General features: G+C 53.6%; 4 protein-coding genes across 8 annotated transcripts in view; 1 reads left to right on the top strand and 3 right to left on the bottom strand.

Moving 5' to 3' along the window:
• The window catches only part of INTS1 (integrator complex subunit 1), a 24,730-nt gene extending 12,361 nt beyond the window's left edge, over positions 1-12,369 (bottom strand). The window contains exons 1-21 of the mRNA XM_084763451.1: positions 11,994-12,369; positions 11,096-11,386; positions 10,312-10,508; positions 10,083-10,220; positions 9,739-9,898; positions 9,523-9,628; positions 9,242-9,428; positions 8,945-9,090; positions 8,692-8,833; positions 7,537-7,713; positions 6,742-6,850; positions 6,308-6,428; positions 5,929-6,006; positions 5,520-5,677; positions 4,932-5,028; positions 3,584-3,675; positions 3,407-3,467; positions 2,169-2,366; positions 1,802-1,931; positions 1,352-1,531; positions 1,128-1,277 (exon numbers count right to left, since the gene is read on the bottom strand). Coding sequence (XP_084619577.1) covers positions 1,128-1,277; positions 1,352-1,531; positions 1,802-1,931; positions 2,169-2,366; positions 3,407-3,467; positions 3,584-3,675; positions 4,932-5,028; positions 5,520-5,677; positions 5,929-6,006; positions 6,308-6,428; positions 6,742-6,850; positions 7,537-7,713; positions 8,692-8,833; positions 8,945-9,090; positions 9,242-9,428; positions 9,523-9,628; positions 9,739-9,898; positions 10,083-10,220; positions 10,312-10,508; positions 11,096-11,386; positions 11,994-12,132 — 3,057 coding nt within the window. The 5' untranslated portion in view covers positions 12,133-12,369. The remainder of the gene's footprint in view (positions 1-1,127; positions 1,278-1,351; positions 1,532-1,801; positions 1,932-2,168; positions 2,367-3,406; positions 3,468-3,583; positions 3,676-4,931; positions 5,029-5,519; positions 5,678-5,928; positions 6,007-6,307; positions 6,429-6,741; positions 6,851-7,536; positions 7,714-8,691; positions 8,834-8,944; positions 9,091-9,241; positions 9,429-9,522; positions 9,629-9,738; positions 9,899-10,082; positions 10,221-10,311; positions 10,509-11,095; positions 11,387-11,993) is intronic.
• A 15,273-nt stretch (positions 12,370-27,642) lies between these two features.
• MAFK (MAF bZIP transcription factor K) lies at positions 27,643-40,327 on the top strand. Its single transcript, XM_084761379.1, has 3 exons — positions 27,643-27,852; positions 36,964-37,043; positions 37,884-40,327. Exons 2-3 carry the CDS (start codon positions 37,008-37,010, stop codon positions 38,316-38,318), a joined length of 471 nt encoding a protein of 156 aa, XP_084617505.1. The 5' UTR covers positions 27,643-27,852; positions 36,964-37,007; the 3' UTR covers positions 38,319-40,327.
• A 2,891-nt stretch (positions 40,328-43,218) lies between these two features.
• TMEM184A (transmembrane protein 184A) lies at positions 43,219-58,961 on the bottom strand. 4 transcript variants are annotated; one of them, XM_084764787.1, is made up of 10 exons: positions 58,750-58,961; positions 53,821-53,978; positions 51,975-52,202; positions 46,882-47,047; positions 46,476-46,566; positions 46,292-46,367; positions 46,105-46,196; positions 45,387-45,556; positions 44,522-44,716; positions 43,219-44,034 (listed from the first exon to the last, which is right to left on the bottom strand). In XM_084764787.1, the coding sequence occupies exons 3-10, from the start codon at positions 52,200-52,202 to the stop codon at positions 43,775-43,777; spliced, it is 1,278 nt and encodes a 425-aa protein (XP_084620913.1). In that variant the 5' UTR covers positions 53,821-53,978; positions 58,750-58,961; the 3' UTR covers positions 43,219-43,774. The 4 variants fall into 4 exon arrangements, with proteins under 4 accessions (XP_084620913.1, XP_084620912.1, XP_084620914.1 ...); XM_084764786.1 differs by lacking the exon at positions 53,821-53,978; XM_084764788.1 differs by lacking the exons at positions 53,821-53,978; positions 58,750-58,961 and adding an exon at positions 53,200-53,222.
• Positions 58,962-64,078: 5,117 nt separating this feature from the next.
• On the bottom strand, positions 64,079-67,318 carry PSMG3 (proteasome assembly chaperone 3). Of its 2 annotated transcripts, none has more exons than XM_084764536.1 (3): positions 67,118-67,318; positions 66,532-66,768; positions 64,079-64,519 (listed from the first exon to the last, which is right to left on the bottom strand). In XM_084764536.1, exons 2-3 carry the CDS (start codon positions 66,745-66,747, stop codon positions 64,367-64,369), a joined length of 369 nt encoding a protein of 122 aa, XP_084620662.1. In that variant the 5' UTR covers positions 66,748-66,768; positions 67,118-67,318; the 3' UTR covers positions 64,079-64,366. The 2 variants fall into 2 exon arrangements, with proteins under 2 accessions (XP_084620662.1, XP_084620661.1); XM_084764535.1 differs by having other exon boundaries at positions 67,146-67,316.
• Positions 67,319-67,872: the final 554 nt, after the last annotated feature.

The following is a 67,872-nucleotide window of genomic DNA, read 5'->3' as shown; positions in this document are numbered from 1 at the left end:
GCTCCTGGGTGAAGAAATTCTCTGGCTCTTGGCTGTCGCTATAACTGACAGGAGTCAAGTAACATGAACTGAGTTCTTTAAACCCCTTGCTTGTTTTGAAGATGGGTCATCCTCTGTAGACCAAGCTGGTCTCAAACTCACTCTGGAGCTGACTGGCCTGGAAACACCTGCCTCAGCACCTTGAGTGCTAGAAGTACTAAGCTGCCCACCACACCCAGCTTAAACTATTTCCTCAAAGCTTTGTTGCTTGGTGCTAGGGACAGAACGGAGAGCCTGAGCCACAGCCCAGTGTCTTACGCACCCTTTCCAGATATGGTAAGCGTAGCCTGTCCAGCCACTTCTCACAGTGTTGTCACTGCCCTGGGAAGTAGCCACGGACAAGAGACAAAGTCCTTGGAGACTGGACTAGTGGCACCCATCCCTTCTGTCCTTACAAATTAGAGAGTGAAAAAAAAAATCTGGGAGAGCTAAGTCATTATCCAACACATACACAGAAGGCCTGGCTGTGTGGCTCAGTGGTAGAACACTTGCCCAGAATCCCCCAGTGAGGGGCTGGGGTGTGGCTCAGTGGTAGAGCACCTGCCTAGAATCCCCCAGTGAGGGGCTGGGCTGTAGTTCAGTGGTAGAGCCCCTGCCTAGAATCCCCCAGTGAGAGGCTGGGGTGTGGCTCAGTGGTAGAGCCCCTGCCTAGAATCCCTCAGTGAGGGGCTAGGGTGTGGCTCAGTGGTAGAGCACCTGCCTAGAATCCCCCAGTGAGGGGCTGGGGTGTGGCTCAGTGGTAGAGTCCCTGCCTAGAATCGCCCAGTGAGGGGCTGGGGTGTGGCTCAGTGGTAGAGCACCTGCCTAGCATCCTCCAGTGAGGGGCTGGGGTGTGGCTCAGTGGTAGAGCACCTGCCTAGAATCCCCCAGTGAGGGGCTGGGGTGTGGCTCAGTGGTAGAGCACCTGCCTAGAATCCCCCAGTGAGGGACTAGAGGCAAAGCTTAATGGTAAGAGCACTTAACTATCAAGTGTGAGGCTCTGTTAATCCCCCAGGAAAACACACACACACACACACACACACACACACACACACACACACACACACACACACACCTCCTCCAGCCACAGCAAGTCTCGCCACACTTACCTTCATGGCCAACACTCGGGAGGCCACCTGTGAGGAGCCCAGACGTCGGAGGAAGTAGTCCAGCACTTCGCACGTGGTCTGCTCATCTGCTTTGGGGCCCAGCAGCAGATCCTGCAGGCGGCCCAGCAGCTGCCGCTGCTTCTGCTGCCTCTGTGGACCAAGAAGAACTGTCAGGGCCACTGCGGGGGGTAGACCTGGCCGGGAGGACAGAGGGCATCTCATACCTGTCGCTTCTTGGCCTTCTGCTCCCGGCTTTCGCCCTCATCCTCCTCCTCCCCTGAGGCAGTGGCGTCAGCGGCGTCGTGCAGCAGGAATTCGCACAGGCATTGCACGGGCAGCACATCCAGCGAGCCTTCGCTGGACTGCACCAGATCCGCGAGCCATGGCATGGACTGGGAAGAGGCCTGTGCGGGCAGCAAGGGAGACTGAGCATGTCCACAGAGGCCCCGCATTATGCCCCAAATCCTCTGGGCTGCACATGCTCAAGTGTAGCCTCTGTGGAGCAAGTGGCAACCTGCAACAGTCAGTGCACATCTGAACCCATGGTGTCTATGCACCATCGGCGTGCAAGGACACAGTGCTCACTCTGCATCCCAATGCGTTCTGCCTTTGGAAAAGCCTCTGGAACTTTCCTGGCCTGTGGCCCCCTCCACCATGCCCAGGGCGGGACGCACCTGGCGCTGGATGATGTGCAGGAGGAAGTCCGGGTTCCGGCTGCGGCACAACAGGTGCCCAAGGCGCAAGGACTGGTTGAGGGCCTTCACCTGGTCCAGGATGTGAGGGGGTGGCCTCCGGGGAGGGCCTCTGTGTGTCATGGGGGACATGAGAATCAGAAGGCCACTCATATAACCCTAAGTACAAGTACCAGAAAGCCACACTGTCCCAGCCCTGCTGCCAAGGGGCGGACAGCTCAGCTAACCCCAGCACATTAAGGCCAAATCCCAGAGATCCACACCATGCTAGGGCAGAGTGGTCAACTCCAGGTCAGCTCTGTCTGCTCCTCATCTCCCTCCCACCAGCTGGAGCAGGGAGGTGACATACTGAGGGTCCAGGCTGGTGAGCTGGGACAGGAGGAGGCTGCTGCTCTCGGTGATGGTCTGTTTGGTGGAGGCAGCAGCCAGGTGACCCTCGAAGGCCAAGATCTCCTGCTTCTCCCGCTGGGAGATCTGGAGCTCGCGGTTAATCATCTCTGTCCGTGTCTCCTCATCTGTCAGCGTGCACGGTGGGTAGGAGTAGTTACTGGAGACCAAAACAGGCAGGCTCTGGTACCCACCCCTGCATACGGGTGCCTGGCAGGGTCAGGTTTAGGGCCAGGCACACAAGGCTGCTGTTGCAGGAGGGGCACAGCCTGAGCACTGGGCCAGCAATAATGCTATCCAGTTAAGGCCTGGTGGCTGCAGGCTCCAGGAACCCAGTGCAGCCACCTCACAGATGACAGCTACCTTCAGCATTGAAACTAGCTAGTTATCAGCCTTCCCGCGTCCAGGACACCAGCTCTGCCACACTATGCAACACCACATCACCCTTCACGGGACCTTTGTTCATTATGACAGCTCCACAGAGACACAGTTTTCTGTGAGGCATGAACATTCCCCCCTTATTTAACATGCTCAAACACTTGTCACCTTCCACAAGGTCCCATGTCCCACTGTCTCCCAGGCATAAACCATACACCCAGTACTCTATACCAAAGCCACGCATCTGTTCCCCAATGCCATGGCCGTACACAAAACCAGTTGCCAATGTCACAGTCCCACACCTGGTCCTCAATATCACGGTCACATATAAGCCTGACCCCTATAATGTCATGTCCTTAGGCTGTGACCTAAGGCCACTGCTCTCTGCGCGGTACCTGCCTGGCCAGGCTGGACCTGTTGGAGCAGCGTTACTCACTCTAACCCACACGGGCTTCAGTGCGAGAGCCAAGAGGCTCTGTCAGCTGTGGTAACCACTGAGCAGGTCAGCATGGCTGTGGACCTCCTGCATACATCGTGGGCCAGGCCCACATCCATGCTGCCCCCTACTGCCTGCCTGGTTTGTCCTCTCCCTAGTCTAGTCAGTGTACGAGCTGCCCAACATGTGCACACAGGTCTATCACCCTGCCCGTGGGACCCCATGGTGACGGCTAGAACCACACTGCCCAGCCCCAGGGAAGGAGCTGAGACCAGCTGAGCAACAGCCTTGGCTTCAGAAACTGCACAGGGAGATGCCAGGGAGGTGGCACAAACAGTGCTCCTCTGTGCAGCCCCTCCATGGGCTGACGGATGCTCATCACTTACTTGGTCATCACCATCTCCATGAGCATCTTCAGGGTGGGATACTCCTCCCATGCCGCCAGACCTAGGGAAGGAGAACAGGAAGTTGCCTGCAGCATTCTCACTGGCCTCCCCCGTACCATAGCTGGTGCCCCACTAGGCTCTGGCCTGAGACCTGTCTCCATGGCCAGGACAGCTCACCGATGTTCTCTGGGTTGAAGGCGGCGACAACCAGCAGTAGGGGCCAGGCCTTCCAATAGAGGGTGGAGATAGCAAGGTTTGGGGGCTGATACCTGGAAGGCAGGGGCGGCGACAGTGTGAGCTCGGTGCCCTGAGCTCAGGCCAGGTCAGTTCTAGTGCCTAGAACCCAAGTGAAAAAGCCAGATGTGGTTGTACATACTTAGAATCCTAGTGCTAAGGTGTGGAGATAGAAGAAGCCCTGGGGCCCACTGGCCAGCCAAACTGATGGACTCCAAGTAGAAAAGGAAGAGACCCTGGCTCAAAAAACAGGTGACCAAGATGGCTCAGTTGGTGCCATCAAGACTGAGGGCTTGGGTGGAGAGAGGGCTCAGAGGTTAAGAGCACTGTCTGCTCTTCCACAAGTCCTGAGTTCAATTCTCAGCAACCACATGGTAGCTCACAACAATCTATAATGTGATCTGGTGCCCTCTTCTGGTGTGCAGGTGTACATGCAGGCAGAACACTGTATACACAATAAAAAATAAAAAATAAAAAAAACAAATTAAAAAAAAAAACAACAGGCCATGGCGGGGCATGCCTATAATCTCAGCTCTTGGGAGGCAGATGGATCACTGTGATTTCAAGGCCAGCCTGGTCTACACAGCAAGTCCAAGACAGCCAAGGCTACACAGAGAAACGCTGTCTCGAAAAACAAAAACAAACAAACAAACAAAAACAAAAACAAAAACTGAGGACCTGAGTTAGACTCCCCAGTACTCAAATGGTGGAAGGAAAGAACTGATTCCCACAAATTGTCCTCTGATTTCCATAAACAATCTGTGGCACACGTACTTACGCTTGTACATGTATAGCACATGCACACACACACATACACAAGCACACATGTATGCACATACACCCGCATGGACACACAGGCAAACACCCACTTACTAAGTAAAAAATAAAAATTTTAAGTAAAAAAAAAAAAAAAAAAAAAGAAGGTTGGGAAGATCGCTTAGTGGCAGTGTTTACTTAGTACACACAAAACCCTGGGTTCAACTGCTAGCACTGGGGAAAAAATAATAATTTAAAGAGGCTAGGAATGGAGGTGCATGCTACCATTAGTCCCACCATTCATGAAGCTGAGGCAGGTGGATTGGATCTTGAGGGAATAGAGCTACACAGCAGCGAGAGACCAACTGAAAGAAGAGATAAGCAAAAGGAAAGAGAAGCCCCCCCCCAAAATAAGCTACTGGAGAAGGAAGTGCTCAAACACACACACAGGAATTGGGGGGAAGCAGCTGTGGGGCTCTGCCTCGGCCTTGCTGATGGGCAGGCCAACCTGCCGGAAGCCGGGGCGCAGCCTTACCCTGGCGGCAGCTGGATATTCTCAGGGTGGTGGTAGGTGCACAAGTTCAGAACCGCGTCAATCAGCTGGATCCGCTCCACCTTCAGAACTTCCACGTCTGCAACCCAAAGGCACCTGGGTCCCAGTCTGGCACAGCCCCCTCCTTGGGCAGCAAGGGGTAAGTGGGAAGAGACCCAGACTGCTTCCGGTGGGGGTGGGATGTGTGTGTGTGTGTGTGTGTGTGTGTGTGTGTGTGTGTGTGTGTTCGCGTGTGTACCAATGATAGGCTAAACCAGGGACAGGCGACAGGCAAGGCACTGGCCCTGTAGGTGGCAGGACCCCCGAGAGCATCCCACCCTGGGCTGTGAGAAGCCAGAATTGGAAGCACCATGCTTAGGATCAGTCTGCCTGCCCCGCTAGGAGAGGACAGACAAGTCCCTGCTGAGTTCCACCTTGTGGGAACGTGAGTGAACTGCAGAGCCTGAAAGGGCACAGGGGGAACCCTAGGTCCTCAATGTGGGTCCCCAAGCCGCCTCCCCAGAGAACAGTCCCAGCTGCACAGAGGGTGTGAGAGAGCTGGCGGCACCTCCGCCTTTGGTGGAACGTTACCATCAGCCTGCACAGCCGCAGCTCGCTTTACAAGGTGGTCGGCCAGTTCCATGGCATCTGCGGGGCCAAGAGGCAGCTCTCGGGACAGGCCGATGACCAGGATCCGCATCAGGGTGTCCTCCAGAATGGGGACCTCCGAACAGAGGCGTAGGAAGAAACTGCGGGTGACATTGGGAGACAGGGGTGGTGACCGGTGGGTTGGAAGGGATAGCAGGTCAGCCAAGGAAGGGCAGAGTAGGTGTGGGGAAGAGTCACCCTGGCGATGTGACCAGGGCACAAGGTAGAGGCAGGTACCACCGCAGGTGAAGACTAGCGCAGGGATTGCAGGGTAGGCCCACCTGCCCAGCATCTGCTAAACAGGTGGCCAGGGGCTTCACCCTCTGGCTGCCCTGCCCACCCTGGCACTCACTTGCGGTCGCTCTCGGGTGGCCAGTTGTCCCACTTGTAGTAGGTCTCAGGCTGCTCGGTGAAGAGCACCTTGTGGAGGCTGCAGGGAAGGAGCAAGTCTCAGTCAGGAAGCAGCTGTGCAGGGAGTCTCCACCCCAACAGTGCCGCCCACAGGGACAACTCAGGCAAAAGCTGTCGACTGGAAAAGTGCTAGGTGCTCCTGGGCCACCTGCCTGCAGGGGCCAGTAGTGACCCCGGGGTGGGGAGCTCTTACGCTCAGGACCGGTCTGTTGTCTTGACCAGTGTTGGGGCTCTAAGGGTGTGTAGGTAGTGCCTGCATCAGAAGGAACAGCCTCCCAACCAGGTGGTACCGTGAGGGCGAAAGGTGGCCCCATTCTTACCAATGCACATAGTCCTTGGGGGCAAGTTTGCTGATGGAGGGGACGACGCTGTGAAGCCACCATACCGCGTCCCGCTGGATGGCCGCAATCTGGTTCTGGAATGTGCGGAGCACCTCCAGGTCTAGATGGGTGAGCAGGCTCATGGGTACCCTGCAGCCATGGACTCAAGCAGGCCAAGCCACTACGGAGACCACCCTGCTCCCTGTTAGGGACCTCCCACCTGACTCTGGGCCTCAAAAACCAACACGATACCTGCACTGAGCAGGCTTCCAAGCACAGATGGTCCTCTCGGCCAGACGGCATGAGGGGACTGCTGCTTCTGGAAGCCCCTCCGCCTCCTCCAGGCATGCCAAGGAATACCCCACCCCGACCCCTGGTTCCTACATCATCGTCTGAGGACACCAGTCCCCACGCCCCGCCCAGCAGGGACTCACTTCTCTTCTCTCCTTTGTCCCAGGCGACTCCAGCCTCTTTCACCTGGGCTGTAATGCCCAGCATCATAGACACGGCCAGCACATCCGTGATGTGAACCACAAACCGCTCCTACAGCCAGAGAGAGTGTCGAGGCTGATGTGACCAAGGGCCCCTCCCAAGGGTCCCCAGTGGCATAGGAACATGCGTGCAGGGGCACAGCACACACGGACACAAAACAACTTGGAGAGAAAGTCGGCACGTCCCCAAATCTAGAAACCACCATGTGGCCCAGGAAGGGGCTAGGCTGAGCCAGGTCCTGGTCAGGCTCCTGGGAAGGGACTAACCAATAGAGATAGACAAAACCCTGCCCCCAGCAGACTGCCACCATGGTGGGTCACCATCCTGCCCGCCCCAGCCCCCAGCCCCGCAGCCCCGCCCAGGGCCTTGGAGCTCACCCAGGCTCCCCACTTCATTCTGCTTGGCGGCGGCACCCCCTCCCACCTCTTGATCTGCACCCCCAGTGAATCAGACCTCTTACTCAGGTGCCCTGTCCATCCTCCCAGTCGCTCCACAGCCCTGCCAGCTGCAATGTCCCCATCCATGCTGGGATCACCAGCTCCCCAGACTGGTCAGCATCACCCCATCCTTATGACGGATGGAGCAACACTGCTGAGTTGACTTCACACTTGGATGCGGGGACCCCTGAGCCCACGTCTGCACACGAGCCTGGCACGTGCCCATCGATTTAACAAGGCAAAGCTGTCAGGGCCAGGAAACGGCAAAGCGGGAGGTGTCGAGCAGGGGTCCCAAGGCACCTTAAATTCCATTTCCAGGTACTGTGGCTCCTTGCGCTCCTGCATGAGGCCCAGGCAGAAAGCTTGGAAGTTGATCTCATGCTTCGTCTGCTTGATGATTTCGCGCAGCAGGGCCCTTGAGGCTCGGAGGTAGTCATCCTTGTTGGTGAGCAGATCCTGGAACACCATGGCTAGGAACTGAGGCGGAGAGAAGCCGCAGGGACCTGGGGTCAATGGTCAGCCTTTGCCGCACACCCCATCCACCTGCAAGGAACCTAGGTGGGACCTGCAGAAAGCCTTCCCCAGGAGAACAACACTCCCTGCCCCTGCCAGACAACTAAGCAGCTAACGTGGTAGGGCTGTGCCAGGTCTCGCAGCAGCACATCTTGGGATGCTGGTCCTGAGAGGAGGCACCGGCCTCCCCTTCATGGATGTCAATTCTTTTTTGTTTGTTTGTTTGTTTGTTTGTTTGTTTTCTGAGACAGGGTCTCTCTGTGTAGCCTTGACTGTCTTGGACTCACTTTGTAGTCCAGGCTGGCCTCGAACTCACAGCGATCCGCCTGCCTTTGCCTCCCGAGTGATGGGATTAAAGGTGTGCCCAGCTGGATGTGAACTCTTAAGAGGGGATCCATGCTGCATTTCACTCTCCTGATAGTTGGCCAGAGGGGAGCTGGTCCTCTTGGATGGGGATGCAGACAATGATGCTCAGATACCTCAACCACCCACCTGGGCTTGGAGAACACTAAACACCAAAGATGCCCTCCCAGTTCCACAACGACCCGATTAATTCTCTTAAAACACTGAGCTGAGAAGGCAACCATCAGGCGTGGCCAGAAGCTAGCACAGAGCCTAACAGGGTGCTTCTTGGATCTGGAGAGGTGCCAGGCCTGGGACCCACAAGCCAGGACTCTAAGGCCAGGGCCAGAAGACCGTGGAGATGCCTGCTTGGTTTAGAAAAACCCCTAACCAAGGAGGCTGCACCACGCTGGAGCTAGGACAGTAGTGGGGCTCACTCACCAACCTGCTCCACAGTGTTACCTCACAAGGATGGTTTAGAAACTGGGAACTAACTGGTCTTCCCACCCTGAGCCAGGACTTTCTCCCTGGGCATCTCCACAAGGCCCCAGCCTCATCGCGACACAAGCCCAGGGCCGGTCCTGCGCTAAGTGTCCCCACCTTGGGCGCCAGCTCGGAGCTGTGCTGCAGCACAGTGTACAGGATCTGCATGTTGTTGGGGTTGCGAGCGTTGGACAGCTCGTTGAAGATCACAAACTTGATGGTGGTACCCAGGTTGTCCTTGTGTGCGTTCAGCAGCTCCCTGGAGGCATGGGTTGAGCAGGTGATGGGGGGGAGGGACGGAGACCAGGCTGCCCCTGCTGCCCACTGGCCTATCTCCTGACCCCGATGCCCCAGCTGGCCACGTACATACCTGACGCAGAGCATATAGTGGTTAAGGAGCACCTTGGGCTTGAGGCGGATCTTGATCAGGTGAGAGATGGCGTCCATGTCTTCCGGTCCGTGCGAGTTGCAGTTCATACACACGGACATCAGCAGGTCCTGGGCTGGCCTGGTCAACTGCAGGAGAGAGGCCAGGGAGAGACCACTGAGCACTGTGACCACGACTGTCCGGGAGGCCCCCAGGGAGAGTCCCACCCCTTCCCCCCATCTCTCCCACCCCCCTCCCCCACCCCCCCTCATGAACTCTGGCTTCACCAACACAGCGCACCTTGGGGTTCTGCAGCCACATCTCTAGCCGCTGCACGGCCAGCAGCCGCACCTCCTTGTAGCCGCAGGTGGCTGTGAGCAGCCGCAGGAGGTTCCTGGACACATTGTCGATGGGCTGGCGCCGGTTCAGCTGGTCGCGAAGCATATCCAGGACGTACTCTTCCACGCTCTCTGTGAGTTCATCGTACCTAGGCCAGAGGGGGGAGAAGGAGGCCAGGAAGGATGCCAGCTCCGGGTGCCCCCCCTCTGGACTCCTAGGACTGGGGCTGTCCGCCCACCTACCTTGGCATGAGCTGCCCCTCCTGCTCGGGACTCAGTTTCTCCTCGGCTATTAGCAGCTCCGTCTGACTGTCCTCCTCTTCCGTGAGCGAGGGATGGGGGCTGCTGCCTGCAGGAACCACGGGAGCCAAACGTGTGTGCCTTGTCCCCCGGGGATATGGGGGTGGGGGGAGGGGCGGTGCCCTCAGCCCCAACCCGACACCCTTGGCATCTCTTTACCTGCACCCAGGTCCCCTCCGCTGCGCGCCCCCTCCCCCTGCAGCAGTACGCTTTTGGGTGGCATCTTGGTGTTGAAGGCTGTCTGGATGTTATCCACGAAGGTGCGGCAGTGAGGGCTGTCCACCCAGATGCGCTCACCCAGCGAATCCTCAATGTATACCTGCAGTGAGTCATGTGTGGACCCTCTGGATGCTGGCCAGGTACCCAGAGCGGGCAGCATCCAAGAGGCCCGCGTCAACACCCATGGAGGAGGGATGGCATGTCGGAGCCTCCGTTCACCCCTCTCTCCCGCACCCTCCCTTCCACAGAGCTCTACCCACTGAGGCCCTGGAGAGCTGACCCACCTTCACGAAAATCTCAGGCCAGTTCTCATCCTCCTCGTACGCGGCCATGAGCAGATTGCAGGCCAGCACAGACACCAGGCTGTTCCCTTTGGCCTTGAAGTTGACAGAGGCGTCCCTGCGCAAGAGGCTGCACAGGGCCTGAAAGGCAGGTGAAGTTATAGTTGTCACGAGATGCCCCATGCCAGACGGGCGACAGCGGAAGGGGGGGGGGGCGGGGGCGCGGTCTCACCTCGATGACACCCTCCGTGGCGAAGATGTTAGGTTTGATCTTGGCCAGGTACATGAGGCTGAGGTAGAGCGTGCTGTCCGGCTTGGCCCGCGTCACCTTCAGCTGTTTCACGGCGCCACACAATACTCCCTCTATCCTGTCGTCATTACCCTCCAGCTCGGCGGCTTCGATCTCGTCAAGCAGCACTGTAGGCAGAACTAGAGCCCGTGGGAGATTCACATTAGAGCAGGCGCCGGAGCAGAGGGGTCACACCCAGAGCCACAAGGAGGAGCGGCCAACTTGAGGTAACACAGGATGGGTCTCACCAGCACCTGGAGGCTCTGAGCTCCCATCCCAGAATCCTTTTGCCCCTCCAACTTTTGTGCTTTATTTACAACCGAGCCTGCAAAAATGTCCCCCCAAAAAATGATCCCCGTCCTTAAGGGAGAAACAGTGTGTTAAAGGGTCTCTTCCCACTTGAGGACCAGGCTAGGACCACTTGGGTGGCAGCACCGTTGGTGCACCTCCCCCTAGCAGGGGCTCAGGACAATACTGGCACAAAAGGGCCAGCCCGCAGACATGCCAGAGAAGTGAATGAAATTATGAGCTCAGAACAGTGTGGGGACACGGGAGGTGCGCATCTGTGCGCAAGGTCAGGGAGCAAGCCCACGGGGAGATACCCATTACTGCAGAAAGACCCTGCTGTGCTAACGGAAGGAACCAGCCTGGAAGCAGCCCCGATGGGCACTGGGGATGATGGACAAGATGAGGAAAGTTCTCTGGAAAAGTCAGCAGTCTGACTTACCTTCAATAGGCACCACGGATGGTTCTTTAATGGAGGGAGAGATGGCTCTTTTTTCGGCAACTGCGGCCTCAGCCAGACGACCCAGGGCGCTCAGTGGGGGTGTGGAGGACAGCTTGGGGCGCTTAGTGAGGCCGGTCAGGGCGGAGGCCCCAGACAAAGAAGCTGGAGCATCTCTCTTGCGCTCCGGAGGTAGCCCAGAAGGGGCTGGCTTCAGCAGGGTAGACGCTGTCTTTGATTCGTTGGCCTGACCCTTGGACCCCAGAGCAATAAAGTCCCCAGGAGGAGGATGCCCTGCAGAAGAAAAGGACACCCACATCTGTGATACCCACCCTCTGAGCGGATAAACAAGACTCCCCTCTCCCCCGCCTCCCCCAGGAGATGAAAGTAGAGCTTGAGGTTATCCAACAAGACCCCCCGCAGAGGCAGTGATGGCTGATGGTGACCCAGGGCTGACTGGAAACTAAGTCGATCTCTAACTCGCAAACACCAATCTACTTAATTCTCAGTGAGTTTCTTCAAAAGGAGTCGAACCCTCAGTTTACGAATGAAGAGACACAGACGTTAGGTAAATGTGCCCAGTGCCACACAGTTACAAGGAGCAACTTCACGACTCCAGCTTAGATCCACCGGCCTCGGGGTTCTTGATTCTGGTCCCAGATGTTCAGCAAGGCTTGATGGCTTTGTCTTTCAGGAGCCGCCCCCCCCCACCCCCACCCCTCACCTCGCACCCCAGGGTAGCTTAGTATGCAGAAACTCTGGATTGGGTCCTGAAGGACTGCTGTTGGATGTTTCATGGCTGTGCCTTTCAGTACTCTCACGTTAACTATGTCCCGCAGGACCCAGCCCCACCCCCCTTCATTGACTGTGTCCCGGGAGAGGCACGCGCGCTGGGACACACCTGAAGGCTTGGCGGCCGCGCTGGGCCTCCGTACGGTGGTAGGCTTGGCTCGATTCATCCTACCCCCGGCTCTGGCGCCCCTGGTCGAAGCGCCGTCACCTGGGAGGAGGCGGCGGGATTCACTCGCTCGCTCAGTCATTCATCCCTCGCGCCGTGGCCACTGGGCTGAGTGCCCAGGGCCGCCCTCTGGGGTAAGAGAACAGGGCCAAGTGCAGCGCACACGAGGCCGGTCGCGGAGACGGACGTCACCGCAACGAGCAGAGCTCACTGGGGTGCGAGGATCTCTCACCTCAGGTGCATCACCCTGCAACCCAGCAGCACGGACGCCCCCGGAAGTGGAAACTAATCTGCGATCGCTGCCAGAACTGAGTTTCCCACATAACCGGAAGTAAAACAAATCCTACCGCGAGGAAGAGAAAAGAGAGGCCCGGAGAGCGTGCGCAGTGTTTGCAACGCCCTCTGGCGGCAGGAGGCTGGATGGACAGTTCCCGCGGCGGTCTCAAAGTTTCTCCTGCTCTCCTCTTTTTAATTTTGGAAATGAAGCTGATCCTAGCTCAAGAAGTCAGAATCCTACCTCCCCAGTGATCCATCAGTGACGTGTGTTACATGTTTAAGAATAGCCGTACACTGACCACTCGAACAGCAGACTCTGATGAAAGTTTATTGAACGCTGAACAAAAACTAACCACTCAGGGACATAATCTGGGCTCAGTAGTGAGGCTATGATTCCTGTCCGTTTCTAAGGCAATTTTTTTTTTTTACAAGAAAAACCACAACCAGGTAACCTGGTTGGCAGCAAGGGAGAGGGCAGCATTACATCATTTTGATTAGCTAAACACAATGTATCCAGGTAGCATTTTAAGCTGATTGGTTAAGGATATAGGCTTTGGGGACTTTTCAGTTCCCCATGGTCCCGGGAGAAAGGAACACAGCAGGGCATTGTGGTTTTGTTTAAGTAGAGGATAAATTATTAATTCAAGCAGAATGTTCAGCAAGTATTGAATTGTAAGTTAAAGGTAGCCAAGCTCCCAGGCAGGTGGAGGCTGAGAAGCAGAACTTAATCTTACTTTATGATCAAAATGGAGACTGGGAGGCAAGATGACTTTTGATATCCTAAAAGCAACAGCAGGTGTTCACAGAGGAGCCACCTTTATGCTAGCAGCTAAAGTGGGTCTCAAAGGAAGGGCTATAGAGTTTAAGCAGGTTACAACAACATGCTCTGAAGTCAGGGATGCTAAAGTGTAGAGGAATTTTAATTATATGGCCACTCTAGCAAGAGATCAAACCCAAAGACCTTCTAGGTCTGTGTGATCCAGCTGGAATACAGGCAGCACTTTTTTCCCCAGGAGACAGAGGCAAGCAGATATCTGAGTTCAAGGCCTGCCTGGTATAGAGTAAGTTTCAGGTAAAGAAAAGCTTAGGTTGGGCTGGAGAGATGGCTCAGAGGTTAAGAACACTGCCTTTTCTTCCAAAGTTCCTGAGTTCAATTCCCAGCAACCACATGGTGGCTCACCACCATCTATAGTGAGATCTGGTGCCCTCTTCTGGAGTGCAGGTGTACATGCAGGCAAAAACACTGTATACTTAATAAATAAATAAGTCTTTAAAAAAGAAAAAAGAAAAGAAAAGCTTAGGTCTAGGTGTGGTGGCATATGCCTTTAATCCCAGCCCTCAGGAAACTGGCATGCAGATCTCTGTGTTGTAGTCAGTTCTGTCCAGGAGTTCAGTCCAGTCAGTGAGTTGAGAGGCAGTGCAGTGGAGTTGCGTTCATGGCAGTTCAGTTCGGGGAATTCAGAGGCAGCTTTTACTGGGAGAGTTTTACAAAGAGAGGTTGAATAGAGAGCAAGTTAGTCACAGGTGAAGACAGAATGAGCCAGAGAAAGAGAAGGAGCCAGAAGACTAGAACAGATTGCTAGAGTTAGTTTGAGGCCAAGAAGAGCAATTCAGTCAGAAGCTGAGTGAAGCCAGATTGAATCAGTCAGCTTGGAGAGGCATTTGATCCAGAACAGCGAAGTTGAACCAGCCAGCCAGAGTTCAGAAAGAGCCAGGTGGTGGTGGCGGCACACTCCTTTAATCGCAGCACTTGGGAGGCAGAGGCAAGTGGATCTCTGTGAGTTCGAGGCCAGCTGGGCCTACAAAGTGGGTCCAGGACAGTCAAGGCTACACAGAGAAACCCTGTCTCAAAAACAAACAAACAAAGAAAAAAACCAAAACAAAACAAAAAACAGACTTCAGAAAGAACTAGAAAGGGTGAGCTGACTCAGCAGTAAGTCTCAGAGGCTGAAAACATTCTAGGCCTTGATAAATTGTACAGAAGCTAGAAGTTTCCAGGACTAAGCCTAGGTTGGTAAGCCTCCAAGATGACAATTACATCAGGTGAATAAAAGCTGCCTTTACCCTGAAGGCCTCCTGCAATGGCTTTTGGGTTTGACCTGATTTGGGCACCTCCCTCTGCATAGAGACCAGAGGCCAAAGTCTCCCTCAGGGTAGATCCTGTCTGTCTTCTACCTCCATGGAAGTCCCAAGATCTGTTTTCTTCTTCCTAGTGATGAATAATACTTGGGCAGGCTGCCCAATTGCTGGGACAAGGACAAAATTCTTTAGGATCAACATGGATGCCTGCCAACGCCTGCAGTTTGGGGTCTTTCTTATTGTGACCCCAATACCATTCAAAGGTCAAGGCCAGCAAGGTGGTGAAAGAGCTTGCATAGCAAGCCTAATGTGTGTGTGTGTATGGCTGAGAGTATGTATGTACACATATATGTGTGTGTGTATATATATATATATATATATATATATACACACACACATACATATTGTGTGTGTGTGTGTGTGTGTGTGTGCATGCCTGAGAGTATGCATGTATACACACATATAGATAGGTACATAGATATTTTGAGGAGGTAGGATTAGGATTGGGAGCCCAAAACCAGGCCTCCCCCCCCCACCCCCCCACCCCGCTAGATTGTCCCCATGGCAACCAGCCTCCTTGGTGCCAGAAAGCCCAGAGTAGTAATAGTAAACATCTGTGGGCCGAGTGAAGGATGTGTGTGGACATCCTGGCACAGAGGGAGCTCCAGGAAGAGACCTGGTCTTCAGCATCCAAAACATGCCTGCTGATGCCTGCCAACGCCTGCAGTTTGGGGTCTTTCTTATTGTGACCCCAATACCATTCAAAGGTCAAGGCCAGCAAGGTGGTAAAAGAGCTTGCACAGCAAGCCTAATGACCCGAGGTTAATCCCCAGACACACATGGAAAGAGAAGAAGAGATCTGAGTCTACAAAGCTGTCCTCTGACCTACACCTGTGCTGTGGCATGCATGCCCATGCAGTCACACCATGCGCACACACACACACAATAACAATAAATAAAAATAAAAAAAACTTAGATTAAAAAAAAAAAAAGATAGCCAGGTGTGGTAGTGCATGCCTTTAATCACAGCACTTGGGAGGCAGAGGCAGGTGGATCTCTGTAAGTTTGAGGCCAGCCTGGTCTACAAAGCAAGTCTAGGACAGCCAAGGCTCCACAGAGAAACCCTGTCTCAAAAGAAACAAAAACAAAAAAACAAAAAACAAAAGCAAAAAACTAAAAAAAAAAAAAAAAACCAAAAAGATGAGCCAGTGTGGTTGCACACACCTTAACCCTAGTACTCAAGGAGGCAGAGGCAGGTGGATCTCTGTGAGTTCGAGGCCAGCCTGGTCTAGAGAGTTCTAGGACAGCTGGAGCCACATAGAGCGACTCTGACTCAAAACAAAAACAAACAAACAAGTGATGAAAGGTCTGTTTACTCCCCTGAATTCTAACCTAGTGACAGTGGGGCCCAGCTCGGCCTGAGCTCTGCTGAGGACCTTAAGAAAGGTTGGACAGAGAAGCCCCCAGAGCCTAGGTAGGAGTGCTGGAAAAAAAAAAAACCCAAAAGACCTGCATCTGCTGCGGTCTAACTGCCCCAGTGACAGGAAGCAGGTGTCCCCATTTGCCAGCCTGAGCCTCACACTGCTGGGTCTGGTGGTAGACAGTGTCCCATGGGCTCTGTGGCTCCCTGCATGGGTCTACTGCCCCCAGCTCAGTCAGCCTGCATCACTCATAGGGTCTCTCTCTCTCTCTCTCCTTCTCTCTCTCTCTCTCTCTCTCTCTCTCTCTCTCTCTCTCTCTCTCTCTGTTACCAGCTTCAGGCCGTGCAAAGCCATCCTCTCCCTGTCCCCTCCCTGCCCCCATCCTCATGGGACTCCTCACCACGGGCAGATCCATACAGAATACCAAGATGGGCCTCGTCAGATGTCCTCATAGCAGGGTCAGTGTAATGATTAAAAATGAGATGCCAGGCAACAGATGTGATGTGGACAAGTTTGTTTGTAGAAGCATGGGAGAGCAGGAAAGAGGGAGGGCACCCCAAGGGGAGAAAGGGACCAGGGGCCAAGAGAGAGAGAATGAGAAAGACACAGAGAGAGAACAAGAGAAAGAGAGAAGAGGAGAGAGAGAGAGAGAGAGAGAGAGAGAGAGAGAGAGAGAGAGAGAGAGAGATTTTGAGATATTTGCCCTTTTTATCCTGGGCAGCTGGCCTGTCTAGTGACAGGCAGGTAGTGATGTCATAGGTTGCTAGGCAGACTGCGGGCAGTAAGCTAACAGCCAGAGCACCCAGGAAGCTCTGACCGGTAAAGAGCAGATGTCTGTCTGCCCTAGCATCTGTTTGCAGACATGAGAAGTGGGGACACCCGAGGAAGAGGAAGGAAACCGGGAAGTTCAGACTTACAAGGCATTTTGTTTGGTTGGTTGTGGGGTGTTTGTTTGTTTATTGTGGGGGGTTTTGTGTTTTAAAAAATATTTATTTATTTACTATTACATATACAGTGCTCTGCCTGCACGTACACCTGCAGGCCAGAAGAGGGCATCAGATCACATTATAGATGGTTGTGAGCTACCGTGCAGTTGTTGGGAATTGAACTCAGGACCTCTGGAAGAGCAGTCAGTGCTCTTAACCACTGAGCCATCTCTCCAGCCTCGTTGTTGTTGTTGTTGTTTTGCTTTTTGGGTTTCTTTGTTTGTTTGTTTGTTTGTTTGTTTGTTTGTTTGAGACAGGGTTTCTCTTTGTAGCCATGGCTGTCCTGGAACTTCCTCTGCAGACCAGGCTGGCCTTGAATTCACAGAGATCCTCCTGTCTCTGCCTCCCGTGTGCTAGGATTAAAGGATGCTGAATGACGACATTTTAAAGAGACTTGTAGCTCTTCTTCGAACTATCAGACTATTGAAGCAATAGGCTCCAAGAAGTTGGAGCATCTCCAGGAATAGCAGAAGAAAAAGAATCAGGAACCCCTGGTGCCAGCTAGAGTGGGCTCTCGTCTCCCAAGAAGTAGACGTCACACACGTCTGACAGTTTATCTGGCCACCTGGCAGAGGAAACTGGAGCTGAGACAATGGTGAGTCCGTGATGGGCAGGGACCGTGCTGCCATCAGGACTGCTTAGCTACACACATCTCTGCCCTGGGTTTAAACCTACACCTCGAGGCTGAGGAGATGGGCCAACCAGTAAATTACCTACGGGGCAAATGTGGGGACCTGAGCTCAGATCCCCCAGAAACCTGGGTAAAAACTAGCACAAGAGCTGGGAATGCTGGAGCACGTCTTTAATCCTAGCACTCGGGAGCACCGGCTGCTCTAATAGAGGACCCGGGGTTCGATTCCCAGCAACCACAGGGTGGCTCACAACCATATGTAAATCCAGTTCCAGGGGATCTGACGTCATCTTCTGACTTCTGCAGGCAACGGAACTAGCTCTGTAGACCAGCCAGGCCTGGAACTCAGAGATCTGCCTGCTTCTGCCTCCTGAGTGCTGGGATTAAAGGTGTGCACCACCAACACCGGGCTTAATCCAGATCTTCTGCAGTGGGATGGTCCACCTTTAATCTGGGCCACAGGTTCTACTGGCAGTCGACGTAAAGGACTGTTGTTCCTACTCTGTCTGGCAAGTTTACTCCTTCAGTAGCATTAGAGCCAACTTCTCCAGGCATACACTGAAGACCACCTGAGACAGCCAGCCTTGTGGACTGAACCACTACTCTGGGTCCTTTGACCTTCCGTTGGTAGACAGCCATTGTTGAACTAGCTGGACCACAGCCTGTAAGCCACTATAATAAATCTCTTTATATCTATTGTTTTAGAAATATATATATACATATATATTATGCACACATAATTTATATATACTTATATATTATACATATAATATTTATATATAATTTATATAGATATAAGAATTAATTCTAGCCAGGTGTGGTGACGCACACCTTTAATCCCAGCACTCGAGAGGCAGAGGCAGGCGGATCTCTGTGAATTCAAGGCCAGCCTGGTCTACAAAGTGACTCCAGGACAGCCAAGGCTAACACAGAGAAACCCTGTCTCGAAAAACCAAAAAAAAAAAAAAAAAAGAATTAATTCTTTCCATCTTGTTCCTCCCAAGAACTCTGACTAATACAGTTAGGTATCCAGTTACTTGCAGAAGGTGACATCTGGGGCCAGGATGGCAGTTGGAATAACCTGGAGGCTGCCTGGAGCTTCCTCCCCTCTAGTGTCTCCACTTGGCTATGCCCAATGCCACTAACCTTCCCAGGAGGGGGCCTGGCTCTTGAGGGGCTCATGCCAGGTAGCGACAAGGCACAGGATGTCCAGTGTTGAGGTGGGGCTCACCAGTTACTGGATGTGTAGTATTACACAAGTTTCGCCTCTGGCCTCAGTTTCCTTACCTGTCAAATGGATACTCAGGGGTGCTGCTGTGAGGTCTGGGGAGAAGCTTCATAGTGGTAAGGCCTGGAATAGAGCCCTGAATGCCCTGGATGCCCTGGACGAGCTGTTCCTTCCCCAACCTCTCCACCCACTAAATTTAGAATCAGTTTCTCCATCTAGGAAGCCTCCTGCTGGCTGTGTATCGGAGCTATAAGCCAGCAACAAGTCTGTGTCCCCCGGGGGGACCAGCTTGGTGCCCATCTGTAGTCCAGGATTTCCTCTGTGGAAGAATGGTCCTAACTGAGGGCTCAAGGTAGGCTAATTAACTTCCCTGCTGTAAGGCTACAGCAGCAACAGCAGCTTCCGGACATCCACAAGGCAGGCGGGGTGGTGCGCTCTGTAGCCTCAGCACTGAGTGGGGTGAGGAAGGAAGATCATGAGTTCTGGGCAAGCCTGGGCTACATACAAAGCAGGACCCTGTCTCAAAAATCCAAGTGTAAAGTGTTTGTTATGGCCTTAGAGTTCACATTTTTTCAAAGTAGTTGTTAAACGATGAATATGTTGCTAGTTTTTAATGATTTTAAAAGTAGAGGAGGCTAAGCCGGGCGTGGTGGCACATGCCTTTAATCCCAGCACTCGGGAGGCAGAGGCAGGCGGATCGCTGTGAGTTTGAGGCCAGCCTGGTCTACAAAGCAAGTCTAGGACAGCCAAGGCTACACAGAGAAACCCTGTCTCGAAAAACCAAAAATAAATAAATAAATAAATAAATAAATAAATAAATAAAAGTAGAAGAGGCTGGGGTGTGGCTCAGTGGTAGAGCCCCTGCCTAGAATCCCCCAGTGAGGGGCTGGGGGTGTGGCTCAGTGGTAGAGCACCTGCCTAGAATTCCCCAGTGAGGGGCTGGGGGTGTGGCTCAGTGGTAGAGCCCCTGCCTAGAATCCCCCAGTGAGGGGCTGGGGTGTGGCTCAGTGGTAGAGCCCCTGCCTAGAATCCTCCAGTGAGGGGCTGGGGTGTGGCTCAGTGGTAGAGCACCTGCCTAGAATTCCCCAGTGAGGGGCTGGGGTGTGGCTCAGTGGGAGAGCACTTACCTAGAATCCTCCAGTGAGGGGGAAAGAGAGAGAGAGAGAGACAGAGACAGAGAAGAGACACCTGGGTGTGAAAATCATCCGCTTACAGGGTCCTCAATTACCCCTAGATGAAATCTACTACATGTTGGCATAATGTTCTTATGGACTCTGTACAGTTTACCCTTGTACATTCAAATGATGATTTCTCTACCCCACTGTCTAGATTTCAATCTAGACATTGCATAGTGGTGTTTATTCTAAGTATCCCCTGTCCCAAGTTTGAGTAAACATGTCACCATTTGTTCTCTGTGTTGCCAATAAAAGCCAACTAGCCAATGCTGAGCAATAACAGAGAATAGGGTGGGACATCCTGGTCTAGTGAGGGGATGAGAAAGAGAGGGAAAAAAAAAAAAGGAAGAATCCATGTAAGAGGACCATAAACATCAGGAGAAATGAACCAGACCTAGGAGATGAGTAAAAAGCAAGTAGAATGTGGGAAATCCAAATGCGGGGAAGCTATACTATCTTGGAGGTTTAGGATGGAGTAATTATTGCTCAGTATTGTGCTCTAGGCTAGTTAAATATATCCTAGTCTCTCTGTGTGGTTATTTGGGTATAAAGCTGGTTAAGGAGTAACTGATGATTATACTAAAATAATAATTCGAGGGCTGGAGAGATGGCTCAGAGGTTAAGAGCACTGACTGTTCTTCCAGATGTCCTGAGTTCAATTCCCAGCAACCACATAGTGGCTCACAGCCCTCTACAATGTGATCTGATGCCCTCTTCTGGCAGAACACTGTATACATAAATAAATCTTTTAAAAAAGAATATATTGTATAATTCAATATTAAATACTAACAATCATCCAACAACAACACTAGAAATTTCTAGATCTTTGACCCTTTGTCGTGTGATCAGCATTGGTGGCTTTCTGCGTCATCTAGGTAATGGGAGTGTCCCTCACTGACAGGTACCCACTTTGGGGGTCGCTGCTGAGATACCCAAGTGTATAGATGGGGTCTCATAAATGTGACCACCTTTGACCCACTTCCTTTGTGACTCACAAGGTTTGGGCCACAGGTCCTTGTAGTAATGAACTTCGACACTTTAGCTTCAGCCACTGAGGAGCTGGTGGTCCTGAGTGACTTTACCACTAAGATACTGAGACAGGGCTGGGACTGGGAAGCTCTTGCCTAGCATGCATGAAGCCCTAGGATCCATGTCCAGCAACCCATAAGCCCAACATGATGGTTCACACCCGTAATCGCAGCACTGGGAGGTAGAGGCAGGAGGATCAGAAGTTCAAGGTCATCCCTGGCTATGCAGAAATTCCAGGCCAGGCCTACAACAGATCAGAGTAAGGATGGCACCAAAACCCAACTTGGCAAGCAAATTAGTTTTTAGTGGGGTTACTAATGGAAGTGTGGGTGAAGGGTTACTTCTATGGAGCAGGGATGACCCCAAAGTGCTTGCATCACTGAAAAATCCACCCCAACAAGGGAGGGCGCTCAGGGAAGGTGCAACCCTGGGGCCAGGGTCAGGTTACCTCCCCAGGAGTTACCTATTCCTTTTATAAAAAGCAGGGGATGGTGGCTGGAGAGATGGCTCAGAGGTTAAGAACACTGTCTGTTCTTAGGGGGGTCTAGAGTTCAATTCCCAGCAACCCCATGGTGGCTCAAACCATTTATAATGAGATCTGGTGCCCTCTTCTGGCCTGCAGCATACGTGTAGGCAGAATACTGTATACATAATAAATAAATAAATCACATGCAGGCAGAGCACTGTACACATAATAAATAAATAAATAAATAAATAAATAAATAAATAAATCTTTTAAAAAAATCTTTATAAAAATAAGCCAGGGATGGGTCTTTGAGAGTCATCAAATTTTCACTTTTCCAGATGCTATGTTTTTTTTTTGTTTTTTGAATCAGGGTTTCTCTGTATAGCCTTGGCTAGCCTAGACTCGCTTTGTAGACAAGGCTGGCCTCGAACTCACAGCGATCTGCCTGCCTCTGCCTTCCTAGTGCTGGGATTAAAGGCATGTGCTACCATGCCCGGCTGCAGTGATCTTTTGTTCACCTCCATGAGTCTCTTGGAGGAGATTCTCTCATTCCAAGGAAGCTGCTGTACACTAGGTGCAGTGGCTCCCACTCAGGAGGCAGAGGCAGGAGATTACCTGGAGTTCTGGGCCAGGCTGGGCTACAGAGGGGACATGAAAACAAATCAAGGGCTGGCAAGTTGACTCAGAGGGTAAAGGCCCTTGCCACCAAACCTGATGACCTGACTTCAGTCCTCAAGACTAACATGGTAGAAAGAGAGAATTGATTCCTGAAACTTGTCCTCTGACTTCCACACATGTGCAGTGACACACACACACATACACACACACACACACACACACACACACAAACACACATGCACACACACATACACACACCACATATACATACACATACATAAACACACCACACAATAGACACATATATATGCATACACACATACCACCACACAGATATACACATGTGCAGTGACACACACATGCACATATACACATACATACACATACACACAATGCATCACGCACAAGAAACTGTTAAAACAAACAAACAAGCCTCCCAAAACCCAAACGGGGAAAAAAGCCAACCTAAATCTTAACTTGGGATGTCTTAGTGACTGGTGGCCATGGCTTTTGAGCAGGATTGTCCTGAAAGTCCCAGAGATTCCATCTCCATTCTGTGATCAGCAACAGGGAAATAGGACCATGGCCTGATGTGCAGAAAGAGGACACTGTGGCTGTAAGCACGGTGACAGGTGATGTGTGTGTGTGTGTGTGTGTGTGTGTGTGTGTGTGTGTGTGTGTGTCCATGAGTGCTGACACAGACACATGCGCATGTGTGTGGAGGCCAGAAGTCACACTTAAGCACCATCCCTCAGGGGCCATCCACAGCCTCGAGGTCACTGGTTCAGGCAGGCTGGCTGATGAGCCCCAGGAATTCTCCGGTCTCTGTCTTCGGGATTGCAGATGTGTGTGCCGCTGCTGCACCTGGCGTCTCCTGTGAGTGCTGGGGACCCGAACTCAGGTCTTCGTGTTTGTGCGGCACAGACCTGACCCACAGAGGCATCCGTCTCTGCAGCTCCTCCTTAGGAGTTTCTTTCGCTTGACTTGCTACTCTCAGCTTGATTCTTTGACAAACACAGTTGCAGGTCGTGGTGATAATGGGGACACTGGGTAGGTTATGACGCTCATCTTAACTTTTGTTTTTCTGAGATGGGGGTCTTCTGTGGCTCAGGCTGGCCACAAACTCACTAGGTAGACAAAGATGACCTTTTGTTGCTGATCCCCCTGCCGCCACCGGCCGAGTGCTGGGGTTACAGGTGCCTGCTCTCACGCCTGGTTTGTGTGATGCTGATGATGGAAGCCAGGGTTTCCTGTAAACTGGGCACTTTACTGACTGAACCACATCCCTACTCTGGAAGCCCCTGTCCTCTACTCACCGCTTAAATTGAAGTCATTGTCATCCTAAAGTGGAGGACATGGGCACAGATGATGACTATGTGCCCAAGGGAATGACACCCGGTGGACAAAGACCAAGGAGTTTTTGAGAAACTAAACTTTGCACCACCCCTTCAGGCCTGCCATGCCCCCTTTTCTTTTCTTTTCTTTCTTTCTTTCTTTTCTTTCTTTCTTCTTTCTTTCTTTCTTTCTTTCTTTCTTTCTTTTTTTTCTTCTTCTTTTCTTCCCGATACAGGCTTTCTCTGCATATCCCTGGCTGTCCTGGACTCTCTTTGTAGACCAGGCTGGCCTCGAACTCACAGCGATCCGCCTGCCTCTGCCTCCCGAGTGCTGGGATTAAAGGCGTGCACCACCATTGCCCGGTTCCCTTTTCTTTTCTATCCATCCCTAAGACACACCCCCCCCCCCTTCCAGGAGCTATAGCTAGTCCACTTTCATTACCCCAGAAGCCATTACAGATACCTGTAGTTCAACCCCCAGCTCTCATGGAGAGGCACGGTTGGGCCCTCATGACCCCTACTGTCCTTGGGAGGGAGCTGGACCCAGCAAAACATCCCTGAGGGCATTAGCTGTGGTTGGACAAGTGTGCAATCTTTCTCTATTCATTGATTCTCCCCATCATGAGGTGGGAGGCACTTCCGGCTAAACACAACATCTGTCATTCAAAAGGGAAGCAGCCATGGCACTGGCATAAACTTCCACCTGCTGTGCCATCCATCTCACAGGCCTGGGAGGCCGACACTGACCCATCAGCTCTTGAAGGGCCATGCTCCAATATCTAAGGGGCCACCATAGAACATCATGGAGTCTGGACTCTCCAAGGATCTAGTCTCTGTTTTCAGGGGTCTGAGCTCCTGAGAAAAGGGTGTTTAGGGGGAACTGATGGGCGTGGGACTGCTATCCTTCCTTATTAGGCTGGTGCTACCCTTCTCCCATCTGTAGCCTTATTGCTTAATGATCTATGTTGCTAGGCTCGGTTTGCCTCTGTTTACCTCCATTTGTCCAGCTACGCCAGGGCCATCTGACTTCTCCTTCAGGCCTCCCATCTCCTGCTCTCTGGATGCTTAATCCCCTCAGGATACCCAGCTTCCCTGTGGAGGAGGATCGCCCTCCCCCCAAGGACCAGCCTAGGACTGCAGGGACGAGGGGCAAGTCCTGCTCTAGCCCCAGACACTGGCAGTTATGTGACCCCTCCCAGGGCAGCAAGGGACAGATGATCAGGGTGGAACCAACATCACCTCTGCTATAAAAGCCATTATAAAAGGCAGTGTGTGTCTGGCCAAGCCAAGCCGGGGCCACAGGTCTCCACAGCCACTCAGCGACTGAACACACGAGAGCTGGGTCGGGTGGGGCACCTGTCCATAATCCCAGCACTCAGGAGGTGGAAACCCGGAGTCTCAAGTTCCAAGGTCTTTTGTTTGTTTGTTTGTTTTGGTTTGTTTTGGGTTTTTTTGTTTGTTTGTTTTGTTTTGTTTTGTTTTTTTTGAGACAGAGTTTCTCTGTGTAGCCTTGACTGTCCTGGACTCACTTTTGTAGACCAGGCTGGCCTCGAACTCACAGCGATCCACTTGCCTCTGCCTCCCAAGTGCTGGGATTAAAGGCGTGCGCCACCGCTGCCTGGCAAGTTCCAAGGTCTTGACACATATAGTTCAGCTTGTTAAACTCACCACCCTCCTGCCTCAGCATCCCAGGTCCAGCTGTGACACTCTCTCTCTCTCTCTCTCTCTCTCTCTCTCTCTCTCTGTGTGTGTGTATGTGTGTGTGTGTATGCTTGTGTGCACATACATTCTCACACACATCCCTCTGAGGCCAGAGGGGAAGCTCATCTGTAGTTTCTTTGGTGCTACCCACTTTAGAGCCTCTTACTGGGACCCTCTCCCAGTGCAGGGAGAGGTGCACCACCCCTGGCTTTTTTTTTCCAATTTTTTTCTGTGTACAGTGTTTTGCCTTCATATATGTTTGTGTACCATGTGTGCCCAATGCCCTCAAAGGCCAGAAAAGGATGTAGGATACCCTAGACCTGGAGTTACAGATAGTTACAGATAGTTAGCATACTGCCCCCAGTCTGCCTAGCAACCTATGATGTCATTACCTTACTGCCACTGGGTGTGCCAGCCCCCCAAGATATAAAAAGGGCAAACCCACCTCATCTCTCTCTCTCTCTCTCTCTCTCTCTCTCTCTCTCTCTCTCTCTTTCGTTTCTCTGTGTAGCCTTGGCTGTCCTGGACTCGCTTTGTAGACCAGGCTGGCCTCGAACTCATGGAGATCGGCCTGCCTCTGCCTCCCAAGTGCTGGGATTAAAGGCGTGCGCCACCATGTCTGGTGACCTCTTCCTCTCTCTTCCTCTCTTCCTCTGTCTCTTTCTCTGTCCCCCTGGGGCACACTCCTTTCCTTCCCTTTCCATGCTTCTACAATAAAACATACCATGTATGTTGTGTGGCGCACATTTCAAATTTAACAGTTAACAGCTGTCAGGCGAGTCCTGGGAACCGAACGCAAGTCCTTTACAAAAACAGCAACTGCTCTTAGCCGTAGAGTCATCTTTCCAACACCCCACCTTTTTACCTGGGTTCTGGGGTCAAACCCAAGTTCGTGTGCTTGCCATGCTCCTGTTTTCCTGGATTTTTATTTTTGAAGCAGGGGTGGGGGGTGGGGGGTGGGGGGTGAGGGGTGAGGGGGTGGGGGGTCTCTATGTGTTGCCCTGACTGTCCTGGAGCTCATTGTGTAGACCAGGTTAACCCTGAACTCACAGAGATTCACTTCTGCCTTTGCATTCTCAATGCTGGGGTTAAAGATACGAGCCAGCGCTCCTGGCTTTTCTGGATTTCTTGCTTGAAGGAACTAAGGAAGAATAAAAGCCCAACAAAAACTTATGAGAAATAGACTCATGGAGTCAGAAAAAAAAAAAGCGCACAAAAACTACCTGACCCCTGCGAGAGAGTTCCTCAGAGAGGACCAACTGGGACAGGTCCAGCTGTGCACGTGGAAGCATCCTTCAGATCTTGGAGAATAGCTCTGAAAACATCCTGATGATGGGCGTTGTTGTCACCTCTGTTGTTTATTGGCGGAGGTCATAGCTGACACAGGCGGTCCTGGATGGCTCCCCCTGGTGGCCAGAGTCAGAAGAACATTTAGGAGCAAGAACAGACAGGAGGTCATAGCGCCTGCAGCATACTGGGCTACAGCGTGGAACTGACCACACAGAAAGCCACGGGCTTCTGGGTACTTGGGCCTGTTGTTCCCCCAACATATTTCCAGAGTGCCTCATAGGACTCCAGAAAGTCCTGAGAAGGCCCAGTGTGTGGCCACTGTTACTAGGGCTGGGGCGTGCCTCCTGCTCATCCGGTTCTCAGCCCTGGGCATGACTTAGGTCTGAAAGAAGGATGTTAAGCTGCCTTCTGAGTATTGTCTCCCATCCAAGGGTCCCAGGGCCATCATCTTCCAGCTCTGCCTTTCCTCCGGAGCAGGAAAAGGAAGATGGCTCCCGTCTAAGGATGGCTCAGTGGGTAAAGGTTCCTGCTCCCAGGCCCGATGACCTGAGTTAGATAGATCTCCGGAATCCATATGGTGAAAAGAGCCGAATCCCTAAAGTTGCCCTCTGACTTTCACACATGCGTGGTAGCATGATCCCGCCAACACACACATACACACACACATATACACACACATACACACACACACACGTAAGTATAAATTAAAAGCATTATAAGCGTTCCAGGCCAGTCTGAGTCCACAGTGAGACGGATAGATCAAAAGGTGAGGGTGGGGGTCAGAAGAGGACGCTAGGGCACCCAGCAGACTATGCGGTGTAACTGACCCACTTCCAGGCGCCCAGCTCACTTCGCCACCTTGACGTGGATTTGGTGTTAAGTCCAGGGCATATGGTCAACAGCCAGCTGGCCTCCACTCCCTCTGCCAAGGCCCCGGGAGGCTCCAGCTGCTGCGGTCTCAGGACTACAGTGGGTAGCACAGATGACAGTCGGTGGCATAGAGACATAATATCCAAGCCAAAAGTTCTGGGAGACGTGAAGCGCAGACACCCCTGGGTGTGCGTCACGCTTGCCTGCCATCCCTCACCTTGGGAAAGTAGCATTGACCCTGTCCCGGGTGTGCTGGAGATGGACAGGGCCACGGGCGTCGGGGGGTTGGGGGGGTTCAGCATCGAGACAACTGCACGTGGAAAGATCTAGGTGGAGCCAGGGACTAGGGCAGCGAGGGGCGTGGCCACCAGGGGCGTGGCGCCGACGGGCGCCCAGAGAAGGCGTGGTTGTAGCTAGAGAAGAGGCGTGAGTAACAGGGGCGTGATCAGATAAGGGGCGTGGTCATCGCGGGGGCGGGGCGGTGACGCGCCTCGACGCGCGATCCCGGAAGCGGTGTCAGTACTGGGGAGCCGGTGGCGGGCGGCGGGCGGCGAGGACTTGTTGTTCTTCGCCGAGTCGGAGCGTGGAGTCCGGAGCGCGCAGGCGGAGGCGGCGACTGCGGGGAGCGTGAGAGCAGAAGCGCGCGTGGAGTGCGAGTCCACTAGGAGCCGCCGCGCCCGGCCCCGCGCGCGACCCGGGTGAGTTGAGGGGCTTCGGGTACTGGATAGGGAGACCCCGAATTCGCGCACCTGCGGGAGGCGCACCCCGAAGGCCGCGGGCCCAGCCTGGGCCTCGAGCACGTGCCACGCGGGACCTGGCTCAGGGCCCAAGCGGGGCCAGCCACGTGCGGGAGAGGCACCCGGGAGCCGTGCGCACCTGGCCACTTCCGTCGGCCTAGGACCCCCCCACCCACCCCCCAATCTCCCAGCCGCGACCCCGCAAGGGCCTAGGTAACTGGTGTCACTTTTTAATCAGCTGACCGGCCAGCGGTGCCGGATGTGGAAGCTGTGGGTGGGGACCGAGGCAGGTGACCGTCCTGGCCAGCCTATTGCTTCCGCCACTTTCTTCAGGTGTGGTCGGGGGGGGGGGGGGGGCCAAGGTCTCTTCCAACTCCAAAGTGTGAGGTTCCCTTGTAGGGTGAGCGCATGGGTGTGTTAAGAGTGTGAGGCGCGAAATCTAGCAAATTATAGGTGAAGGACGCCTCCTGGGTCCTAGGTGCCTGATTTAAGTAAGGTCCCTTTGGGAGAGAGACTCCTCTTCTGGCATCCTTACACTCGGAGATGGCAGTCATCCCAGCCTCCCAGAACTTGCCCTGTTCACAGGCAGTCGGTATTTGGGAGGCCAGGCAGCTTGGTGCTCTTGTTTCTTTTGTGAAGTTACGCTGTGCCTTGCTTTTCACACAGCCCTTACAGCTAACACAGATGCGCTTTAACAATTCCCCACCAATTGTCAGACAGGCACTCTCAGCCTTCTCTTGTCCCAAAAACCTAGTGAATGCCACAGCTGGTTGTTAATTCAGCCTTTCCCTTTCTGTGGAATCATCAAAATCAGCTTTGGGACCCCCCCACCCTACCCCCCACCCCCACCCCCGGGTTTGGCCCTGCTGAGGTCTTACTGTGACCACGTTCCTGAAAGGTAGGTGGTGGCATGCACGTGGGTACTGTGATGCCTCAAGCTGGTATTTTCAAGTCTGGTGGTGTAGCACCAAGGAGCTTCTTTAAAAGGTGTTGATCTAAAGCTGTTATGTTATGGTAGTGCGTGCCTGTAATCCCAGCACTCTGAGGTCTTGAGTTCGAGGTCATCTAAGACTACATAGCTAGTTCAAGACCAACCTCAGTTACATAGAGAGACACAGTCACAAAAACCCACACCAAAACAAAATAGTATGAATCTAAGCGTGTGGACAGAGTCAGGAAAGCTGTGGATAAGGTAGGACACACCTATAGCCCGTCGTCAGCACCCACTGATGACGACAAAAGCCTTCCTCTCTACTTAGATAAATCAACAGGAGACATGTTGAGTTTGACCTTGGTAAAGGAAATGAATCTAATGTTATAACTTAAAAGTAAACTCCTTGTGACTCCAAAATAAAACATTTATTAGAGGGGAAAAGACAAAACAAAACAAAAAACACACCAGACTTGGCTGGAGCGCGCTCCTGTCTTGTTCTTGAGCTGAGCTGGGCTTGCAAGGCCATGTTCCAAGTTCAAGGCTGTGTACTTTCCAGGTAGTTGCTAAAAATGGGAGTTGGACAGAGGGTCCTGGGAAGCCGTGCTCCTCGGAGAGTCGGCTCTTTCTGTGCCCCAGCCCTTTCTCTAGCACCCAGAAGGCTTCTGGTGAGTCTTTTCCGGTCATTCTGTCCCTGGGACCCTCAGTTTTGAGTCCCGGGCTCTGTCGGCCCAGGATTTGTTTACCGTCCCCGGCAACTCTTTTTTTTCGCGCAGTCTAGACCAAGAAGTTGTGTCTGCTTCTGCCCTGGCTGTTCCGAGTCTAAAGGTTTCTTGGAGCCAGTTCTCTGGATCCCGGGTCTAGTCCACACGGGAAATGGAAATCAGGCCAGCTGGGAGGATTCTCTGTGTGGCTGATCTCTGGAGCTATAAACAGTGACTCATTCTCCCGCCCCACCCTCCCTGTCCCCCGTTCCTCCGGGAAGATGCCTGGTCACTCCGTATTTACTTTTGCTTTTTATAAGTCACACATGTGTTATGTTTCCTCTTTCCTTGCAGTTGCAGGGAACTGAAAGTGTTATCTGGAAATCCGTAGAATTTCACAGAGGTAGACCTGAACCCCAGGGATTGTGCACCACACTACCTGGTGGGGGTGGGGGTGGGGGTGCCAGGGATACTACAGCCTATGCTGCTTGATGGCTTGGCCTGAGGTCAGAGGTCAAGGTTAGAGGCTAGGCGTGTCTCCCGACCCCCCCCCCCATGTCTGATGACACACCTGCCAGCTCTTCCTAGGGGCCATCTAGTATGGCTTCCTTTCCTGTCTGAGTCCCTGCCTCAGTCTGTAAAGTAGACCCTTTTTAGTGCCTTCCTACCCTGAGGGAGCTGGTGTTTGGAACACAAGTCCTCTGCCTGACAGGAGCTTGTTATGCAGCGAAGCTGCTGAAAGAAAATTCTAGAGCCAGGTCTAGGCCCAGGGAAAATGCCGGCTCCCTGAAGAGAGCAGTTAGGAGGGCTTTGTGGAGGAAGTGGAAGTCGAGGGTGGGGTGGAGACCCCTCCCCCCACATCCACCACAGCCAGGAGCACACATCAGCCAGAGAAGGAAGCTCAGAAGGGAACCCCAAGATCTGTGCTAGCTGTAGCTCTAAATTTGAGACACCAAGATCAGAGTTGGATATCTGTTACACCAAGGCTACAGCCCAGAGAGAAGCTAGGCCATGTTTGAGACTGGGTAGGTCAAGAGCCGGCTCTGTAATTCCAGCACGTGGGAGGTTGAGGCAGGAGAAGGCCAGTTCTAAGCTAGCCCGGGCTATGTGAGACCCCGTTTAAAACAAACTAACAGGTCTGGAGAGATAACTCAATGATGCGCTTGCTTGAGCCCACACAAACAGGTTAGATGTGGTAGTACACTCTGTTATCCCACCGTTGGTGAGGTAGAGACAGGAGGATCGTTGAGGCCTTCTTGTCAGCTAGCCTAACCTTTTATGGTTGGTTCCAGGCCACTGAAGGACCCTGTTTCAAAAAAAATAAGGTATGGCCAGTGAGATGGCTCAGGTGGTAAAGGTGCTTGCCATCAAGCCTGAGGACCCAAGTTCAAATCCCCAAGACCTGCATCTTGGAAGGGGAAACCTGACTTCCACAAATTATCCTCTGACCTTCTCATCCACTTTGGCAAGTGTGCACCTGCACTCTCACGCTTTTTTCTCCCTGTCTCCCTCTTTCTCTCTTTCTCCTTACAGAAACTAGGCTGGCCTCAAACTCCTAGAGATCAACCTGTCTCTGGGGCCCAAATGCTGATATTAAAGTTGTGCATCACTATATCTAGCATGCATGTAATTTTTAAAAGTTAAAAGGGGTTGGGGGCCAGAGAGAAGGGCTGGAGAGATGGCTCAGATGTTAAGAGCACTGGCTGTTCTTCCAAAGGTCCTGAGTTCAATTCCCAGCAACCACATGGTGGCTCACCACTATCTATAATGAGATCTGATACCCTCTTCTGGCCTGCAGGTGTACATGCAGGCAGAGCACTGTATACATAAAAAAAGAAAAATTAAAAGGAAAAAAATAAGCTAGATGGGAGGTGGTGCCGCACGCCTTTAATCCCAGCACTGGGGAGGCAGAGGCAGGCAGATCTAGTTTGAGGCCAGCCTGGTCTAGAGAGTGAGTTCCAGGACAGCCAGGGCTACACAGAGAAACCCTGTTTCAAAAACAAACAAACAAACAACCCACAAAACAACAACCAAACCCCCAAAACACAAGGTAAACAACCTGAGAAAAGACACACACACACACACACACACACACACACACACACACACACACACACACACACACACACACCCGGCCGTGGCTGTTTCCAGGGGACATCCCCAGTGAGACTTGAAGGTTAAAAGGTGGCTGAAACCCTAGGACCACCTGGTGGCAGAGAGGACCACTCAGCCCATCAAGGGGGTTGGGGGTTTGGGGATGGGGGCGGGGCGGGGGGAGGTCTGAGTTAGAGACAGAAGGAGAGCAGCCACATGCAGCCTTGAAGCTGCTTGAATCACCTCTGCGTAGACCTGGGATGACACAGCTTCCCGAGATTGCAAACGCAAGGTGACCAGACGTCCTCTAGGCCAGGCAGACAGTTGTGGCTTATGGGAGGGCAGCCAGCCAGCCAGAGCTGGGCGGAGGTGCCCAGCGCTGTGAGAGGACAGCGTGGTGAAATCTAGTGGTCCACAGAGGTAGGAGCTCATTTGACCAGCTGTGGTGTGGTTCTTAAGCATGTGCCCACTGGGTGCTGGGGGTGTGTCAGCCCCATGGACCCTCGGGGTCCTGGAAAGGGTACTTGGCTCCGTGGACTTGTGAGAGGCTCCCAAGCAGAGGTCGCCTCATTGTTAGTGGCTTTAGGCTCTGTGGCTCGCAGCTGTCAGCGTGCTATGTGCTGTCTGGGAGCTTGAACTTGTTGCATTGGACAGAATGGGTTTCTCATCATCCTCATTGCCCACCCTGCTCCCTTTCCCCATTTTGGGGGACCAGGAACCTGAAGAGCACACATCCTTGTCAGCTGGGTTGGGGGGTGCAGGAGCCGCAGCTGCCATCACCCTGTGGGACAGGGGTATCATTCAGAACCCTCAGGTTGTTGACACAGTCGCAGCAGAGATGGGTGGTCCGGGTTACATGTGCCCTCAGGGACCATGGAGACCCTTGGAGAATGTGGGACCTTCCCTTTTGTCCCGTCAAAGGCCTGGCAGCAAGGTCCCCAGGGTTCCCTGTCGACTTCTCCTTTAGCCCTAGACATGGTCCTTGCTATGTGCTGGGTGCCAGGAAGGGGTGCAGGGAGGCAGGCCTGAGGCTGTAAATGCCCCCAGGAGTGCACTCAGGGCAGCAGGGGGCTGAAGGACAGCTACTGGGGTGTGAAAGCAGGATGGGAGATGCTATGCCTGGCTCGCTTTCTCTCGGAGAAGGACAGTCTACTAGTGCCCGGACTACCTGCTGTCCCTGCGTAGCAGGCTGGGTTCCCACGCTCTGTAGTGTGCCTCCTCGCTCTTTATGCCTCTTCTACCCCAGTCCATCCTCAAATAGAAGGGCTGGCCGCCCTGTCCCCTGATGGCTGTGTTCTGAACTGCCACCCAGGACCCCTGCCTTGACTCGTACTTTTAAATCTCTTGGTGGCTTTTCAAGTTGTAAAAGGCAACAGGAAATCTACTTGTTGGTTGAATGACGGGAAGGGGTAAAGCAGCTTTTCTGGTGGGTTCCTGTGGCTCAGCAAGGAGGCCTTGAGGCTCCCCTGAGAGTTCACGGCTTACAGCAGCCATTAAGAATAGTTGACTTGCTGTGCGGTGGTGGCGCATGCCTTTAATCCCAGCACTCGGGAGGCAGAGGCAGATGGATCTCTCTGTGAGTTTGAGGCCAGCCTGGTCTACAAAGTGAGTGCAGGACAGCCAAGGCTACGTAGAGAAACCCTGTCTCGAAAAAAAGCAAAAAGCAAACAAAAAAAGAGTGGTTGATTTGCTGGGCGGTGGTGGCCCATGCCTTTAATCCCAGCACCCGGAGGCAGAAGCAGGTGGATCTCTGAATTCCAGGCCAGCCTGGTCTACAGAGCGAGTTCTAGGACAGCCAGGGACACACAGAAGAAGCCTTGTTTGGAGGGAGGAAAAAAAGAGTAGTTGATTTATTTTTGTTTAGAGACAGGTTATCTAGTAGCCCAATCAGACCACAGATGACCTTGAACTCCTGATCATCCTGCCTCTACCTCCCCGGTGCGGTGATGACAGGCGTGGCTGCTTTAACAACAACAACAATAATAACTACCATAATAACAATAGTTACATTTTATATTAATATAAGATAATATTAATATATCATTATTCGTGTTATTGAGGCAGGATTTCCCCCATGTAGCCCAGGCTGCCTTTGACCTTGCAGCGAGTCTCTTGCCCTAGTCCCAAGCTCTGTGAACCACGTGGTTCAGTGTTCTGAGATCACATTTGTCTTAACAGAAATCTGTCACAAATTCAGGGCACTGGTGCTGGGGCAAGCCTCGGTACCAGAGACTTAGATTGCTTTAAGTCCTAGGGTCCGGTCTGCCCCTAGCACCACAGGAGACCCCCAAACAACACAGTCCCCCCTTCACGGTCCTTGGTTTTGTTTTTTTTTAATGGTTTGTGGATGGATGCATACATTAGGCGCACACTCTGCTGTTGAACTACATCCCTGCTTTTTACTTTGAGGCAGTGTTGTTCCGGCTGACCTTGAATGCACTCTGTAACTCAGGCCAGCCTTGAACTTGTGATCCTTCAGGCCTAGCTTGACCTTTGATGGGTAGGTTGGGACTGTACCCATGTGCTTGGTGTATTTGGGGCAGAGATGCTATCCTAGCCACACACTGAGTTGCTGAAAATCTCTGTCCCCTGGATCGTCCCCCCGTGATTAACACCAGGCAGAAGGGCACATCTCTGACCCAGGGCCAATGTGGGCCTCACCTTTCACCTGGACAGACTTGTACAATGTTGGCCATGCAGGATGGGACTGAGTTATCCTGACAGACAGGAGGTCCAGGTGGCCCTGCTGAGCATGGTTCCAGGAGCAGGCGCCTAGCTGGGGCAGGGTAGGCGTAGGTAAACACATTTAGCTCAGTATGTGTGTACCCAGGACTCCTGAGTTGGGGCTTCTCAGCCAATATCACCGGCCATCTCTGGGGCCTTTCTCTTTTTCTGAGGAAGTGACCCTGAACATTGAGAGGGGTTGGCATCTGTCCATGGCTCCTCAGCCTCACATGGTGTCATCTTTAAGCCAGCTGAGAACTGATGACAAGTCTCTGAACTCAGACCCCAGCAGGAGCCCATGAAATGGGTATTCATGGAAAGAGCCAGGAAGGGCGCCCCCCCCCCCCCCCCCCCCCGTCCTGCTGGCCAGGTGGCCTCCATCCGGGGTCATGGGGTCACCTGGGGGCGAGCCCCTGCCCCTGTGCACATCCTGGCCACCTGGGTGTCGCAGCACCACCATCACGGGAGTGGAAAGAGTCCTGCCCCAGGCTGGGCCCTGGCCCACACATCTCTCTCTGCACGCCATGGGGTCTGAGTTGAGTCCCCTTTCTTCCCCGGCACCTTCCTTTTCCGCTGGCAGTGGCCCCTGGGGCCCGTGAGCATGCGGGTGGGAGGGGTGTCCTTGTGTGGGAATGTGAGCCGGCTCTGTAAACAGCCTGTGACTCACCACATAGCTATGTCACTGACGCTGGGGTTGCAAGTTGGAAGAGATGCCCAGCTCCTCCTCCCTGCATAACAGGGAAAACTTTCTCAGGGCCCCCGAGGCTCCTAGGCGCCTGACTCAGTTCGCAGTGGAGCTACAGAAGCCTGCGGACTTCTCTTGTGCCACTGTAACCCAGCTAGGGCTGGAGGTGATGTGTGGATGCGTACGTACGTTGCCCAGATCCCCATGTGATCTCTTATCACTATTAGATCACCCCCACCGCCTCTAGTCCAGCTCAGGGACTGTGTCAGGCGCATGGTGCTTTCCTGAGCCTCCTGGCCCTGCCCCTGCCCTGCTCTACCTACTGCCATTGCCCCTGAGAGTGACCAGTGATGTCACCAGGGTGCCGGGTGTCTACTGCCAGAGTCAATGCCTTGTGTCTCGCTGATGGCTTCCTGGCAGTAAGGGTGGTGGGCAATGGAGACGGGACCCCCTCCCCCCTGCATCAGCAGTAGGATTGCAAGGTTAGAGAGATGGTCCCTGAAGGTCTCATGTCTGTGAGGGGAGGGGACAGTGGAGGTTACCCACTGTCTTGTTCATGCCTGTCCTCCATACCTTCCTTTGTGTGATTCCCCTGATGTCCCTCGTTCTGTGCCCATCTTTGCTTTGAAATAGAAGAGGTGGGGGTGTGTCCCACCAAAAGCTGCCCCTGTCCCTCTTGCCCCTTCCCCAGTTGTCAGGGAATGAATGGGTTTTTGTTTACTGCCTGAGCACCTCGTGTTGTCTTTCCACACAGGCTTGACCCACAAGTCCCGAATGCTTTTGGGCTTCTCTGTTGCCATGGCGACTGTGGGGGGTTGGCTACATCCCAAGGTCGCCATGGCAACTATCAGAGGGGAATCATGCTTGGGATGCTTTGGCTGGCTTTTTCATGAATGATGAGGGTGTGTGACACAATGCAGACTGGAGAGTGAGAAGGGCGGGCAAGGGGGCTGGCGGGCTGGCCACGGGGACAAGTCCTGCCAGACAGCCTGGTAGCTCTGCCAGGTGGCCGTAGGTCTCTGGCTGGATCCTCTGAGCCCGCTTATCCACCCGTAGCCCCCACCCCACCCGTAGGGCGCTTGGCTTCACTGTGAGGGGCTGGGGTGGCCTGGGAGGACTGGTGATGTCACAGCTGCAGTGTCCTTCACAGCGGTAGGTGTCCCATGGGTGGCAGGAGGGCGGGGCTGGGGACGAGTGGCAGGTGCTCTGTACCCCCTCCGTCTTTGGGAGGTGAATGAGGTTTCGGGAAAGGGCCTTCCTTCTCCCTGGTGACTCAGGCTGAGACCGGAACACAGGAGCTCTTGCTTGTCCCAAGAGCTGGGTATTGCCGCTTAGAGAGCTGACTCTGTGGCTGGCAGGTCCCTCTGGTCTTGAGGATGCATGCAGCACCTCGTATCCCATGGTTGCTAATGTCTTGTCTGTGGTAAGGGGGGCATCTAGAGCAGGAAGCAACGTTGCTCGTGATGGGCAGTTTACTGAGCTGGATCAGGGACAGGATGGCAGCCCCCAGTGACCTAGGGGGTCCTGTCTGAAGCTGATGCTGGATCACGAGGAGTGGTTGGGTCTCACTTGCCCTGCTAGGCAGAGGCAGGCTGGCCAGGGTGCCTGCTCCAGATCGCTTAGGGCGGTGATTCTCAACCTGTGGGTTGCGACTCCCTGGGGAGGGGGTCAAACGACCCTTTCATTGGGCGGGAGGCGTCACCTAAGACCATCAGAAAACATACTACGACTCATTATAGTAGCAAAATTACAGTTATAAAGTAGCAATGAAAATAATTTTGTGGTTGGGCTCACCAAAACATGAGGAACTATATTAAAGAGACACAGCATTAGGAAGGTTGAGAACCACTGGCTTAAGGACCGGCCTACCCCGTTTCCAGGCAATGTCCTTAGGTCGCTAGGTCCTAACCCAGGCTGTTTCTGTGTCTTTCCAGCTACGATTTCCTGGTGGTTCCGTCCTGGTGACAGGGCCCGGGTTATGACGACTAATCCCAAGCCGAACAAAGCATTGAAGGTAAGGCGGGCTGAGCCAGCATGGGCTGTGACCGGCACTGTCCTGGCATGGCACAGGGACAACTGCCCTGGCAAACCCCTCTTTCACAGCACTGCCCTAGAAAATGAGGTCAGCTTTGTCCTCTGGAATTGGAGACGGATCCCAGAAGGAGAGGTGGGACAGTGACCCAGAAGAGCCGGGCCTGATACCCAGGGAGGTAGCTCACAGGTAGAGGGCGGTAGGGCAGCTGCAGAACAGATGCTAGCTACCCGGGGCTGTATCCACAGGCTCTTCCTCTGCCCAGACTTGTCCCCCGATGCCAGGTGGGCTGGGTGGCATCCCTTCTGCCAGCCTTCACTACCTGCCGGGTCTTCTTAGTCAGCTTCCTTGTCTCAGAGGCTCCTGAGTGCTGTGTGCTGGGCCCCTCGTGTGAGCCCTGACCAGCCAAATTCATGTTTTGTCCCAGTGGGTGGGTGTCAGGGAAGGGCAGGCCACCATGTCATCCTGTCCTTTACTTAAAGCGCTTGGCCAGAGCACTGAAGGGCAGGATCCCAGTACCACAGGTCGCTAGAAAGCTTTAGAAGTTGACAAAGACCTCATTTCTCCGGGGGAATGGCTGTCTGGGTTCTCCCTGTTCAAAGAGGGGTCATAGCAACAGCAGTGAGGCTGTTTGTGGGCACCCTGCCATGAGTGTAATCCTGCATCCCACGCTGTCACCATGGTGCAGAATAGGAGTACAGGGCAGGTGAGAGGCACTTCCGGGCCTTTGTTGTACCAGTCCCCAGCCTTTGGTGACTGTGTACCAGTCCCATGAGCCCCGTGTGCCCCCCTGTGCTGACCACTGCTCATGTGGTTCCTCAGGTCAAGAAGGAGGCGGGCGAGAACGCCCCTGTGCTTAGCGATGATGAGCTGGTGTCCATGTCCGTGCGGGAGCTGAACCAGCACCTGCGGGGGCTCACCAAGGAGGAGGTGACTCGGCTGAAGCAGCGGCGGCGGACACTCAAGAACCGGGGCTACGCGGCCAGCTGCCGCATCAAGCGCGTGACCCAGAAGGAGGAGCTGGAGCGCCAGCGCGTAGAGCTACAGCAAGAAGTAGAGAAGCTGGCCCGCGAGAACAGCAGCATGCGCCTGGAGCTGGATGCCCTGCGCTCCAAGTACGAGGCCCTGCAGACCTTCGCGCGCACCGTGGCCCGGGGTCCTGTCACACCCACCAAGGTGGCCACCACCAGTGTCATCACCATCGTCAAATCTGCTGAGCTCTCCTCCACCTCCGTGCCTTTCTCAGCTGCCTCCTAGTGTCTGCCGGGGCCGGGCGGGGCGCGGGCAGTGGCACAGCCCTCACGCCTATCCCGGGCTCCCTGGCACAGATTCCTCATGCCCACCTGCCTGCTGTGGACCCTGCGGGGCTGAGGGCAGGGACAGCAGGGGACAGGCAGATACAGGATAAAAGGGAGGCTCTCGTGAGCCAGTGCCACAGGCAATGCCCACTCACATTGCTCCTTCCCCCTGGGCTGTGTTTTTAGGAGCTGACAGGAACCACGTGGGCCAGGATGAACAACTCCAGGCCCCTGTGGCAGGGTGTGAGGACTTGTCTTCCACCTCTCTGGTGCCTGCCTGTCAGCGCCTTCAATGCTGTCCTCTCTACGGGCCTCCAGCTGGGGTGGAAACCATACTGACCCTTTCCGGGTTCTGGCCTTCTTGTCTTTGTCAGAGTGTGCTAGAGCCACACCCATGTCCTGGGGAACAGTTCACCTGCGGGGGCTAGTGCATGTGTTCCTGTGTGTCCACAGACTACAGACTGCCTTCACAGCCTGTGAAGACAGGAAGCCACTGGCCAGGCGGCCACACAGGAGAGCCTGTCCAGTATGTGTGCTGAGGGGCGCGTGGATGTCGTGGTATGTCCCTGGAAGCGGGGTGGGAGGTCCGTTAGGTAAGGAGGCTGCCCATGTGGTACAGGGGCCACCCTGTCCACAGAGCCAGCAAACAGCCGGGCTCGGGCTCTCTGGGGCTTGGCAGAGGGGAGCAGGGGAAGCCTAAGAGACGTTGAGGGATATGGAGGTGGCAGTTAAGATGTACCTTGTTGCAGGGGGTGAAGTGTGGGGGAGCGAGGTGGAGAAGGATGAGGTGGAGTCCTGGCAACCCAAGCCCAGGGGATGTGGGAGAGGCTGGAGGGGCATGGATTGGAGGAAGGGACAAAGGGTGCATCCAGAGGGCCTTGTGGACACATCGTGTGGGCAGGTCAGCTGGGGCCCAGGACGGACTATAGGCGCAGATGCTCTGCAACTTTGGTGCCCAGTTGTTACCTGCCTATTCTTCCTTCATAGAGTTCTGGGCCACTGGCCATCTGTGCTTTCTAATGAAGGGACTGGTTGTGTCATCCGGGCCCTGAGAAGTACGGTAGGCAGGGAGTGGGGCAGGTGAGCCACAGCCAGTCACGTAGTAAGCGCTGTCGGAACCATAGCCTTGGTAGGTAATCCATATTGGATATCAATAAGGACCATGGGATATTTAAAGAGAGAGAAGATATATATATATATATAATTATATACACATTTTATCGTACAGATTTTTCATAACAATTTTCTTTTCCAGTTTGATACTGTAGATCTTTATTAATGCAGAGTGGGTTGGACAATGGGGCGAGGAACGGAGGCCCAGGGTGCCAACAGCCTCCCCCGGTCTTTCTGTGGTGGCCCTAGGCATGCCGGGTCACTGGTAAAGCCAGGTGTCACACTAGGTGAGTGGTTACAGAGTGGGCTACAGTGGTAGGCAGGTGATCACCGTGTGGATGGCTGTCCAGTCCTGGCCTATGGTGGTCTCCTGGGCCAAGGCTCGGTACTCTTGGCCTCCAGGATAGGCAGGGCTCTCGATGCCACCTGGAGCACCTGTGCAGGGCACCTGCCTGGAGGGGGCTGGGAAGGGTGTGAGTGCGCCCCGTGGCTTTGTGTCACTGAAGTTTTCGTTGTCACAATTTAATATATGGATGTTTTTATTTAAGATAAAAGTGAGCTTTCTGTCTTGTTCCTCCGACTTCTCAAAGCAAGCTTTACTTTTTCAAAAGGCAACAGGGACATATGCTGACCGTGCAGAGGCCTGGCGTCCTCAGCCACCTGCCACTTGGCAGTTTCATTTCAATATTTATTTTCCTAAGCTTTCTCCCCCACGTCATAAATTATTGAGACGAGATCACAGACTGTTGGCTCCCTGCCTGCGCCCTGCCTCATGGCCACCACCTAATTTATTGCTGTACATGTCGCAGTGACTGCTTTTGTATCTTTGCAATAAAGAATTTCCTGTTTGAGATGCTTCCGGTGTATGAATGGTGATGTGGTTGGGAAGCCGGCATCCTGCCCCGCAGCCTGGGCTGGCCCTCCCCTGACGAGGCCTAGCTTTCTGCTCGGCACACCTGGGCCCTGCCCTGGCCGTCAGAATCCCAGCCTGGTCTCCTGAGATGCAGGGTCTACCACCAAGTGACACCTTCCAGCTGTACTCCTGGCTCACCCGCAGATACATCCTTGAGTGTCCAGGTTATGCTGGCCAGAGGCCTCTGCTGGCCAGTGCAACTTCTGCCTTATAGTTGGGAGCCTCAGGGACATGACCCATCCCTTCCTTGTAGGGTGGGCCATATCACCTGCTTGCTCCCCACCCCCACCCCTGAGCAATGTTGGGAGGAATGTCGGATGAAACCACAAGACACAGCAGGAGAGGCAGGATCTAAGTGGAGCACAGAGCAATGCTCAGTGAAGCTAACAATGTTCTAAGAAGTCTGACTACAGCTGGGGATAGCTCAGGTGGTTTGCTAAAGTGCTTGCTTTGCAAGCACAGGGACCTGGGTTCAATCCCTAGAAACCACACAAGTGTTAGAGAGGCAGAGATCTCTGGGGCTCATGGGCCAGTCATCCGATTCTACTTGATGAGTTTCAAGACAAACAATCTCTTGCCAGGCTAGATTTCTCTACACCAGACCTCGGAATCTCCTGGCCCCAGTATATAGCCTACCTCTCTCGTCCCTAAGTGGCAACCAGCCTCTGGACAGACAGGCTATAAAAAGAGGCCCTGTCCACTCACGTTGCATAGCCACATGAGGTCCACTCCACAGTGTAGACCACTTCAGGTTTTACTTGGGCCACCCCACACATGGTGACCCAAGGTTAGGATAAGTGCAAAACGGCAGAGGCCCTTCAGGGTGACTCATACTTGGTAAGTCCCAGTAGTTAAGGAGGATGAGGTATGGGTCTAGATCATTCCAAGTGTGTGGTCAGCCTTGGCTACATAGTTCCAGGCCAGCCTAAGCTACAAAGTTAAGATTCTCAAGGAGTGGGGGCTAGTGTGGTAACTCCGTTGAAGTGCCTACCATGTAAACTGGAGGACCTGAGTTCAGATTCCCTAACACCGACATAAAGAACTGTCGTGTGTGTGAGCCCAGCAACTGTAGGGGGAAACAGGCAGAAGCTGAGGCTCACTGGCTAGCAAGGCTAGCCAAATGATGAAGCTCTGTGCTCAGTATGAAATCCCATCTCACGGGCCATGGTAGCATGAGCCTTTAATCTCAGCACTCGGGAGGCAGAAGCAGGTGGATCGCTGTGAGTTCGAGGCCAGCCTGGTCTACAAAGCGAGTCCAGGACAGCCAAGGATACACAGAGAAACCCTGTCTCGAGAAAAAAAAAAAAGAAAGAAAGAAAGAAAGAAAGTGGAAAATAACTAAGGAAGGCACCCAGCACCGACCTCCAGCCTCCTTATGAATATGTACACACAAGCATGCACACCTGCGCATGAGATGGCAGCAGGTTGTGCCAGCACAAACCCGGGTACTGCCTGGCAGGCAGCCCCCTCCTCGGGTCCCACGGGCTGGGCTGCAGTAGGTCCTTTTACCAGTGATGAGACCAGAGTCACACACCCCTCTTCCCTGGGACTTTAACCACTCTCTATTGTTCTTCAAGCAGCCTGGCCTGGCCAGATCCTTCTGCGTCAATCTGTAGCCACCAGAGCCCTGGGTGCCACGTTATTTCTGGCCCGGCTTTGCTTTGTGTCAACGCAAGTCTGAATGCAGGTGGTGGGGGAAGAGGGAAGCAAGGCACAGTGACCCCTACTGCCTCAGTAAGCTTGGACAACTTGTTTAATTTCTTCTGCACACCTTCCCCGGTATCAGGGTACAGAGATCTCTGGTGCATGTGTGGGTGTTCAGTGATGTCAGTTTTGCCTTACCTATAAAGTGCAGACCCCAGATACTGTCCAGAGCCCAGGAGCATACTTCGTATCTGGGCTCATGGGACAAGCTCCTAGCTTGTCTCCAAGGGCACAGAGCAGCCCCCCTGCTGGCCAAGCCCTAAGCCTTCTCTCATATTGAAGGCCAATACAGAGCCCGGCACATCCTCTGGAGTATAAGGGTCCAGCCTGGGCCTGCTGACTGTGTGGGCTTCAGGGCCACCCTGTGTGTCTGCCAGTCCCAGAAGGCAGATAAGTAAATGTGGGTGGCTTTTTATAGCCAGGTGCAGGGAGGGATAGAGTTTATCTTATCAGCCCAGAAGGGGCAGGGAGAAGCCAGTGGCCTTGACTCCTCTTGTCTCTGGGCCCCGAGAATAAGAAAGCAGGGAAGTGTATTACCCCACCCCCACCCCCCACCCCCCTCACATACCACATCTGATACTTTGAGCTATGGGAACTGACAACAGGGCAAGTGTTGGCAAGTGATGCTGTTTCTGGGTGGTGCCCAGTGGGCATTTCTGTCTGGTTGCCTGCCTAGCCAGCCGGGCACTGGGTCCCTCCCTCTGCTGCCTTTGTTCCCCCCTGTTTCCAAGGCCAGTCTAGCTGGGGATACTAAGCCTATCACAGATCCCCTTGGCACTGGACTTGGTACACAGAAAGAGGAACAAGAGAAGGTGGGCTCCCATGCCTGGGTCCTCCCCCATACAGGGCATGCTAGGCTGTGCCACAGGCCTCATCAACCACTTTAGGGTGGGGCCAACCTGAGGTTCAAAGGGAGGTGCCTTGCCCCAGCTCCCGTCATGGCACAGAGCTGGCCATCTGGTGGCAAAGTCCACACTCTTTGCCCTGTACCGCTCCGAGCCACATCACGATGTGTGTCTTGGCTGTTGCTGACACCAAAGCCTCACTCCACAGGCCGCAGTGAAATAGCATTTAGTGACCCATCACTCAGAAGACAAGCCCAGGGGCAAGAACAGAAAACACAACAAACTCTAGAAAATGCAAGGTGTTTATCTATAAATAAGCAGCTAATAGCTGGCGTGCTGGTGCACTGGCAACCCTGTTGTGCTAAGTAGGCTAGGCTGTCCCTGGGAGGGCCTCACCAAGTATCTGTGCTAGAATGCGGGGCAAGGGGCCTTCTTCACGCGCCCAAGAGAGCCTCAGCCAGGTCCAGGCTATGTGGCTCCCCAGCCCTGGGTAACTGGACCCAATTCTCCCTGGCCACCCCTCTCTGTAGCTGCTCAGCCTAGGACTTAACCATCTGTCTCTTCTGCCCATGGAAGGGATGGCCAACTCTAAGCTCCACCTGCAGCCTGTGACTAAGAAGACATCCATCCCACTGGGTCCTTGAGTTTGTCCAATTCACCGGGGTGGCTGCACTCTGGGGGCTCTACACGGAATAGAAGAGGCCCCACGAGCCCCACAGCGAGGCTCTCAGAAGAGGCGGGGCCTCTGTCAAGAGATGCTGGTAGGTGGGGGACCCCTGTTAGCACCCCAGAAACCCAGGCAAGCTGGATCCCCAGCTAGGCTCCACACACCCCATGCCACTACAGGTCCTCTGAGGGAATCAGCATACGTTTCTCTATGTTGCGGCTCCTCTTACCCACTCCTGAGCCACTGGCTGGGCCAGGGTGGGTGCTGGGTGATGGGTGCCCACCCTGGCCAGGCCCAGGAGCTTCGTGTGTAGACTGCTGTGTGTACTGCTGGTAGGCTGGCGAGAAGTTATGGATGGCATCCTGGACAATGTCTTGAGGGCTGATGGTCTCCTTTAAGCCACTGGATATGCTTTGCATAGGTGCTGGTGGGGCTGGAGGGTACAGCGTGTGGGCCTGAGACACGGGTTTCCCTGGTCCACAGCACCCTACTTCATCTACCCGGTCCCTTAGCCCTGTCTCTCGCAGGCCACCTTGGGCTGTCTTGGATCTGGGGATCCTGCATATCCAGGCCCTGCCATCGGCTAGCAGACGACCTCAGACACCCAAGATCTGGGTCAGCTCCCCCATCTCAGCTTTGGTCTTAGGGCCTGTCTTTGAAGGGCCCAGGGTCAGCTCTCCACCTTGAGCAGGTGGGAACCAATATGGTATTACACACACTAGGGTAGCTAGCTAGCCCAGCCCCTCTTGACACCTTCCCCCAGCACCAAGGAGACCTAAGAGAGTGGCTGCCTCTACCCACATCTTTCAGAGCTTACAATCCCCCCTTGTCTGCCTGGCTCAGATACCCATGAGGATGTCCCCCTTGATCATCAGGGCTGAGCTGTGGCAGGTGCCCTTGGCTGGCAGGGCCCAGCTCACCTGGTGAATTCTTCTTCTCTGAGTACACTTGGCTGGGAAAGGCATAGCGCAGTGCAAGCGAGGCAAACAGCATCTCAATACAGATGAGGAAGTTCTGGTAGCCAGCGGCCAGGGTGCCGGCCCCCACCCTGGTGCCATCCACGGCCTGGACCTCGGGGATGACCCCACACCTCTCCAAGATGGCCAGCAGCATTCCTAGGGACAATGACAACCACTCAGGCCCCACCATTGGATGAGAGTTGAACCCTGCCACAGTTCCTACTGAGACCCAGTGCATGCAGGGGAAAAGGCTGGCCTGATCCCAGAGCATCTTTGATCCTGACCACATAGGTGGATGGGGTTATGATTGACAAGGGCTGGGAACCTCAAAGTCAGGGCTCCCAGGTGCTCTCCCTGACATATCCAACTTGGGCCCGAGGACCCCTTTTCGTATGGTGCTGGCCATCATCCACAGTGGGGCACTGAATTTTTGCTTTTTGTTTTTTCGAGACAAGGTTTCCGTATAGCCTTGGCTGTCCTAGACTCACTTTGTAGACCAGGCTGGCCTCAAACTCACATCGATCCACCTGTCTCTGCCTCCCTGAGTGCTGGGATTAAAGGCATGCGCCACTATGCCAGGCGGGACTGAGTTCTTATGGCCTGCTGGTGGCTGGGCAGGGCCCAGGGCTCAGGAAACTGAGGCATAGCCCCCATCCTCTGACAGACCTCACTGTGCCCCCCCACACACACACACACACTCCAGGCTCTACCAGCTCTAAGCTAAGCAGCGGAGTCACTGACTTTTGGTGAGGTTAGGGAAGATTTGAACCCGGGTTCCAAGGGTGCCAGTCCTGGCCCCACACCCTCGCCCAGCCAACTCACACACCCTGCCAGAAGGAGAGGAAGATGATGGCTTTGATGGTGAGGAACTTGAGCACTGGCTCGAAGGGTCTCAGGAGGTCCCGGGTAGCGAAGTAGAAAAGGAACAGAGCGTAGAGAGCCAGGCTAACCGAGGCGTTGTACACGAGGGTCACGTACAGGTACCCGCTGTGGATGCTGAGGCAGAAGTGTTGGTTAGAGTGGTCCCTGCCTTTCATACACATTCTTTTTAGTCTGTCCGCTTTCTGGCTGGGCCCCGCAATCCCAGGACAGCTCCACCTAGGCCCTGCCTCCCTCCAGGCCCTCAGTATCAAAGGGAGTAGTGGTTGGGGGGCTGGAGATCCCCCTGAGGAGTAGGGCATGCCTCAGGTCCTTCCCCTGTCCTGGGCACTCCCACAAACTTAGCAATGTCTTTTTTTTTTTTTTTTTTTGAGTCTTTCCTCATGTAGCCCAGGCTGGCCTCAAACTTGTTATATACAATGGGGATAACCTCCAACTTTTAATACTCCTACATCTACCTCCCAAGTGTTGGGATGACAGGTATGCACCACCACACCTGGTTTATATGAAGTTGAGGGTGGAACCCAGAGACTTATGAATGCTAGATAAATATTTCACTAACTGAGCTACAGCCAGGGATGGGGATGGACTACTTGAGGAAGGACACGTGGGGAGCCCTGCCTCCCATGGCCCCCAGTGAAGCACCTGCTCACAAACCCCCTTACTTGAAATCCCCATCATGGTATTTGTCAAAAGCCTGGAGGATGATGGTGATCAACGCCATGACAGGTTTCACGATGCAGAACTGTAGGGTGGCCTAGGAGGTGGGGTGGGGGGGAGAAGGGAGTGAGGCTGAGGTGGGGTAGGGCAAGGGCATCCGGGTGGGGGTGGGGGGTGGGCAGGCCCCCTCACCTGTTTGCAGAAGCGTAGGAAGGTGATGGAGTAGGACATGCCACGGAGGCAGCAGGTCCCATAGAAGCAGCTGGACCTGGGTGTAAGGAGGAAGTCATTAAAGCGCTACCAGGAAGACAACTGAGCGTTCTCCAGTGCGGCCTGGCGGGGTCCCGGCCAGAGTGGAGCCTGGGGGTGGGTTTACCTGATAGGTTTGCCTCGGATCTCAGCCATGATGGCGCTCTCGCCCCCCAGATATTGGAAGCACAAGGTTAGGAAACTGTAGATGACAAAGGCTGCAGGAGGGGGTGGGGTGGGGTGGGGGGACAAAGGAGTGAGAGTGAGGGTCAGTCATGGAACCCCTCTGCATACAGGCTCCATCAGATACACTCAGCATACCCAGAGAGGGGGAGGAGGGGGGAGAGGGGGTGTTACTCAGACTATGAACCCCAAGCCTTGAGGTTGCACACAGTACAACCCCTGAAGCAGGGGATGAGAGAGGGGAATGGGGCACCTTGCGGAGGGCATGGGAAGTGCGTGCAGGGGTGTGTGTGTATGTAGCTGAGGTCCTCCCCCCCCCAGCTCCCCTCCCCCACCCCGCTCAGCATCACCTTCGTAGCAGTCTCGCACAGAGTCGAAGTAGACGTAGTAAGGATGGCCCCCGAGGAGGAGGAGGCTGAGCCATGAGTCGAAGGCGTAGATGGGCACAATGAAGAGGAGGCGGATGACGAAGCGCTGCTCTCGCGGGACGGTGTAGGAACGTAGGTGGGAGTAGATCTGGGGCAGAAGTGTTCTTAGTGGCACCTCTGTCCCCCGCTGCCCACCACATGGGCGCCAAGCAAATGTGAGAGGCCCTACAGCCAGAGGGAACTCCAGGCTCCCGCACTGCCTAATGTTCTTTCGAGCACAAGAGGAGGACGAGTACAGAGGTGATGTAGCGTACAGTGTTAGGGGAAGGATCAGACCTGCTTATGACAAGAGCATTGTGGGTGGGTGCAAGGCCAACTTAGCATCCCCGTCTCCAACTAGGAAGTAGGACTGGGGAGGTGGCTCCATTGGTAAGGCAGAGGCAGGAGGATCTCTGAGGCCAGCTTGGTCTACAGAGAGAGTTCCAGGATAACCAGGGTTAGTACACAAAGAAACCCTGGCTCAAAAAAAGAACCAACCAAGCAACAACAACAACAACCACCGCCACCTAGTGCAATGATCCACGCCTGTAATCCCAGTTTGGAGGTGGCAGACAGGTTGCTCTGGGAAGCTCAATGGCCAGTCAGATTAGCAACTCAGACTGTCCCTAAAAGCAAGGTGCATGGTATCTGAGAAACAGCATTGGAGGTTTACATACACACACACACACACACACACACACACACACACACATACAGATTGGGGTATGCATGGAAAAGGAACAGCATTGGAGGTTTACCTCTGTCCTACAGACACAGACACACAGACACACACACACACACACAAACACACACACACACACACATTGGGGTATGCATGGCTAAGGTAAAGGCTTTGCCTAACAAGAGCAAGGCACTGGATTCAGTCCCTAAAGCATGCCCCCTCCAAGTTAAATACATGTTTAATATACATACATATAGCTGGGTGTGGTGGTGCACGCCTTTAATCCCAGCACTGGGGGGCAGAGGCAGGCAGATCGCTGTGAGTTCGAGGCCAGCCTGGTCTACAAAGTGAGGCCAGGCCAGTCAGGGATACACAGAGAAACCTTGTCTTGAAACAAACAAATATATATACATACACACACATACCCACACATATATATTAAGTATGCATTCTTTCTTTTCTTTTGAGATAAGAGTAGCCTGTCTACCTAAGTAGCCCTGGCTGACCTGGAACCATGTAGACCAGGCTAGTCTTGAACTAATTGAGATCTGCTGGCCTCTGCTTCTCTAGTACTGGGATTAAAGGTGTGAGCCACCACAGCCAGCCTTTATTGTTTAATTTAACCCAAAGTTTTTCACAGGCTAAGTAAGTGGTTTCTCATCTTTAGCTGCTTACCATGTTATCTGTGGGGCAGGGGGTGTGGCTTACTGGGAGAGCATTTGCCTAGAATGTGTAAAGCCTCAAGCAGATCTCTGTGAGTTTGAGGCCAGCTTAGCCTACAAAGCAAGTCAAGGACGGCTAAGGCTACACAGAAGAAACCCTGTCTTGAAAAACCAAAATAAATAAATAAAAAAAAAGTTATGCGCTGGAGAGAGGGCTCAGAGATTAAGAGCCCACGGTCTGCTCTTCCAGAGGTCCTGAGTTCAATTTCCAGCAACCACATGGGTGGCTCACAACCGTCTATGATGTCATCTGATGCCCTCTTCTGGCTGCAAGTGTACATGCAGGCAGAGCACTGTATTCATAATAATAAATAAATCTTTTTAAAACTGTTCTCCATTGGCTGCATCTGTGTGAGTATATCCCATAGGAGTATGGGTGCCTATAGAGGACAGAAGAGGGCAGCAGTTCCCCTGCAGCTGGTTCCCTGCAGCTCTGAGCTACCCAAATGTGGATGCTGGGTCCTCTGCAAGTGCTCTTAACTGCTGAGCCAACTCTCCAGGCCCTCTTGGGGGATTTGTAGGCCTCTTCTCTACCACTGGGCCACACCCCTAGTCTCCTTTCTTTTACTCTTGGGAGGATGGGCAGAGGTCCTCCTCCAATGTCATCCCTCAGGCACCACCCTCATAGTTTCCTGAGACAAGATCTCTCACGGAACCTGGAGCTGGCTAAACTTATAGTGTTTCAGGGGTCTGATTGGCCACCCCTCCTTGGAATTACAGATGTGTCCCACTGAGCCTGGATTTTTTAATTTAATTTTTAATTTTAATTTTTGAGACAGGGTTTCTCTGTATAGCCCTGGATATCCTAGGCTCACGTTGTTGATCAGGCTGGCCTTGAACTCACAGAGATCTGCCTGTCTCCCAAGTGCTGGGATTAAAGGCATGTGCCAACACGCCCGGCTTGGATTTTTGTGTGTGTGTGGGTACATGGCGGGCATTTTACCAGCTGAGCCATGCCCTGTTTTAATACATACATAAAAGGCTGAGACCAGCCAACCTCATGCCCTCATTTGTTTCTGTGACGTGGTATAAAATCTTTAAAAATAAGGGGGGGTGGGGAAGATGGCTGCTGTTGCTTTAGAGACAGGGACTCACAATGTAGCCCAGAGGTTCTCAACCTGAGGGTCGTGACCCTTTGGGGTCTCATATCAGAAATTCTGCCTGCCAGGTATCTACATTATGATCCATAACAGTAGCAAAATGACAGTTATAAAGCAGCAACAAAATAATTTTATGGTTGGGGGGGGCACCACAACATGAGGAACTGTGTTAAAAGGTCATAGAGTCGGGGAGGTTGAGGACCCAGCTGGCCTTGAATGCATGATCCCTACTGCAAGCGTAGAATTCATTCCTTCAGCGTCTTAAAGCCTGTGGGGCCATCTTGAAGAACATTCTGGAAGTTGGGATATTCATCATTGACTGCTCAGTGTCAGAGTGGGGTAAGGAGGCCTGAGAAGTGCCCTGTAGCACAGGTAGGCTCTCAACATGGAGCCTGTGGGAGGCCTTGTGCTCTTTGACCCCTCCTAGGAATCTGTCCCTAGGAAAACATCTATCCAAAAATAAAGAGGAAAGAAATTGAGCGCAGAGAGGCTCATCACAGCGAAATACAAGAACAAATGCCGGGGCTACGCTCACCATGGGAAGCCAGGCTGGTTACACCATAGAGCCTGTGTGTAAAGGAACACTATATAGTCAGTAAAAATGATGCCTAGACGCACAGCTCTGTGGGAAGTCCTCCGATAGGATGAGGTACCTGAGATCAGAGTAGGAAACCAAGCAGGGTGTCAAGTGTCACACAATCACAAAAATGGAAGGAAAGGTTTGAGGGTGTGGTAGAGTGCCCACCTAGCATGCAGGAAGGCCCTGGGCTTCGTCCCCAGCCCCTTATAAACAGGGCGGAGTGGTGCGCACCTGTAATCTCAGCACTTGGGAAACGGAAGCAGGAAGATCAGGAGTTCAAGGTTATCCTCTGCTACAAAGGGAGTTTGAGGCCATCCTGGGCTACAAGATGCTGTCACAACAACAACAACAATAACAACAAATAAACAAACAAACCAACCAAAACCAATCCAGGATGGGGATTGTACTGTTCACTTTAAAGCTGTCTGAATTTTCTGTATTTTTCTATAAGAAACACAACAGGAACGAGCCCCACCCTCACCTCAGTTCTAGCTCCTGTTTCCCAGCACCCTATCACCCAGCCCTTCTATTATCTTTGTTTTTTGAGAGGGCGGGTCTCACTAGCTTGTTCAGGCTGGCCTTGAACATGCTAGGAACCTCAGGGAGGCCTTCACTTGTGACCCTCTTGGGTCAACCTGTGCCCCTATGCCCGCTTCGTACAATATTTAAGAGGATGTAGCTGGCCTCTGGGTGCCTCCTCCCCATGCCTGGCCACTGGGGGGGAAGGCTCTATGGGGAGGTGCCCTGTAGGGAATTGGGGTCATGCTGTTAGAGGGAGGTGTGTGTGTGTGTGTGTGTGTGTGTGTGTGTGTGTGTGTGTGTGTGTAGGGGCCCGTGGGGGGTGGTGAGAAGGCTGCTGGCGTCAGAGACCAGCTCCTTATCAGTCCCTTCCTCCCTCTCCCTCACCAGCTGGACACAATGTAACCAGGCAGCGGGAGACCTTTCCCTGGTTGGTGACCTTGGCAAGCTGCTGCCCTCTCTTGCCTCAGTTTCACCATTTGTAAATGGAGGTATCGATTCCCTCTCTGTTTAGTCCCTGCCACTCCCGGAGGTCCTTCCTGCTAACCCTACCAGCCAGGGCTAGTCTCCTGCCAGCACGTGGCTGAAACCTTCCTGGCCTGCCCTGAGGCACAGATCTGTTGCCTGGTTACTGAGGCACACCTGGACAGGTACCAGCCAGCAGGTATCTGTCATAGGCAGAGATGTTTGCTCTTCCTGCCTCTCCCCCCCCCCCCATCTTCCCCCCCTGCCCCAACCTACTGGCTCAGGCCCTCCCATGGTGCCAAGTGGGTGTTCCAGAAGGCCTGGGGCTCTCAAGGACTCCAGTTCCTTGGCTCTCTAGCTCCACCTCCCCGACTACCCTCAGATGCCAGCTCCCCAGCTTCCAGTCCCAGGTTAGCCTCTCTCTGCCTGCCCAACCCCCACCCCAGCTCCTTACTCCCACTACTCCCATTGCTCCTTCCCCTATTTTCCAGCCCACCCTCCCCAAACTCCTGACTGTGTGGCTTGAGGTTCTCTGTAGAGCGAAGTCCAGGGCCCTGGACCATTCCTGGAGGGAAAAGGCCCTTTCTCCTCCAGCTGTGTGAGCCTGGGGAAGGCCCGGTCATCTCCGAGCCTCGGTATTCTTGTCTGTGAACTGGGAACAATCACCGAACTCCGGGAGCAGAGTGAGGGGCCTCAGACATGACTGGGGGTATCCACCCAGCAATCTGCCATCTGCCTGGCAGAGATCTCTCACCTTAAGCTTGCCCCCCCCCACCGCCCCCCACCGCCCTACCATGTTAACCCTGAAGAATGGCCATAGACGGACATCACGCCTGGGGTCCTACCATGCCACAGTGTCTGGTACTGGGGGCTGTTCCTGGAGGTCCCATGAGCCCAGCATCTGTGTCAGGTCCCACAGAGACTGTGAGGTTTATGGGGGTGCCTGGGGGTGTAGAGGGGGTGTTTACCTGGTGGCAGGTTAGCAGCAGAGCAGTCCATACAAATACGCCTGACACGCCTCGGGCCAATGCGCTGGTGAGGAAGAGCTGGGGGGCCCCCTGCGAGCCGTTGTCCACGCGCTCCATCTGTGGCCCGGCTGCCACTGTGGGCATTGCCGGAGGGGGGCTGGGCGGAAGCCAGGTCGCTGACACCAGGGGGGCTCCAGCTGTTTTCAGAAACCCTGAGGCATTCCTCATCTGCAGAAGCCAGGAGAGGAGTGAGGACCCAGTGCGGGCTCCCGTGGGAGTGGAAGGGGCAGGAGGTGGGGCAAGAGGTGGGCACGGCCATGTGGGTGTCACCCAGGGACCAGTTCGGCCCACTGCAGCTTCTTGCCAGCCTGGCCGTCACCCTTACCGCCCTACCCATCATCCACAGGATTCCTGGGGGCTCATGATGGCCACCTGTCCTACCCACTCTTGTGGCTCTGGGCAGCTTTGGGCTCACACTTGGAGAACAGAGGCCTGGCTGCTTTCCCACCTGAGGGTCAGATCCTGGGATGATGTCCCGGGAAGGCTGAGCTCTCAAGACAGCTCCTTCAGAGGAGTCAAAGAAGGCTTCTAGCCAGGTGGTGATGGTTCACTGCCCCCCCTCCAACTTTCCCGCCCCAAATCCCAGCACTCCAGAGGCTGAGGCAGGTGGGCTGTGAATCTGTGAGCATAAGGGCCAGCCTGGGCTACCTAGTTACTCTGTTTCAAAAAAGGAAAAAAAAATTCTTCAAAAAAATTCAAAACCTGAAACAAACAAAACCACCAAAGTTTGTTTCTGCCATGGGCTGGGAATCTACCTGCCTGGGGCATCTGGTAGGGAAGACCAGTAAAGACACCTTCCTGCAGAGGAAGGTGTACCACGCTCTCCATAATGTCCCCCGCCACCCCTCCCCCCTTGCCAGGCCACCCCCACCCAACCCCTGCCTGCCTCTGACCCTGACGGATTAATCCTTAAGTGTCACACAAGGGCCAGCAGCAAGCAGATCATGTGGCTGCCCGAAGGCAGCGACACTGGACCTCCTTCCTACCCTCAGTTGTCTCGAGGGGCGGAAGCCTACCTCTGTGAGACGGAAGCTCTTTGGCTCAGGCCTGGGAGGCCTAGCCTCCTCTGGGGAACCCTGGCTGGTCATTCACGGAGGCCACGTGGCCCCCCCAGTGGAGGGCAAGCTTTGAGTTAGGGCAATGGAAAGGCACACAAGGGCCTCACCTGGCTTCAGGCTGAGGGAGGGGCGAAGGGAGGAGAAGCTGAGACTTGTCCCCGCCCCTGTCGACACTCTATCCCTCTGGGGCTGTTTGCTCAGCAGCAGCTGGCTTCCAGGAACTGCCCGGCTGGCAGGTGCCTTTCACCTGCTGGCACCAGGTAGTCAGGTAGTTGAGCAGGCAGGGATGGGGGTGGGGGGGAAACTGCGTGAGCTACGTCAGCTCAAAGGAGAAGGCCATGGGTATTCATCAGACACAGGCCTCGTTTCTGGATGGCGAGAAAATTCTAGAACAGAGCCTTTTTAACCTTCTTCCTGCTGCAACTCTTTAATATGGCTTCTCAAGTTGTGGTGACCCACAACCATAAAAATTATCTTCGTTGTTACTTTGTAATTTTGCTACTGTTATGAATCGAAACGTAAATATCTGTGCTTTCTGAGGGTCTTAGGGGACCCTGGTGAAAAGGTTGTTAGACCCCCAAAGAGGTTGCGACACCCAGGTTGAGAACTGCGGCTCTAGAATTAGACAAAGTGGTGGTTATGTTTTGTAGGTGTCCCTACTGCTTTAAAAGCATGCAACTTAAAACTGGGCAGGACTGAGGCTGTGCCTCAGTTGATAGAGCGCTTGCCTAGCATGCACGAAGCCCTGGGTCCCGTTCTCTGCACTGCGTAAACCATGTCTGTTGTCCCAGCACTTGGGAGGTGGAGGTAGGAGAATCGCAAGTTCAAGGTCATCCTTGCTGCATACTGCTTTAGGCTAAATTGGACTGTATGAGAGCCTGTCTCACTGAATGAATGAAAAAAATAATGAGTTAAAAAAGGAGGAGAGGGTTAAATTTAACCAAACCTCATGGCGCAGGCCTCTTATTCCAGGCACTTGGGAATCTGAGACAAGATTGATAATTTAAGACCAGCCTAGGATACAGAACAAGTTGAAAATCACCTCGGAAAACTTAGTGTGTGACCCTACCTAAAAACAAAATGTAAAATGTGTTCTGGGAATATAGCTCCGCATTAGACTGCCTGCCTAGAATCCCCAAGTAGGGGCTAAAGGTGTGGCTCAGTGGGAGAGCATCTGCCTAGAATCCTCCAGTGAGGGGCTTGGGTGTGGCTCAGTGGTAGAGCCCCTGCCTAGAATCCCCCAATGAGGGGCTGGGGTGTGGCTCAGTGGTAGAGCCCCTGCCTAGAATCCCCCAGTGAGGGGCTGGGGTGTGGCTCAGTGGTAGAGCCCCTGCCTAGAATCCCCCAGTGAGGGGCTGGGGTGTGGCTCAGTGGTAGAGCCCCTGCCTAGAATCCCCCAGTGAGGGGCTGGGGTGTGGCTCAGTGGTAGAGCCCCTGCCTAGAATCCCCCAGTGAGGGGCTGGGGTGTGGCTCAGTGGTAGAGCCCCTGCCTAGAATCCCCCAGTGAGGGGCTAAAGGTGTGGCTCAGTGGTAGAGCACCTGCCTAGAATCCCCCAGTGAGGGGCTGGGGTGTGGCTCAGTGGTAGAGCACCTGCCTAGAATCCCCAAGTAGGGGCTAAAGGTGTGGCTCAGTGGTAGAGCCCCTGCCTAGAATCCTCCAGTGAGGGGCTGGGGTGTGGCTCAGTGGTAGAGCACCTGCCTAGAATCCCCCAGTGAGGGGCTGGGGTGTGGCTCAGTGGTAGAGCACCTGCCTAGAATCCCCCAGTGAGGGGCTGGGGTGTGGCTCAGTGGTAGAGAGCTTGCTTAGCATTAAGCCTGGGGTTTCATCTCTAGCATTTCACAAAGGGTCTGGAAGGGGCTAGTGCATGACACTTGTACAGAAGAGGCTTACTTGCCCTGGTTTCTGGAGTAGTGGGGGCTCTGGCCATATCTCAGGCCTGCTCCGGGTCCGTATGGGCCTATCACTGTGGGTACTGTTATAACATACCCTCCCTCTTCTGGTCCTTGTGCCATCTGACTCTACTGATGACTTAGGAGACAAGGCTTCTTTCCTCTTGGAGTCGGGATGTGGACACTGGGGGCTTGTCTTGTGTAGGACACTCCAGAAGTAAACAAGAGTCCAGGACCGAGATCTGCCAAGCCTGTGCTCCCCTATTACTCTATCCATGCTTTCTCACCGTGGTTCCTGAAGGCCCCACATGCCATGTTCCTGACATGCAGGCCCTGGAGCATGGCTGCTGCACCTAGGCCGGCTCGCCTCTCAGAGACACTGCTGTCCCTGCATGGGGCCTTCTGTCAGTTCAAGGACCAACGCTCCTTCATCCCATCACTGTAAGCTTTCTCATCTGAGATCTGTTTGTGTGTACTTATCTGTCCTTAGTGGGAGTTTCCGGAACCTGGGGCTGCGCCTGGCCGGGTTGTGGATGACCTTGGGCTATGGGTCTCCACTTGGCTGGAGTTGCTACTCCAAAGGCAGTTGCCGCTGTGCCGAAGGCGCACCCTCCCCCAAGCCCCATCGAGACACTGTTCCGTGTGTGGGGGACAGACTGTCATCCTTGGTAAGGATGCTGAAGGCCAGAACCGGCTCCGCCCATGGCTTTCTGGCTTTGTAGGAACTGGGATTCACCTCGCGTTACCCACTTCTGCTACAAAAAGGGAAACTGAGGCCTCTGGCCTTTGACCGCTTTGTTTCCAGAACTCAGCACAAGAGACGAACCCCAGGGTCTCTGTTTAGGCCAAGTGGAGGGACAGACAAAGAGGAGCACAGGAGGTACTCTGTATGTCTTTACGTCAGGACTTCCCTGGCTGCCATCAAAAGGTTAGGCTTCTAGGAAGAGGCCCAAGGCCTGGTGGGCAGGGAGGCCTGCTTACTGGGATTAGGGTCAGTAGCATCACCAGAGCTGTCCTTGACCCTCGGGAAGCCCCTTCAGTCATGGCCTCTGCCCTGGGAGTGGGCACCAGGCCCAGTGGCAGGCCTCTTGTCCTCACGGCTGTCCTGCCTCTGGTGTGTTCATGCTTAGCTATCATTTCAGGAAGGCCTTGGGGAGTCCATCTCTGCCTATCCCGGGCCTTGAAGGCACTTTAGAAACCCAGGAAGTGCTGTCACACCCCTCTGTCATCTCTACCCAACTTCACGTAGTCATTTCCAGAAGTGGCCTCAGCCCCTCAGCCCTTTATTCTGCCTGCCTGTGATCATGGACCCCTTTGTCTCTCTAAGGCTCAGTTTTCCCACATGTAAAGTAGGTTTAGTCGGGAACTGGGCTGCCCAACTGGCCTCTCTTTCTCTTAGCACAGGCTTCTTTCTTGTCCTCTCCAGCCAGGCAGGACAATGTGGGGACATTTTTATCAGGCCTGGTTAACACTCTGGAATTCTGGGTGTGTCTGAGTCTCATTGTTCCCACCTGCAAGATGGGACAGCAATGATTGGGCTGCTAGGAAGAAAAAGTGAGATAAACAGTCTGACCCACCTTCTCGGCAAGGCACAGAAACCCACCCATTCCTGGGTATCCAGATTGCCCCCTGCTGGACACCTGTGGCCACTGCAGCATCTTCCCAGCAGGATCCCAGGCACGCTGTGAGGGTATCACTCAAGGTAGGAAGGTTTAGGGTATCCAGCTCTGTAATTTTTTTTTATTTTGAGACAGGGTTTCTCTGTGTCTCTCTGGCTGTCCTGGAACTCATTCCATAGACCAGGCTGGCCTTGAACTCAGAGATCTGCCTGCCTCAGCCTCCTAAGTGCTGGGATTAAAGGGGTGAGCCATCACTGCTGGACCCAGTAATGGCTTTGATGGAGATGATGGCACCCTTCTGCATGGTAGAGCCCCGTTTCTGGCTCACACCTAGAACAGGTGAAGTGAGGATGGAGATGAGCCTCTGCCAGGTGCACAGTGTGTATTTGGCATACACGTCCCCATCATGGCTAGGGCTTGGGACCATCTTTGCTACCTGGCTCTGGGACCAGGGAAGGGCTTGCCAGATGAGGAGAGGGAGCCCATAGTCTCCACATAGGACCACATCCCGGGAGCTGAAGAAAAGGGAGGAGTTGTGGTGTACTGAGCACAGATACCACCGCGGTGCTGGGAGAAGCGTGGGGTCCCAGGGGGAAGCAGCAAGAGAGAGGCTAGTCTCTCGTCCCTGTTTTTTCACACCTTACTGAGTAAGGCCTTGCCAGAGGCCAGTCTCATAGACCACACTCACAGAGGGCTGGACTCTGGCCACACCCATATCAGGATGGACCTGCTAGCCCGGATGGGGCAGAAGGACCTCTGACCACTGTTCACTGTGACCATGACACCAGGGTCCTGGTCAATCTAGAATGCTCTGTCCCACGGCCTCCATTTCTGATGAATGCTGAGGCTCCCACACTTGGCTTAAGGCTGGCCTGTGACGAGTCTCTAGGCAGCTACCTAGTGTCTCTCCAGAGTAGGGGTCAGGCTTTGTTTGCCCTGGGGCTTTAAGGCCACTCCTTAAGTAACCTCCAACTTGTAGCATCAGTTGGCTGAGCTGACAAGTCCAGGTCTGGCTCTGCAGAGTAGGCAGCACAACCTTGGCATCCAGTCGCCTCAGGCTGGCCTCCACATCCTCTGGATCCCCTGCTAGTGTCTACTAGGACCACAGTGAGGTTTGCTTCCACTAGGGCTCTGGCCATGATCCAAGTAGCAACCACACCTGAGGTGTGGCAGGGTGGAGATGAAGCCAAGAGTTCCCTGTGGGTCAAGGTGCTCAGATAGGGCTGAGAGGCCATGGGTCTCTCTCTCTCTCTCTCTCTCTCTCTCTCTCTCTCTCTCTCTCTCTCTCTCTCTCTCTGTGCCCTTCTTTCCAGGTTCCAGAAAGCCTGGGTGATGAGTCCAGATTGGTGGCCTTCTGTTGAGGAATCGTACAGTCATCCCTCCTCTCTGCCTGTGCCTCCTTCCGGTAGACATGGCTGAGAGTCTAGAACATATATGTGGTGCTCCTGGTGGCAAGATGGGGTCCCTCCCTTGGCGAGGCCCAACCCTGAGAAAAGGATGCAGGGCCAGAAAAATCAACAGGACCAAGCCTTGCCTCAGTTCCGCCAGGCTCTCTGAATCTCTGGTTATGGGCCTACAGAGGGTCTGGACACTTGGTAGGGGACCTGAGTTGCTAATACTAAGTGGCTATAGGCCCTCTTACCAGGCCAGTGAAGGCCCGAGACTCAGCGCCCAGCCAGCTCAGCTGCCCTAGTGTTCAACGAGGTACAGGTGGATCCCTGGTTTCCACCCATGGGTCTGTCCAGTGGGCCTAGACCCCATGCCAGGCTCCCCTCCTTGCTCTGCCTGCCAGCTGTGCCCACTCTCCGCTCCTGTGCCCACCTCCCTCTCCAGATTTCAGTCTTCAGAGAAGCTGTTAAGGCCTGTCCGTGCTTGACTTTGGCCCAGAGCCAGATGCTGGGCTTGGGTGTGGACTTGGGGGCCTTTCACTTAAGAGATGGGCAAAGCTTTGCCCTTGAACCTGAGACCCTTTATGGTAAGTAGAGCGTCTGGACACAGGTGGAGAAGGCCGGAAGGGAGGGCATACTGGTCTGACTCCTGGCAGCAAGTGTCTCCCCACCCAGTTGGTGTCATGGGGCCCCAGTTTGGACACCAGTCTATTCCTGAGCCAGCCCCACATGCATACACCCTCACACCCACACAGCTCACCTCCCCGGTGGCTCTGGGCAGCTGGAAGGGCCCACTGGGCTGTTGGCGTTGCTTTGGTTCCCCAGTACACACTCTCCAGTTTCTGGGCTGGAGGAGGTCTGCCTCAACGTGGTCTCCAGCCCTCTGCTGTCCTCCTCAGCATCTGGGGCAGCCCAGGCCCCTTGGACACTATTGCTGCTTCCCAAGCATGGCTTCTCCGGAGGCCCAGGAACTCCTCCCAGTCCTGCCTGGCCTGCCCTGCCTGCCCAACAGCCTTGTCAGAACACACCCATCAGGCCACACCCTCTGTCATCCTGGATCCTGGGATCGGCCTTTCTTTCCCTGTCCTGGTCAGTGGTGCCCACACACCTAGGCTATAGAGCTAATGAGGCCAAGACAGGCTTGTGACCATGAGCCTGGTGGGGAGCTGGTCTCCAGATCCAACCTGGGTTCTCAGGGAGGGTCATGATGCCAGTGACATGTGTGGACTGAGGGACAGGGATGATTCTAGGTTTTCCTCTCTATCCACAGGGCTCATTCTCCTGTCATCTCTGAAGCAACCGAAAGAGGTAGAGTGCACACTCACATCTAATCAAGGTCACTGACATCTGTCACAGGATGCTGGCAACAGGAGACCCAGGCTAAGTAAGTGCTGACCATGGTTGTCCAGGGCAGTGGGTGGGAGCCGAGCAGTGGTGGCGCACGCCTTTAATCCCAGAACTTAGGAGGCAGAGGCAGATGGATTTCTATGAGTTCGAGGTCAGCCTGGACTACAGAGTACGTTCCAGGACAGCTGTCAGAGCTGTTACACAGAGAAACCCTGTCTCAAAAAACCAAAGAGAGAGAGAAAAAAAAAAAAAGAAAAAAGAAAAAAAGAAAAAAACCAAAGAGAGAGAGAGAAAAAAAAAAAGAAAAAAAGAAAAAAAGAAAAAAAGAAAAGAAAGTGGGTGGGTCAAGGTGCTTTCAGTGTAATGGAACCAGCAAGATGGCTCAGCAGATAAAAGAGCACTTGCCACCAAGCCTGATGACCTGAGTCATCTACCCACATGATAGAAGGAAATAAATTACTTCCTAACTGTCCTCCATATGTATGCATGGGAACTACATGCCCACATATGTAAATATTTTTTAAAAAACAGTAATAAAAAAATCTTATGCTGGCCAGGCATGGTGGCACACGCCTTTAATCCCAGCACTCGGGAAGCAGAGGCAGGTGGATCCCTGTGAGTTTGAGGCCAGCCTGGTCTACAAAGTGAGTCTAAGATAGCCAAGGCTACACAGAGAAACCCTGTCTCGAAAAGCCAAAAAGAAAAAAACCAAAATAAAACAAAAACAAATAAACCAACTCCCTCCCCCATGCAAAACAACAACAACAACAACAACAACAACAAAACCCCAAACCGTTGTATGCCCCGCATTTGATACAGCCTTGGGGAATTGCATCTGGGCCCTATTTCTGAGATATGGCCAATGCCAGAGCATTGGTGGTCCTGCCCTGCCCCCAGCTCCCTGCTCCTTCCAATCATCCTTTATCCCCATGCCTTCAGCCGTGTTCAGCCTTCTGGGCCCACCATGATGGAGGCAGTCTGTCCTCACCCTCCAGGCCATTGCATCTATGTGGTGAGGGTGGGTGCAGCGCTGCATGCAGACTTATGCACTGTGTCCACTTGGCAGTGGGCTCTGGGGCCTGGTTCTCTTCAACCCGTTTGACTTGCAATTTTATCTAAAGATTTCTCTCACTTGAGCAGGGCCCTAGGGTCTTCCATCTTGTGATCCTTGTAGGGACTATTTAGTGCAGCCGAGCCAAGCACTCTTGACATCCTACAGACAAGCCCTGACACGTGATAGCACACTGTAAGCTGTGGTGGTAATTGCCCTGCAGTCACCCTGTGCAGCACACAGGCCCCTGACACCACTCCCCATTGGCCCCTGCTCCAGCCGCTAACTCAGGGCTTGCCTTTTATTTTTATTTTTATTTTTTTTTCTTCTAGTATGTGGGGTGTGTGCATTTGAGGCAGCTGTTTCGTATATCTGGCTTTTCATGGGTTCTGGAGATCTGAACTCGAGTCTTCATGCTTGGTAAGCCCTTCACCCTAGCTCTGGGGCTCTTGGTTTCCCAGTTCTCAATCTTCTTTTGGCTCAAGACAGGTTTTCTCTGTGTAGTCCTGGCTGTCCTGGAACTCACTCTGTAGACCAGGCTGGTCTCGAACTCACAGAGATCTGCCTGCCTCTGCCTCCCGAATGCTGGGATTAAAGGCGTGCACTACCATGCTGGGCTCCCAGTCTTAAGCTAGGCCAGTTGACTGGTCTAGATCAGTGCTTACCAGTACACTGGTGTGCAACTCATTTGGCTATAGGGGAGCAGGGTGGGGCTTGGTCAGGTGCCTGGAAAGGCATCTGGAGGGACCCCTGAGGACAGCTACCTTTTCCTGACCTCTACAGTGCCAAGTCCTTGGCTGAGCAAGGGCACACTGTCCTAGCCACTGCTTGCTAACAGACCTCATGGTAGTGAAAGTATGTCTGTTGGGAGGCAGCATGCGCTGTGATGTGTGACAGGTAGACAGGGTCCCTATTGCATGCGTTAGGTGAACTAGGAGCTGCCTATAGCTCTACCCTGGGTGTGCGCTTTGTGCAGCCCCTCTATCCACAGGACTCCTTTCCACCCAGAAATTGCTGGCATGGTGGATCTCTTCAGGGTGACACAGGCCTCTCCTGAATTATGGTGGTATCAGAGGAAGCCCTGGCCGGGTGCCGTCTCTGGTAGAGCCTTGGCTGATTTACACAGATCTGGGCAAGGGATACTGGCTTAGACGATTAAGGCATCTGGGATTGGTCTGTGTTTTATAGCTAGCAGGCAGCTGTAAATACTGCCCATCTTAAGGGGGGAGCAGGTTCAATTACAGGTCAGTTTCAGTGCCCCTTCCTAGGCAGGCAGGCAGGCAGGCAGCTACTAGCCCTGCGAACGAGGTGAGTGAAGCTGCCTTTATGTCCCCCATAAGGCTGTCACTTAGGTAGATACACTCTGACCCTCCTAAAGATCAAGTGTCCCCGTCACTTGCCTTTCGGGGGTGGTGGTGGGGGGGGGACAAGGAGATAGCTGGAAAGAAAACTGTTTGAACCAGAACTAGAGGCCTGGAGGCAAACCCAGCATCCCGAGCCTTACTGACTGATGGAGCTGGCGCCAATGATTGAGCTGTCACAGGGCCTGGTGGCGGGGAGCAACTGGGCAGGTGCCCAGGTGTTCCATTTGGGCCCAAATCTCAGCTCTTCCGCCCGGGTGCAGCTGCTGCATGCATGCCTCTCTGGGGCACAGGTGTCAGGAACAGGTTGTTGAAAGGGAGGTAATGGGTCACCAGGTGAGCTATGGAAGTTGGCTTTGTTTGTCTGCTTAGGGACCAAAGGAGAAAAACCAAAGCCACAAACCTGAACTTGGACCCGGCCTTGAGCCCCACCCAGGGTCTTCTCTATCTGCTAAGGCAGGGAAGCCGGGCTTGCAAGTTGCAAGATTACTCATCTGTATAACCACAGGCTGATACCGGAGACCTTTGTACAGCGCCACCCACAGGGCGCCCCTGAGCATGCTCTGCCCTAGCTGGATCTGCTGGCTGTGTGTGCACCCACACTGGTCCTTCGTCTTTGGGGCCTGTGAGATCCCTGATGGGTCATACTCTCCAGAGGCTGGTGGCAACTGCCAGGCTTCAACACAGGCCTCACCCAGGGACATAAAGGAGAGCAGAGAACCAGGGTCAGGGGAAGGACGGACAGAGTGAAGAGCTGTGTGGGAGCGCTGCCTGCTGGGAATGCGGGGTGGGGTGTAGACAGGGTGGTGGTAGGGAAGCCGCAGCACTACTGTTCTAGGCAGTGACTTTTCTTTCAGAAGGATGAAAGGACTCCCTACTCCCAGCTGAGATGGCTTCGGCCTACAGCCCTCCCCATTTGTCCCTGTAGGGACCAGAAACTTCCCAAGGGTAGGAGAACAGGACCCAACACAGCAGGCACCGGACCTGCACAAGGATCAAGACTTGAGAGCCGGGCGTGGTGGCACACGCCTGTAATCCCAGCACTCGGGAGGCAGAGGCAGGCGGATCGCTGTGAGTTCAAGGCCAGTCTGGTCTACACAGTGAGTCCAGGACAGCCAAGGCTAACACAGAGAAACCCTGTCTTGAAAAACCAAAAATCAAAAACCAAACCAAACCACAACAACAAAAAAGACTTGAGGCTAGCCAGTCTCAACCCATTCTAAGTGAAAAGTTGCCACTCAAGCTTACTGGACCAAGGAGACACTTCTGAATCTTTGATTCAGAGACCAAGTCAGTAAGTCTGTCCTCATTTCCTGAGCCTCTGGGAAGACACTGGTTCCCACTCCACTTGGGGGATCTACCAGCTTCCCTGTGGCCTCTTCTCCACTGGAGACCATCAGTGTCAGAGTGGACTCTACTGGTTCAGCCACGATCAGGGACCACCCCATCCATCCACGGTCTCAGGGTGCCGCCCTTCCGAGGAATGGGCACCGATGGGCCAACTTTGGGCACAAATGCCAGCCTAAGGTCAGAATCCTGCTCTCTGAGCTCAGGATCGCACTTTGCTCTCTGCCTGCCACCCCACAGGTTTCCCATTCAGCCCATCCTTGGGGATCCCCTGAATGCCACCTCTTGCGGGATATTTGATTCCAGTGTGATCCCTGAGGCTGTAAAAACCTGTCTTTTCTTTGGTGTGGTTGAGCCCTAACACACACCTTTAATCCAAGAGCTTTCTGTACACAGGATTTAATAACGTTAACCCTAGGTCAAGAGGCAGAGCAAGAAACCAGTTGACAGGGAGTAAAGAGCAGGAGGGGCTTTGAGTTGAGGGGTGTTTAAGACAGCGTGTAGAAGCAGAAGGGATCTTTAGCTTTTAGCTCTTTGGCTCTTAGCTCTTGAGCTCCTCAGCTCCTTGGCTTTGTGGCTTCTGCTTCCTGGGCTTTTCCCATTGGGAAGGTCAGCTGGGGGCGTTCTCTGCCTCTAAGCTGGGTTTTCCACCACAGCATCTGGCTCCTGAGTCTTTGCTGGTAAAACAGAACAATCTGGGAATGTCAGTTAAGACAACAGCCACCCTCGCTCTGCTTGCCACAGGTTCAGTGTTGCACAGCTGTCCCTCACTATATCCTGTCACTTGAGGCTCTGGCCCACGCCCCCAGCACAGGAAGGACAGTACCCAGCGCTGGCTGATCACAGGCCTGGGATCTACCTCACACCCAGCAACCATGTACTGGGCTACTGCGGAAGAGGAGGCTTTCGTGCCCCCTCAGGTGCCCTGAAGTGAACCTACAACACACGACTACAACGTCTTAGGATTACTGAGAAGGCCAGGCAAGTGTTTTAGATTTATTCTTTAATAATAATAATAATAAAAAAGTCTTCCCACAAGTGCTGCCGCACACCATGGGCTGCCAATCCCCCAAACTGGCTGCTGATTTCCACTTAGCCCAGAACTGTTTCCAGTGCCTGAGGCAGAACACAGTAGCCACACACACAGGGAGCGTCCCCTGAGACCTGAGTGTTGGTTCCAGCTTTGAGTGCTAAAGCCAGAGAGCGAGTGGGGTTCGAAGACCCTGTTGGGCGTCCACCAGGGCCGAGTGCCACGCGCTGCTGGCTGACGGTCACCACACCTGACACCCCCGGATCACCTCCTTCAAGGCCTTCAGCCCCTCCATGCTCTTGTCCTTCATGGCCATGGCCAGGAGAACAGCTCTGTCTCCGGCTTCTTGGGACACGAACGCCACCAGGTTCTTCGCAAAGACATGGATGAGAGGCTGCGGGGTGGGGCGAGGACAGGGCCATGACTGCAGGAAACCTCACCTTTTTTAAATTTTAATTTTTTAAAAGACAGGCTGTCATTTTGTGTAGTATCTTGGAACTCATATAGGCCAGGTTAACCTTGAACTCATGGCAATCCTCCTGCCTTAGCCTCCTGAGTGCTGGGATTCCCGGTACATGCTATCACACACAGTTTTTGTTTTTAAGAGTGTGTGCAGGGCCAGGCGCGGTGGCGCATGCCTGGAATCCCAGCACTTGGGAGGCAGAGGCAGGCAGATTGCTTTGAGTTTGAGGCCAGTCTGATCTACAAAGAGACTTCCAGGACAGCCAGAACTATTACATAGAGAAACTGTCCCGAAAAACAAAAAATGGGGGGGAAAGGTGTGCATGTTCAGGGTATGAGGTGGCCTGAGGACAACCCCAGGAATCATCCTCAGAACACCAGTCCATCTACTTTGAGACAGGATCTCTCATTGACCTGGAATTCACCAATTAGAGTAGGTTGACCAGCAAGCCTTCTATCTCTGCCTTCTGGGGATGTACCCACCATACCTAGGTTTGTTTGTTCTGTGTGTGTGTGTGTGTGTGTGTGTGTGTGTGTGTGTGTATGTGTATAGGGTCTCTCTATGGAGCCCTGACTAGAACTTGGTATGTAGATGAAGCTGGCCTCAAACTGCCTGCCTCAGCCTCCTTTAAAAAAAAAAAAGATGTATTTATTTATTATTATGCATAATTATGCCTGCATGTACACCTCCATGCCAGAAGAGGGCACCAGATCACATTATAGATGGTTGTGAGCCACCATGTGGTTGCTGGGAATTGAACTCAGGACCTCTGAAGAACAGTCAGTGCTCTTAACCTCTGAGACATCTCTCCAGCCCCTCAGCCTCCTTAATGCTGGGAGTAAAGGCGTTCACGACCAAGCACCCTTTTTAGGTGAGTTCTGAGGATCAAACTGAGGTTATGCACCAAGGACTTGAACTGAGCTATTTCCTCAGTCTCCACTGTTTACATCTATCTATCTATCTATCTATCTATCTATCTATCTATCTATCTATCTATCTATTGAGGTGAGAGCTCACTTTGTAACCCTGGCTGATCTGGAACTTGCTACATAGACCAGGCATGCCTTAGTCTTCCAAGTGCCAAGATTAATGGTTTGCACTGATGCACATGGCGGTTTAGTCACCACACACAGACACACACGCACACGGACACACCCTCTAGGGTGTATGAGAGCACAACAGTGGGTACACGGGACTGAACTCAGACCATCAGGTTTGCATGCCAAGTGCCTTTACCCCCTGAGCCATCTCAACGCTCCCTGTCTTTTAAATAGGGGGCGTCTCATGTTGCCCAAGCTGGTCTTATGTAGCTGGGCATGGAACCGAACCCTTGACACCTCGCTCCCACCTCCCAAGTGCTGGGACCACACCAATGTGCCACCATACTCAGCGTTGTTGTTTTAAGTGGGGAGAGCAGGGTCTGTCCCTAATTGGCTTCCAACTCACTCTACAGCGTAGTCTGATGACAAACGTGTAGCAATCCGGGTGCTGCCGCTGCCTCCCGAGTGAGAGAACTACAGGTGTGCAAACGCTGTGTTTTCCTCATGCTTTAAGTAAGCACCCCTCAGGACCCAGGCCAGTTTCCCACGTTTTTCCCTGAATCACCTCCAGGGGGGCTAAGATAACAGTGATTCGGGGTGCCGAGCGGACTGTGCACAGTAGACATAACAAACAGAAAGCCTTTGTCAACATATAGCCATCACGATGGGGTCAAACTGACGTGATGGCTATACCATAAAAAAACCAATACCTCAGCTGAATGCTGAGTAAAATGCTGACATGCTAGGAAAGCATCAGCAGGGGCACCCTGAGATCTGAAAGATCTTGGAAAATGCTGACCGTGTCCTTGTCTCTGTGTGTGGTGGGGTGTTTACCAGACACTCCATATCCTATGGACAAAGGACACCAGGGGGAAAAAAAAAGTCTTCTCCCAACCCTTTTACCTCGTCCGGCCCGAGGAGGACTTTTGTGGTGAGTACTGGCTTGCTGATGTCATTGGCCACATTGCTGGGCTCCAAGGAGACTACTGTACCCATCTTCCCAAACTGGGTCACCACAACCAGGATGTGGCTGCTGAAAGCCGTGCAGACCACCTGTGTGGGCACGCCGCACACCACTTCTGTCTTCTGTTTAGATATCACTAACGGTTTGTCTTCCATGGTCCCGGTCTTCAGTGAAGGCTTCCGTTTTAAAAGAAAAAAAGGGGGGGGGGCAGGTAAAGGATGGAGCAGTCAGAGTCACATACAACCTGGAGCTCCTAAGCAGCAATGTTAAGCGGGCCATTCAAAGCTGCGAGTGGCGGCACATGCCTGTCATTGCAGCACACGGCAGGTGAGCTTGGAGGGTCCCGGGTTAGAGGCTAGCCTGAGCTACACGGGGGAGACCCGATTATCCACACCACGCCCCATCATCTCAAAAGCAAGTGTGGCGCATGCTCATGCACGCTTCTGTTGGTTTTGTCCCGCCGAGCTGCCCTGCGAAAAACAGCCACTCGCCTAACCAGCCTAATTGTCTCCCATTTCTAGATACCAGGGATGAGGGAAACCACGGGGCTCACCGGGGGACCCCGACTGCGCAGGTCTGAAGATGGCTGGGTCACTACTGTCTCCCGGAAACCTGCAACAATAAGCGGCTCAGCAGCGTCGGAAAGAGATTATCAATGACCAACTCGTTAGCTCTGGCTTAGCCGAATCGCCGGCGAGAACTTCCGGTTCCGGTCCTCTGGGTTATAAGGTCCGTGGGTTGCTGCAGTCCCAAAGCCTTAGGTTCCGCGCTGCAAAGGACTTCGTGTTAAAGGGGCACTGTTCGTCTGGGAGCTTCAGGACTTGGTGGGCGGTGCTTGGACTCTAGTGTAGGGAGGGGGCTTTGTGTCCCAACTGTGGACTGGGATGGGAATAATAGTTAATGTTTATTTTTCACTTAATGTGTATCTGGCTTTGGCTATGGCACACTTAACATAGTCTGGTTTTTTGTTTTTATTTTTTTTGCCTTTTGAGTCCGGGTATCTCTGTGTAGCTCTGGTTGTCCTGGAATTCATTATGTAGACCAGGCTGGTCTAGAACTTACAGCGAGCTGCCTGCTTCTGCCTCCTGAGCTCTGCGATTATTTTCTTCTTTTTTTTTGAGACAGGGTCTTAAGTACTCTTAAGTTGGTCAGGGAAAAGCTTGAACTCCTAATTCTCTTGCTTTACCTTCTAAGTGCTGGGATGACAGGGATGCACCACCGCACATGGTTTGTGTGGTCCCGGGATAAAAATCCAGGAGTTTGTGCAAGCTAAGCAAGCA

Source organism: Acomys minous (genome assembly GCF_964271855.1).
Source record: "Acomys minous genome assembly, chromosome: 16".
Classification (NCBI taxonomy): domain Eukaryota; kingdom Metazoa; phylum Chordata; class Mammalia; order Rodentia; family Muridae; genus Acomys; species Acomys minous.
The sequence above is the reverse complement of the archived record's forward strand: the minus strand, read 5'-3'. Positions and strand labels throughout refer to the sequence as shown.

What these genes read in the sequence shown, in the direction of transcription:
- MAFK (XM_084761379.1), top strand. Translation starts at nt 37,008, where the DNA reads ATGACGACTAATCCCAAGCCGAACAAAGCATTGAAG. An exon ending in AGCCGAACAAAGCATTGAAG is followed by an intron (nt 37,044 to 37,883) that starts GTAAGGCGGGCT and finishes GTGGTTCCTCAG; the next exon opens with GTCAAGAAGGAGGCGGGCGA.
- TMEM184A (XM_084764785.1), bottom strand. Translation starts at nt 53,122, where the DNA reads ATGACCAGCCAGGGTTCCCCAGAGGAGGCTAGGCCTCCCAGGCCTGAG. An exon ending in AGAGCTTCCGTCTCACAGAG is followed by an intron (nt 52,203 to 53,050) that starts GTAGGCTTCCGC and finishes TGGCTTCTGCAG; the next exon opens with ATGAGGAATGCCTCAGGGTT. An exon ending in TGTGCGAGACTGCTACGAAG is followed by an intron (nt 46,567 to 46,881) that starts GTGATGCTGAGC and finishes CCCCTCCTGCAG; the next exon opens with CCTTTGTCATCTACAGTTTC.
- PSMG3 (XM_084764536.1), bottom strand. Translation starts at nt 66,747, where the DNA reads ATGGAAGACAAACCGTTAGTGATATCTAAACAGAAGACAGAAGTGGTG. An exon ending in TCCTCCTCGGGCCGGACGAG is followed by an intron (nt 64,520 to 66,531) that starts GTAAAAGGGTTG and finishes CCCACCCCGCAG; the next exon opens with CCTCTCATCCATGTCTTTGC.